Source organism: Leptopilina boulardi, unplaced genomic scaffold (genome assembly GCF_019393585.1).
Source record: "Leptopilina boulardi isolate dan_hultmark-lab unplaced genomic scaffold, ZJU_Lbou_2.1 LbouV2_310, whole genome shotgun sequence".
NCBI classification, from domain to species: Eukaryota; Metazoa; Arthropoda; class Insecta; order Hymenoptera; family Figitidae; genus Leptopilina; species Leptopilina boulardi.
In genome coordinates this window covers 2,434,647-2,489,778 of record NW_026137875.1, presented here as the reverse complement: position 1 = coordinate 2,489,778, position 55,132 = coordinate 2,434,647, and the positions used below count along the sequence as shown (strand labels likewise).

Below are 55,132 nucleotides of genomic sequence, written 5' to 3'. Positions count from 1 at the left end.
TAAAAAACTTATTTAAATTATATATAAATTTTATTTAATATTACCACATGGGATTAGTTAAATTTTACTAATTGTTAGTAAAAGTTACTAATAATTAATAAAATCTTACTTATTCAGAAGCAAAAAGTAAGTCACTAATTCAAATTAGTAAAAATTTTTACTAATTCAGATTTAGAGAGTTCAAAGATTTAAAATTAAAATTATTGAAATTAGGGTCAGTTGGGGTAAATGGGGACAAAATCGCTATTTTTCGCATAAGCGTCGCAAGTGGTGAATTTACATCATTTTATAAAAAATTTCCTTGATTCAAAACACTCAAAAATTTCTTTTTCGTAAAAGCAAAGAAAAATTTTTTTAATTCAAACAAATTTTACCCTTGATTTAAAAAGAGCGTTTAAAAAATCGATTTCTTTGTTTCAAAGAAATCTTTTCTCTGGGTGTACACTTTAAGCTTCATTTTTAAGGGTAAAAGAATGAAAAAAATGGGTCTTTTATTAAAATTTTATTATGAATTTTATAAAAAAAATTTGCAAAAAATATACAGGTCAAAATTTTGCTCATTCTTTTATACTTACAATAGTTGTGATTCTTCAAAAAATCCAATGTTCACATTTTGGCCTCACATCAGAAATTTAGCCCCATATGCGTTGCTATACAGTTCACCAAACTTTTGGTTAAATCAACCCAAACTTTATTTGATTCAATCAAATTCTTTCCTTATTCGAAATATTCATATGAAAATAAACAAAGCAATTATATCAATGAAATAAATATTTATTTGAATTTAACAAATTTTGTTTTTAGTAACCAAAAAATTGTTTAATCCCTACTGGAAAATTCACATTAGGGAATCCATATAAAGGATTCCATATAAAAGCACAGCGGAATATTTTATTATATTTTAATTTACTAGTAGTAAATATTTTTAATTTATTGAGTGACCACAAAACTTTGTCAGATATTGTGTACCTGAGGCATTTCATATAAGAATGCGGGGTCATGTCTCGGATTTTTCTCAAAATTCGGTAAATTGTAGTAATAAATAATAAAACAAAAGAAATTCATATATTTTGTTTTATTACTTCATATTACCTATTATTAAATATTTTTATTTTATTGTAAAGAATAGCGTTTTTAAAACGTTCATAACTTTAAAATAATGAGACATACAGAAATTGTATCAAGACTGTCATTACAAAAGTTTCGAATTGCCGCCCCTTTGACTATGAACATCAATACTCATTGAGAGACACTATGATACGGCACTGCCTGCCGCCCCACTACAACGCATTATATTTAACAAAACTTTCATTCAATAAAATTTCTATTCTATCTAATTTTTATTTATCAGAATTCTTATTAAACAGAATTTCATCTGAGTCAAATTTTTAAATGCCAGAATTTTCATTAAACCAAATATTCATTTAAATTATTAATTTATTTTTATTTTATTTATTTACGGGACTTCAAAAATAGAGTATCCTTTAAATACAAATTGTATAATATATATGTATATAACGCTGCTATTTACACCCTAAAAAAAGTAATTTATTTTCAATCTAGAGGATTCCTCTAAAATAAATGCATATTTTCCTCTTAATTTTGGTATCAAAATTATTATTCTTCATTTAAGAGGATTTTCCTCTTAAATTAAATGTCGACATCCAAACCTCGTAAAATTGTTTTTAATGTCAAAGCCATCAATAAAATATTTATAATTTCAATCAAATAATAAAATCTTTGCAGAAAATACATTTTTAAATTAAAATTAAGTAAAATTATAATAGTTCATTTCAATATAATAATAAAAATTGTTTTTTAATATAACATTAACAATGTCATGTTTTTGGTTAATTATCAACATTTTATATTGATAATTAAAATACAAAAAATAAGTTTTCATTAATCAGTTGTAATGATCAACGAGATTTTCAGCGCAAAAATAATTTTAAAACATGATGATATGTTTAAAAGTTAACATTTTTTATAGGACAGAAAAAAATTTCCTATATGAAATTATTTAACGTTTTAAAACTTTTTTAAAAAAGTAAATAAAAAGATTTAAAAAATTCGAAAGATTCAAAAATGGGGTTATAGTATTTCTATTTACCTGAGTAGTAAAATTTCACAAGAAATATCCAAATTTTTTTAAATCTAAAAATAGCGTTAAAAATATTCATTTAATTTGAATTTAACTATATTTTCTGTATTTTTAATAAAGCAAATCCATTTTTTTGTCCTTTTTGTTGACATTTTACCAGAAATATTAAAACTGAAAGGTTAAAAAACAACTTCACAACTATCATACCCAGGGAAAGGGATCAAACGATTACATTATTTTTTTCCGTTTCCTTTTTTTAAATCTTCTAAATTTAAAACGGAAAATCTTAATTAAAGAGGAAAATACAAAAGGAATCCTTTTGTCATTCTTCCATTAAAATGAAGAATAAAAATATTCTACATTTCAATTGAATAATCTTGTTTTAAGAGGAAATATTTAGAGGATATTAGAAGAGGAATTTTCCTCTAAGTATAAGATTACTTTTTTTTGGGTGTAGGAAAGAAAGAAACTAATTATTAAATAATAGATTATAGGCAGTGCTGTTATTGACAAATACAAAATATTAGAAATGACCGTGTAAGGCAAAAGCTTTCTCTATACTTTAATTTTTGAAAATGTCCACGACACAGATCTTCATTAAAATACTATTAGTATGCGTATTAACTAAAATAATCACTTTTAATTTCCCAGAGATAAAAGTTATAAACAAGGTGTAAATTCTGATGTTCATTATACATGAACATTTTGCTTCCTCTTTACGATCAGCAAAAAAATTTGCTTCCTCGTGGAGAAAGCATTAACATTGAAATAAACATACAAAAATAATATAATAATAATATAAACATTTGAGTACCTATAGATTTCAGTTAAATTTAAAGAATTAATGGAAGTTAAAAAATCAAAAATTCACAATTTAACTGAAATTTCTGAAAATTAATGAAAAATAATATATAATTTCTAACTATTTACAATTATATCGGTTTGTTTCAATGCAAGGAACACAATTATTTTTATATTTAAACTTGAATTTAAATAAATACAAAATTTTTCAGCTAAAATGGGAATTTTTTTTTTTTTACTTTCATTATCTTATTAAATTTACCTCAAATGTATACTTTATATATACCAATCGATTCGTTTTCATGCAAGGAATACAATTATTTCATATATAAACTTCAATTTGAAAAACCACAAAATTTGATTGCCAAAATGTGAAATTTTGATTTTTTAACTTTTCATTAATTATTTAAATTTAAATTGAATCTATACTTTATATATACCAATTGATTTGTCTTGACGTAAGGAATACGATTTTGTTATATATAACCTTAAATTTTTCTGTTTAAAAATGTTTTCGATTAAAAAAAAAAATTTTGGAAAAAGGACGAAAAAAATTTTTTTTTTTGTATTTTTTAAATTCCTTTGGTCAGATTTGAGATATTAATATGATAAATGAGCCTATAAAATTGTATCTAAATCCATTAAAACCTGTCTAAACAAAAAAGGGATCCATACACACACATCCGGATAATTGATCAGGATCTCATATAAAATGTTTCTATATTGAAAAAAATTTGTTTCCGCCACTTGGAAAATTTTTATTAGCGAAAGGACTACAAAGCTTCCTTCACGAGGAAGCAAAACGATAAGAGGTGAGCCATTTTATATGAGAATACGTTGTCATGTCTCGTATTTTTCTTAAAATTCAGCAAATTGTAGTGATAGTGGTGCTAAATAAGTGTACAAATTTTGAATTTGAAATTTTTAATATTTTTCGAGGTATAATAGAGATATAATAGAGAAAAATGTTGGGAATGTTTTTTACGCAAAACTTACGCATAAACTTTTAGAAAAAAATATTAATTTTTAAACAATTTGTTTATAACTTTTAAACATGTTCCCCCTCATTTTGAAGCGCGAAAAACTAACATTAGAATGTTTATTAAAATCCGCATCCAACGAGCCCTATATGAAATATTTCTGATAAACGGGTGTGAAATTAATAATTAATAATAAAAATTATTTAAATAATTAATAATATTTGAAGAAATGAAGATAAATCGTCAATTCTTATTTTATTTGTAAGATCATCTAATTCTGTGTTAAATAAAACCAGTGTAAATAGCATTTTCAACAATCCAAATTATAAACAGATGATTATTATTCAATCGTTGTTTCAACACCTCACAGCACAACTCGTCAGAGGTTGCCTACCTATACTAGGCATGGTATTTTTCAGTCTTTCTTTAAATAACATTTTACAATTAATTTTCGATTCTTAGTAATACTTAATATTCTTTTTTCGACTCAGAATTAGATGATCTTCCAAATAAAAAAAGAATTGACGATTTATCTTCATTTCTTCAAATGTTATTAATTATTTAAATAATTTTTATTATTAATTATTAATTTCACACCCGTTTATTAGAAATAGTTCATATATGGCTCGTTGGATGTGGATTTTAATAATCATTCTAATGGTGTTTTTAAAATTACTCTAATTTTATTTGTTCGTAAAATATTTCATTTTTTATTAACTTTTGTTAGTTAATTAATTAATATCTCGAAAACAAAAAATAATGCCATCTCAAAAATTTAACCGTCGATTTATTACGTCTTAAACAATATTCATGATTTTTTTCGCGCTTCAAAATGAGGGAGAACATGATTAAAAGTTATAAACAAATTTTATTTTTTAAACAAATTGTTTAAAAATTAATATTTTTTTCTAAAAGTTAAAGGTCTTTTGCGTAAAAAACATTCTCAACATTTTTCTCTATTATTAGTAGGGAAAAAGTTATAAGCAAAGCAAAAAAATATTGCTCTAATTTGTTATTGTAAATATCTCGACAAATATTAAAAATTTCAAATTCAAAATTTGTACACTTATTTAGCACCACTATCACTACAATTCACTGAATTTTAAGAAAAATCATTTCTAATTTTTGAAAATGTCCACGACACAGATCTTCATTAAAATACTATTAGTGCGTATTAACTAAACTTATTTAAGTGTAATTAGTTGTCACCGTAATAATTATAGTCTTTCACAAAACGAATATATAAAGGTCTTGAAAGAACTGAGAACTTCAGTGTCTTGTGGCTCTTCAAGAAGACAATTACCTATTTTTAGAAAAGTAAAACACCAACTCTTTTTTGGAAAAATAGTGATTTTTGATCATGGCATCTGTTAAATGTTTTGTGCTTTTCTTTACCCTTCTACTTGTTGCTCACTCTTTTGCTCGTCCAGGTAATTTACATGTGTAATACAATGTTTTCCTATAGTGTAAAACACAGTCTAAAAAATTATCATAATTTTTTTTTTCTTATATTTTATATAATATATATATATGATCAAGACAAAATTAATTTACAGAATTAACAAATTCAGATTTAATTTATGGAATGATTATTTTGTTCGAATATTACAATTTGATTATAAAGAAAAATTTTATTATTTCGATATTAAAAATTAATTGTTCTTTAATTAGGTAGTCGCAGAAACGGGTGTACCTCAAGACTATGTTGCATTGGATGCGAAACGGAGAGTGAAGGTAATCATTTTTTTTAAATATCACATGTACCATTTTCCTCAAAACCTTCATTAAAATTTGAAATAATCATATTTGATGATCAAAAATTTTTTCCCTAGATATATTTTCTTTGCAATTTTATTCGAATTGCAATTTTTTTGTACGTTTAAAAAAAGACTCTATTCAACATTTCAACTCAAACTAAAATATTTTAACCCGATTAAATTTCCGTTATTTACAGACAACAATTTTATTTTGTCAATATCTGAGATTAATTAAAATTCGAAAAATTTGAAACTTATATCGTTTATAATTATTTACTTAAGTATTAACTATATTATATTATATTATATTATATTATATTATAATTATATTCTTAAGGAATGTCAAGAAATGATAACATTTTTTTAACATTCCTGAGCTTAAATCAATGTTCTTAAATTGTACATTTTATTATTTTTTAAATATTGCATCCGTGAATTAACCAAAGCCTGAGAAAGGTGAAAAAATTAAGAAATTATCAAAATAGGTGACAAAATTTTAATGAGTAAAAAAAGGTGAATAGATGATAAAGTATTATTCCTTTTAGAATCAAAAATTGTTAAAAAATTTTACGTTTTCAAAAAGTATATTGCCTTTTTCTGTAAATATAAATGTTCAATTTATCAAGTTTCCTTGACAACAAAAATTTTCCCTGTCTTACGGCTATCTTGATTTTCTTGATATAGTGTTTTTTTTGAAAACGAACGCAAACGTCAGAATTCATTTCGAAATCAATATTCAATATTCTTGGTGTTACTTATGATCTTATTTTATTTCAATGTAGGTGGAAACACTGGAGGAAATGGAAGCAATGGAGGAAGTGGAAACAATGTGGGAAATGGAAACAACATAAACTATATAAACAAAGGAGGAAGTAGTAACAATGTTGACAATGGAAATGTTGGAGGAAATAAAAACCAATATGGTGGACATATTGTTTCGAATATCCAAGGAAGAAAAGGAAATGGAAAAAATGGAAATGAATGCAATAATAATTGTTAAAGTCGATCATTTTGGGAACGCAATATAAATTCACAATATTACCCTAACTAATGTTTCTCAAATTTTCATATTTTCAAATATTACAATCAAATTTATAATAATAATGTAAATAATTTTCAAACAAGAAGTAAATAAAATCTGTTAGTAATTAAAAGAAATTTGAAATTTTATTTTATTTCTATTATTTATTATTATATATTGGAATTTAAATGTTATTGATGGAATATTTTTTAAAAATAGTTATAAAAAAAAATATGCAAAAATTTATTTCAATTGATTCTTATTTAAATAAAACAAATTACTTATTTTTAATAATTCCTTTATTATTTATTTCATTTTTCATCACAATGACTAGTAAATCCATTACATATTTTTTTTTACAAATTTACTATTGTTGAAGAATTTTTTAATTTAAAAAAAATGTTATATATTTTAACTATTAACCACAGTAATGATAATAGTTTTAATTATATTAATTTGGAATTGGGCAATTAAAATTTTTGTAAATATACGTTGTGTAAAAATCTTTTTTAATCTAAACTTATGTATAATTTTTTTTAAATATATAGTAAATATCATATACTTCAATATTAATAAAATTTGATAGCATTTTATGATATTATATTATTTTTGTTTTGCTTATAAGTTTTTCCCTACTAATAATAGAGAAAAATGTTGAGAATGTTTTTTACGCAAAATACGCAAATATTGCTCTAATTTGTTATTGTTAATATCTCGAAAAATATTAATAATTTCAAATTCAAAATTTGTACACTTTATGTAGCACCACTATCACTACAATTTACTGAATTTGAAGAAAAATACGAGACATGACAACGTATTCTCATATGAAATGCCTCACCTCTTATCGTTTTGCTTCCTCGTGGAGGAAGCTTTGTAGTCCTTTCGTTTATATAAATTTTCAAAGTGTCGGAAACAAATTTTTCTTTATATAGAAACATGTTATATGAGATCCTGATCAATTGTCCGGATGTATGTGTGTGTGTGTGTGTGGGTCCCTTTTTTGTTTAGACGATAACTTTAACAGGTTTTAATGGATTTAGATAAAATTTGGTAGGCTCATTTATCATATTAATATCTCAAATCTGACCAAAGGATTTTAAAAAATACAAAAAAAAATTTTTATCGTCTTTTTTCCAAAATTTTTGTTTTAATCGAAAAAATTTTTAAATAGAAAAATTTAAGGTCCAGGCCAATCGATCAGTATATATAAAGTTTATATATACTGATCGATTTGTTTTGATGTAAGGAATACGATTTTATTATATATAACCTTAAATTTTTCTATTTGAAAATTTTTTCGATTAAAAAAAAAATTTTGGAAAAAAGACGATAAAAATTTTTTTTTTGTATTTTTTAAAATTCTTTTGGTCAGATTTGAGATATTAATATGATAAACGAGTCTACCAAACTTTATCTAAATCCATTAAAACCTGTTAAAGTTATCGTCTAAACAAAAAAGGGATCCACACACACACATACATAAATCCGGACAATTGATCAGGTTCTCATATAACATGTTTCTATATAGAAAAAAATTTGTTTCCGACACTTCGAAAATTTTTATAAACGAAAGGACTACAAAGCTTCCTCCACGAGGAAGCAAAATGAGCAAATTTCATTTAAATTAAAAACATTTTCTATGAAATCGTAAAATCATCAAAAAATATATATAAAAGACACTGTGAATATTTAAAAACCCATTATTCGGTTAAATTTTTTTGAAAAGGATTGTTATTGGTGCTTATTAATGTATAAATTTCATGTAATTCAACTTCACTTAATCATTTTATTAATATTAAACAAAGTTTTCAGATATCTGCGCCACCTAACCCCGAATGTACTTTTGTTATATTTAATAATTTTTTATAAAAATTGTTAATATAAATCAAAAAAAATTTTTTTTTGTTTCTTGATAAAAAATGTAAAAAAAATTATAAAAGAATTTATTATACTTATTATTATTCTAAAAGTCATTTTTTAAAAAGATATCACAAAAAAATGAAAAAATAAATTTTGTACAAACTTACAGTTCATCAAGTACTTTAACTTGAATGAAGAGAAAAATTAATTTAACTTAACACTTTTGAATAAACTTAAGTACGCCAAACAGCCCAACCGGTCTCCCCTAGTTGAATAAAATAAATTTTTGCAGTGTACAATACTTTTTTTTGTTTTAAAAAAATGTTATCTTAAATAATTTTTTATATTATTATTATTATAATAAAAAATTATTAATTTAGACTTTACAATGCAAAAAAATACTGGTGGAGCAATAAAAAACATTCAACTTACATAAACATCCCAATCAGCATGAAAACTTGCAACAAACTTGCAGGAAGCTTGCCGTGCAAGATTGCAGGGCAAACATGTAGCAAGTTTAACCTTTAAACTGATACGTGCCGAAAAATCACACTAACTGATTTCACCGGTCTGTCAGACCGCTATTCCTTTTTTATGTTATTTTATTGATTTTAAATTTTGTAAAGTCAATTGTTGTATATATTTTTTATTTTTTATGATTAAAAAGTCAATTTCTATATTGTTTCGTTTTAATTTTTTTATTTTTACTACTGAAAAGCTCAAGTTCTTATTGTACTTTAAAAAAAGTTATAAGCGATGAAAGTTTTAATAGCGGTCTGTCAGACCGCTAAGTCAGTTTAAAGGTTAATGCAAGCAATAAAATGTCCTTTTATGGCAAGCTTGCAGAGCAGCCTTGGCGAAAGCTTGCTGCAAGTTTGCATAACTTAACATTTTTTGTTAAAATTTAAAAGGTTAATTTGAGATGATCTGGTTGAGAAAATGGTAATTGTCAAAAAAAACTAGCAAAATCCAACTTATAACTTGATCAGCTGAAGATATTTGCGATGTAATTATTTATGCTTTGTCAACACCTCCACATGTATAGGTAAAACAAATTAAATAATTGCAATAAATAATTTACGGTATAATTAAAAAAAATAATATTGTAAATAAAAAAAAAATTTAGTTTAAAGTTTAAAGTTTTTGCTTATATTGCAATGTAATCACAATATTTTAATCCAATTTTGCTCGTGTATTTATATTATACACTGAGAAAAATGTTTAGTATCATCTACCAAAGTTTGGTTCTCTCTACCAAATTTTTTATTTGATATATGTGCAACTAATCCGTTTGGTTCGGGCTACTAAATTTTTTCGTTGAATCATTTTGTTCGGTCTACCAAATTTTTTGTTTTGCACAACTAACTTATTGTTTTTAAGCAAACAAAAAATTTAGTTAAATGAAATTTTTTTTTTTGTTTTCTCAACCAACTTATTTTTTTGTTTCACCCTTTTCTCTTTATATAACCTACCTATGCCTACTTAAATTAATTTCTATCGCGGAAAAAACCTAACACTGCTGGGGCTCGAACCCTCAGACTACGCAACGCTAGTCGAGAACGCTGACCACTACTCTACGAATCCTACTAACAATTTGAGATTAAATCATTTTCACAATGTATAAAAGCTGGAAAAAAACTTTCGTTCTTGTAACAAGTTTTATTTATTTATTTTCATTACACAAACTTTTTTTTTTTAAAAATGTCTGAAAAACATAAAAACTTCAACACTGAAACTTCACGACGCGAACGACATTTGGTTAATGTTGACATCCCGTGAATGGGAAGCGACGCCATATTTACGAGAAGAGCGCGTGCGCAATACAGCATGTCAGCTATTTAGTACTGGGAACCAAACTATTTAGTTCGTAAACATGAAAGCTTCAAATATATTTTTTGGTAGAGCCAACTAAACTTCCCGATTTATTGCCACTTTCTATTCTGTTGTGACAACCATATTTTAGTAACGCCAACTAAAAAAGCTCAACTAAATTATTTTCTTATTATTACGAAATTATTTTTCTCAGTGTAGAACTCATTTTTCCAATGAACCCCTTAGATATGCAACCCTCCCACATGATGAGTATAGCGCTTTCATCGAATTGTCGTAATTCAGGCAGGTATTATGTAGTATATATGTATATAAAACATATGATCATCCAATTTTTTAGACTCATTTTCGAATCAGCAGAATTTTCATTAAAACAAAATTTTCTTTAACATATTTCAAGGTGACTTAAAGGTTTATAATTTAAATCAATTTTTTATCGATAACTTATTATTAATCGAATAATAACACATTATCGCATTAATTGTTCATAAAAAATAGAAATAATTAGATTTTAAAAATTATTTACAGACAATGTTTTATCTCTACCATCGTATTAATCCATAAAAGGGCACACAGTCACAATATTGCGAATAAACAATAATGCATTGGAAAAAAATTTCCTACAAAGCCAAAACTAGAAAAAATTTAATGGTATAATGGATCTTCGTTTATTAGAGGAAGTTTCTGTATCAAATATCATGGTCCTTGATTTAGAGGTGAATTTTTTTCAACTAATACATAAACATTTAAAATTAAAATTGATAGTTTTATAAATATATATATAGGATAATTTTCATTTACAATAATTCTATAAATAAACCAAATTTTTATTTTGCAGAATAATTTCGAACTAAGCCGAATTTTTATTTGACCGAAATTGAAAAGCACAAAGATTGGTATTTACGAGATGAAAAATCAGAAAGATTGATTAAAAATTTACGAATGCCCAATCACAAATCGGCACTTACAAAAGAACTAGATGGAATTCAAGGTTCATTTCGACAACTAAAGATCGATTAAAATAATATTTTTGTATATTTTTTTATATAAATATTTTTATTTTGCAAAATTATGATTTTTTACAATAATAATTATTGTTATATATATTTGTAGGGGAATAGTGTGAGGGTTGGACACTTGTCATGGTTGGACACTTGGCTTTTTTTAAATAAAAACACTAGTGCCACCTGTGTGCGTACGTGACGAATCTTCTAGTAGTGTAACCTAACTTTTTGTGGCATTACATTTTCGGAGAATCAAAAGTAGCGTCTCCTGTGACTTTGGTGTTAAAAAAGCAAGAATTCGGCAAGGGAAGCTTATTGAATGTATTGTGGGGTACATAATTTAAGAAGAAAAAAGTGAAAAATCGAATCGCGACACATGTCTGGTTATGGTTAGCACAATTCGAAAATGATGCTTCTAGTTAGGGTTGGACACAATTTATAAATAAATAATTATAAATTTTTTTTTATTGATATTTCAGTGCAAAATTGTGCCAAAGATATTAGAAAAATAATACTTAAATTGTATAAATTTTGTTCATCATTTCATTGAGTTATTTGGAACAATAAAGCGTTTTTTTTTGTAATTTGAGTTCATTCCTTTTTTAAACCCATGAAGCTTTACAATTTGTAAACAAAAAGTAAAGATAAACATGAAAAAATAAGAATAAAAAACAGTACAAATGTTATTTTACGTTTTTACCAATAATGCGTTTCGATTTTCAAAAAGTGTCCAACCCTGACTGAAAAGTCCAATATAGACAATATTATGTCTATATACATTCTAATTTAAAAAAAAAATTTGTTGCATAATTGACATATTTAAGGAGGTTCCATCCCTTCACTGAACTAGTCAAAGCAATAACCATTTTTGTCTGATTTGACTTGCTCGGTATTTTGAAACGTCTGGCAACACTGCAACTCACGTTATGTACGTTGTCAACAACTGTTGTTTTGTTTTTCCATGATTTATTTTATTTATAAGCTTTAATTTCTAAAAATATTATGTGTTTGTCATATTTTTCAAGTTAATAATAAAAATTTTATTAACTAATAGAATTTCAGTTTTTAATTTGAACATTTTATTCTTTTCCCAGAAATCAAAATTTGAAATAACGCGCGCATAACCTCAAAACTTTGACAAGCGCACGCGCACGGTGGAAACCGTGAAGACGCGAAATGCCGTGTTGCCAGATGTTTCAAGTTATCTTTTTTGTATCACAAAAAGTGGAAAAAAAATTTATAAATGAACTATTTTGAACTCTCACAGGAACCCATTGTCCTTTTTTAAATACAATACCGGTTCATTGCATATCTGTCTTTAACTATACAAACTTTGATCAACATCTGTTTGTTTAATATTTCATAGTATGAAAATATATGTGACAAAGTAATGAATTCCCATAAGAATCAATGTTAAACAGTGAAAAAATAAATCGATCAGAACTTTTTTCTCCGGAACCTACAGGTCTCAAAAATTTAACTATAGAATTTTAGAAGCTTTATTTAGTAGTGTATCAAGTTTTACCAAAAACTGCTTGTTTATTCGATAATAGGTGGTACCTCCTTAATGTTAAATATTATAATATTTAATTTAAATTACCTATTAGATAAATAAGAGTGAGAGAGAAAACAATAGACGCGTTTCTACCTTCTCAATCTCGCATTTTCTTATCGCCGCCATGCCTTGAACGTGATTGGTGAAAAAATTCAAAATTATCCTCGCGCGTCTAAATTTCATATGATCACGTGGTTTCAAATTCACTTTTGTGCTTCATCAATTTCATTGGGGTGTTATCATTTCTCTAGCGTCGGTCATTGACATCGGTTCAAAATCGCATAAGTTATCATCAGTCATTTCAATTTTTGATGACCATGTGTTTTTGTGAATATTAAATTAAAATTTTTAATTCTTTAAAATCAGTGTTTTAGCTTTCGGGAGTGTTTCGTATTTTATTTTAAACCCGCGCTCGAGTAATATTTAGGGTTTGAATTTTTTGACGTGAGAAACGTTTTTTTTCGATGGCTTGTGGTGTCATGTACTTTAAAGATAAGGGCGAAAGAAAAAAAGGGTATCTTATTTTTGAAGTAAGTACACAAAATTCTTGCAAACTTTTTAGAACTCGGTCTATTTTTACGGTTATTTTTCACATTTTCTGAATGGAAATTTAACTTGAAAGTTGAGATCTACAAGAGGTATTTAGTTTAAAAGAATCGCCTTGAAGCTATTATTAAAATTTTTAATTCTTTCGAGTCAGTATTAGCTTCCGGGAGTGTTCGCAATTTCTTTAAACCCGCGACCGAGTTATTTAGGAAGTAATTTTCTTTTCTTCAACTTTTTTTGAAAATAAAATAATTTTCTAATTTCGGGAGTGTTCGCAATATTTAAAACCGCGATCGTATTAAAGGAAAAAATTTTTTAAGTCAACACGTAGTCCAGGAGTGTGCGAAATTCTTAAAACTGCGTGTGAGTGATTTCTTTTTGCCAATTTGGAAACCACCGTTCGAGTGCCGCTCCAGGATGGAGATCGGGCATGGGCGAAGGGTGTCCGCGGTAAATTTTTTTTTATTTTATAATTATAATAATTGAAAAAACATTTTTGTATGAAAAATTGTAATTTTTAATCTTTGTGTCTAATTTTTAAATGTTTCTTTTTTCAGACTAAAGGTCAGGAAGGAGGATGCAGAGAAAGCATAGCCCCTGTATAGTTCCCCGGTCTCCCTGCATAGAAGAGGGGCCACTGGCGGACTGGTCCAGAAGAGGCGATGCTGCCATCGCTCCGTCGAGGTGAATCCGCGATCGGCAAGTGAATTTTTTTTTGAACGTAGCGACACACCCTGAAATGTTTAATTTCTAAAATTCTATTTAATTTTACGATTTTGGCTAATTTTGACCCCCCCCCTATCCCCATGTAAGAATACATAAGATTTTTCGACCCCCCCTCCCCCTTCTTACGTAAGTTTTTAACAATATTAATGTAATTAAAAAATTCAGTACAAACAATACAAATGGAAAATAGTTGGCAAAATCTTCTACCCCCCGCCCCCCGACGTAAGACCATGTAGAGATTTTATAACCCCCCCCTCTCTCCCTAAGAACCCTTACGTAATTAATGAATGGCCCCTAAATAAATTAGAAATTTTTTTGTACTTGTTTACTAACTTTTCTTTCATCAAAATCATCGTGGTGAGAAAAATATTTATTTATATTCTAAAATTTTGTAATATTTTCAATGTAAATTGTGCCCATTTTAAATATGTACTAATATGTTTTTTTCATTTTTTGTCAGTATTTATGACCAGAGAACAAATGTTCGAATTTCCTTTGAATGTCGAGATTATTTAAATATACCAAAAAAATTTACCTGCAACAGCGAAAGGCTTCAGTGGAATAGCAAAAGTTTTAATTGTTTCAGTTAAATCTTTCGAATACACAGAAAAAACCAGAATTCAAATTGAGTATAGATTCTATACTCAATTTGATTCGCAACAAAAATGAAACTGGTTGTTTCATTTCGAGTTCTAAGGTAAAAGTATCAAAATGAAACAGGCAAGTTTCATTTTGAGAAAAAGAAAAATCGAAAAATATTGTGAAATAACGAATAATTTTGCACAAAAACATGAAATATAATAATTACAAAGAAGTAAATAACACGCTAGACTTAATATATTTGATTAAAAATTGCTTGTAATCGCGTAATAAAATAATAAAGGAAATATGTTTTTAGGTTAGAAAAATGAAAACATGTGTTTTGACAACAGGAACGGTACTGCCAACTTAAATAATAGCGGTAAATTTAAAAACTTATGAAATTAATTATTATCTACGTAAATAATAATAAATAATTTTTATTTAAAAACTTCTAAATATTCGTACTGGTCAAAATAATCTTTCTGGTGTTGTTGAAATATTAGAAACAATAATTGAAATACAAAATTACTCTGCTTATGATGCCAACTTAGAAATCTGAAATTCCAGCCAATATCATTTTGAATAACATGAAGTTTGTCCCATACTCATTTCGATACCCAAAAGAAAATGAGTTGCAACAAAAATGAGTCCAAGTTTTTTCTGTGTAGACTATTGTAAGTATAGATTTGATCACTTTTAAATTTAGGTCCACTTTAAAAAAACTAAAATTTAGATAATTCGTAATTCAAAAATTTGGCCACTTATAAAAAAATAAAAAAATACGTATTCATTTTTTTTCACTAAATAATAAAAAAAAATAATTTTGACCGAATTAAAAATGTGAACTGAAATCTGACGTGGAATCGCCTATATATATCATTTTTCTGACATGTCTAACAAGTTTTTACACCCAGATGGCGCCAGAGGGATAAAATGAAATACTATCACCGCCCCAATCTACCCGGTTATCATCTATTAGTATATTGTTATATGACTTTGATTCAATTTAATATTAACGTTTATTCTTAAAATTTTTACATGTAGATTTAATTCTTATGGAGGTACATAATTATATTCACTTTTCTTCAATTTCATTGCGATAAAAAAAAGAAATTAATATTTACAATATATTAAGTGTAGGTATAATAAATTTAATTAACAAGTTCTTTTATTTTTACAATAATTGATCTTCATCAGTTAATCTTATAATGTAAAATTCATAAGCATTCATACAAGGAGAAAATAAATATATTTATTGAGTTGCAAAAAACCAAATGAATCATGTATCGTTTAATTTACTTGTCCTTTGAAGAAAAATGATGATTGGAGTTTATTTTCATTCTCAAGAGAGATCATAATATATAAACCTTTCTTTTTTGTCACATTTTGTTTTTTACTATACAATTAAAATCATCATGTGAAGAAGATTTTTCTCTTTTTTAAGAAAAAAAATGTTTGTCTTACCAAAGGACAAATATAAAATATATATATTTGATAATTATAATTGATATTTATAGTATCAAATACTTATATTCAAATAATTAAATAGTATTATTTAATTATCATTAAGATATTTTTTTATAATGGTAATATAAATATTACTTATAAATTAATTGTTAATAAATATGTACAGTTTTGGCTTATTAATAATACAAGTTTCTTTCATTATTGCGAATTATTTGTGAAGCGAAATAATTTAAATCCATCAAATAATTAACCTTGTGAAAAAAATATTTCCATAATTTTAAAAGTCGTTCTTTGCTATGTCAATTTGAATTAGTGAGAATTTGTTCACTAATTCCAATGAGTAGAAATTTTCTAAATTCTAAAATTGATTGAAATTAAATTTTCTATCATTTTTTTTATTTCCGTTGAAAACCAATTTTTAATTTGAGGTTAAATTACGCCGACCATCCTCCATTATTGACTTATTTATATATTGAACTCTCATTGGCCTCAATAATAATTAGAATAATAACACTAATTATATGTAGACAATAATAATTACAAAATTTTTGACGCTCTATTAAATCTATATTCTTCATGAGATGTTTTAAATCTTGATAAATAACGAATGTAAAGAAAAGAGGTGTTGAAGATGCTATGATGTGATGTAAAATTGGGAATAATAATTAGAAGAGAACATTTCCTTGCCTGGCCTGCAGGCATACAAATTTCGAACAGTCGTACCTCCTCACGGCCTCCATGACCTCTTCAAAGTGACCAGACACTTGGGCAGCTGCTCCAGGCTGTATTCTGTTAAAAAGAAGAGAAAAAAGGAGGTAACACAATTGAGTTTCTGAATTTAGAAAGCGTTAGGGAAAGCACATTGGTGGCGCTGTGATTACACTTTGATAAAAGGTAATGTATGTATAAGAAACGAATTATCTTTAATTAACCTCGATGGCTATTATAAATGACTTTAAACGTTTCTAATAGTAGTGACCGTTACTTTTAATAGCATTTAGTAAACACTTGAATTATAAATATATGTATGTATATATGATTCTTTAAATTAGCACGTGTTAATATTATCGCCTCAAGATAATAATCTCTCCAAAAGTATACTTCATTATAAAAGAGATTATTTTTAATTGACTATATAATATACATTGAGAGTTCTCAGGGGTTCAAACGAACAGCATTTTTTTTTTTTTTTTTTTATTAACCCTCCCCTCTGGGATTATTCTCATTTATTTGCTCTTCAATTTATTTTCAATTTTGTATTTCTTCAGAAAAATTAATTTTTCAATTATTTAATAAATTTTAAATTAAATAAAAATAAATTAAACTTTACTGATTTAAAAAATAAGTTTTTTATATTTCATATATTATAATTGTTTAAATAAATTTGTTTGAATAATTTGGCCTAAACAATTAAACTTTATTGATAGATTTTGATAATTTTTTCTTTGAATTGTTTCAGTTTATTCTCTTTCAATATTAGTGATATATATGTGACGCTACATGAAAAATAGGGACATTATGGCAAAAATTTTCAGGTTGTGTTTAGTGATAGATTCAGTTTGATTAAACGTTCACATTTCACAGTTTTCTTGTTGGTATTTAATTGATACCGGGAATTGGATCAACTCATGTAAGATTTTGATTCGATATAAGGATTAAGGTATCAAATTAATCCAAATTTTGACATCACTTTTTAAGGCCAGGTCCAAGTGAGGCAGCGCCATCTACATTGATACTAAAATTTTGGAAAATTTTCAACAGCCTTTTCTTGAAAACAAGATGGTAAAATGCTTTTTCCTTTATGGATAATTGATTATTGGCAAAATATACACCAGCTAAAACTTTTTTTGAGTTAAAATAATAAAAAAAATTTCATGTCAATAAATTAAATATGAGCACTTTTTTCACAAAAACTGTAACAGTACTTTCTCAGAAATTACAATCAAAAATGCAATTTCCAGTTGGAAAATTAATAAACGCTAAAAAATACACGACCTAAGATTTACCAATCACGAAAATAACAAAAAAAATGTTATTAAATATTTAACATATTGATACTGCTTTACTGATTGTGACAGCCCTTTGGTAGATTATGTATTTCAGGTGGTTAGCAACAGCGCCAATCTCCTCCTTTCGGCAAAACTGCGAAACGTCTGGTGACATATATAACCTGCCAAACGGCTGTCATAATGAGTAAAATATGTTATGTTAAAATACTTTTTTTTGTTATTTTCGTGATTGGTAAATCTTAGGTAGTGTATTTTTTAGCGTTTATTGATTTTCCAAATGGAAATTGCATTTTTGATTGTAATTTCTGAGAAAGTACTGTTACAGTTTTTGTGAAAAAAGTGCTCATATTTAATTTATTGACATGAAATTTTTTTTATTATTTTAACTGAAAAAAAGTTTTAGCTGGTGTATATCTTGCCAATAATCAATTATGCATAAAGGAAAAAGCATTTTACCTTCTTGTTTTCAAGAAAAGGCTGTTGAAAATTTTCCTAAATTTTAGTTTCAATGTAGATGACGCTGCCTCACTTGGACCTGGCCTTAATAGCTAAATTGATATTAATGGTTGGTTTCCATTGTCCCCACTCGCCATTTGTCATAATTTTCGTCAACTACCGCACCCTGCTCTAGTGAAAATTTAGTGACTTTATTGTTACAATTAAAAGTTACTATAAAGTGACTTAAATTTTCACTAGAGCAGAGTGCGGTAGTTGACGAGAATTATGACAAATGACGGGTGGGGATATTGGCGAGTGGGGACAATGGAAACCAACCCAAAGTGTCACTGTCATAGCTGGCATGCTCTTATTGACAAGTTTATTAATCAATTTCTCCAGTGTATAGAATTTTCAATTATTAAAATCAATTTTATTACGAATTTTAAGAAAGAGAGAAGCAAAAATTGATTTATAGTTTAATCATTAAATTATAAATGAACAAAATTTAAACATTGCATTTGATAAATATTTTTCGTGCGTTGTCAATTAATAATTGTCTGTCACACAATTTTAATTGCCAGATGACATTTGCAAACAAACAGGGTTGGGAAGCAAGAGCCACAAATATGTTCGTTCAAAGCAAAGTTGAGTAGGATTAAAATTTTGTCCAACAATAAATTTCGGAAAGTGTATTTAACTGTTTAAGCTGTGTTTACAATACAATTAAATATGTAAACTTTCATAAAATCATTGTTGAACAAACCTTCAATCCTACCCAACTTTACATTGGACGAACAAATTTTGGGCTCTGGCTTCCCAAACCTGTTTATTTAATAATGTTATCTGGCAATTAAGACAGAAAATGAAGAAAATTTTTTTGTCTCCAAGAATTTTGTTTCAATTACTATATGGGTGATTCTCCAGAAACGGGTCACTTTTGAATAAGGAATTTTTTTTTCAAAATTATTTAAAAATACATGTTTATTGCATCCTTTTTATTAATTATGATTGGAACAAGTGATTCTAATAAATATTTGAGCTTAAAAACCGTTTTTAATGTAATTTTAACGATAAATATGTATTGTAGTACTTTCAGCGCAATAGCGTAGCAAGGGCGGCCGGGGCCCCAGGCACCATTGTTTTTGCGCAGACATGTAATTAAATTTTTAATATTTAATTTTTCGAGAACAAAACAATAATTTCTTTGCAAAAATTAATTGTTTTGTAGAAATTTATCTCGGCTTTTTTTTATAAAAATAGAGAAAAAAAATTAAGTTTCTTAAACGCAAGGGAACTGAAAAGCTGAATGACGGCCCTGTAGTTGAGTGTCGTTTCTGCTCGCGCGAAACTTGCGCATGCTCAATAAAATTTCGGGGGCCGGAGTTGAGAGAGCTGGAGTTGAGAAACAAATGAAAAACATTAATTACTTTGTTAATTAAGGACTAAATAAAAAATCCTTTAGGGATTTTATACAATTTTATTACTTTTATCGATACTATAGGTTGAAATTCAAAATTATTTTGAAAAACGATTGTTTTAAACAGGTTCGGAGTTGAGACATAATAAAAATACGCAAATTGTATTGTTTAATAATATAAATTTAAAAGTTAATTAGTTAATTAGTACCGTTGATTTTTATTCAATTGGGATTTTTACACATATTTATCAAAAAATTGCTTTAGTTACAATGAAAATAACAAGCAAAACCTCGAAAAACTAGTCAAATTCTCAACTCCGGATCCAGAAAAAAATTTACGAAGAAACATTATAAATAAACATTTTTTTATTTAAATGGACGAAAAATTAAAAACCCTTTTAGGGAATAACAGTTTTTCAGCCATACTTTAAAATGACTATAATGACAAATTTTATTTTTTTAATTTTAATGTCAAAATCTTATTCAAAAATAGCAAAATCCATGTGTGGAACGAGCAAAAGTATATTTTTAGCATATTTCAGATGACAAAATAAATTTTGGGAAGTAAAATATCATTATATTGATAATGAGTTTATTAAAGATCATTAAAATGAAGAAATTAAAAAAAAATAAACCAATTCTAGATAATATTTATTAACTAATTAATCAAAGAATCAAAAGTGACCTGTTTCTGGAGAATCACCCATATCAATTTAGCAATAAATTTAATTATTAATTAAATTAATGAGTGTAGTAATAAAAAAAAATTTAATTTTGTCCAATTCGTGAGAAAAGTTTAAAAAAAAACAAGTACAAATTTAATCTTTGTAAAAAAGGAGATTTCGATTTCACTCACACATTCATATATAATGGAGAGTGCAAACTTTATCTTTTTAAAGTCGTTCATCGAGTTCTCTTCTTATATCTTTTTCTATAACGTTTTCCTTCATCGCACTTTAAAGTTATATATATATATATATATTAAGTGAAACTGTGCTAAGAGGTAAAAGTTGAATCAGTCAGTAGGACGTTGAATCGTGCGAGCGAAAGCTAAAAGAAAGTTATATGTCTACCTATAGAAATAGTCTAAAGTAACCGTAGCAGTCTTCAAATCTGCACGTGAATCAATATTGTTCTTTTTTTTGGCGGGAAAAATTTTAACATTGCATATTATTCTTTCTTATCAGAATAACTATATATGATACCATAAATCATTGTGAAAGCAAATTCGAGCGACTTTCTTTTACTTTATTTATGTAAATAATATTATAATCGTGAAGTTTGCCCCGTTTTTCATTGTGAATTATATTATTTAAATGTAAAAGTGAATTCTCAAAATTTTCGAAAAAAATAATATCGTTGAAATTAAGATGATGTGAAACTAACAAAGAAAATATTTTTCAAAAAAAGAAAAGTTATTTAAAAAAAATGATTTTTCATTTTTAAAATTATTTTGAAAGTTGAAAGACATAAACTAAAAAGAGTAATTTGCAAAACAGAATGTCCAAATTTTACCCACAAAAGTTATAAAAAGCATTTAAATTTAAAAAAATATTAATTTTTTGTCGAACCAATATGTTGGACAATTTTTTTGAAATTTAATTAGCGATTTTGAATTTTAAAAATCTGTTTTTATATTCCTTATCAAAATTTGTTTCTCTAGTTCAAAAAGGGGTGCAATAGAACGGGATTTGGTAACAATCGAAAATAAAGAATAATATTTTCTAACCAAAATTCGGCTCTCTAGGTCAAAAAGAACTTTACAGTACTAGCAACACGATTTTGAAACGAACCATAATAAATAATAATTTTGTAACCAAAATTTAGCTCTCTAGGTCAAAAAGAACTAACCATTTGTCATAATTCTCGTCAACTACCGCACCCTGCTCTAGTGAAAATTTAGTGACTTCATAGTTAAAATTATAAATTACTATAAAGTCACTAAATTTTCACTAGAGCAGGGTGCGGTAGTTACCGAGAATTATGACAAATGGCGAGTGGGAACAATGGCAACCTTCCAGATGAAATTTGTAAACAGGGTTGAGAGAAGCAAGAGCCCAAAATATGTTTGTTCAAAGCAAAATTGGGTAGGAGATTGAAATTTTGTCCAACAATAATTTTCGAAAAGTGTATTTAACTGTTTAAGCTGCGTTCAGAGTGAAATAAAATTAAATATGTCCATTTTCCGAAAATTATTATTGAACAAAATTTCAATCAGAAAAAATAATTAAAAAATGAAAAAAAAATAGTAATGTAAAAAATACTTACAATGATAATAGTGAATTCATTCTTTTTTCCATGAATATAGAAGCATCGGAACCATTTTCAAGCATGGCATCGCAAAACATTTTTTTGGCACATTGCGTATTCGTCCAATCAAAATGATCAATTCGATTTGCTTCAGCAACAGTGGAATGTTCTAAGTTTTGAAAAGCATCCAATAATTCTTGATCACTGTCTAGGCTTCTTTTTCTTCTTCTCGTTCTATTGTTTACATCATTTTTAGCCATTTTTTCCCTTTCATCATTAGATTTCTTTATAATTTCATCAACGACTTTTATCATTTTATCTAAAGCCTCATTATTACCTACTTTTTCACCAATACCTCCATTCATTATTCCCAATGGCACTGATCCATCTTCCACCAATAAAATGGAATTATCTTCAGTCTCCTTTTTCTTGGAACTTTTTGGAATGAGAAGTTCAGTAATGTCAATATTTCCCTTGGCGGGCACATCAATTTCCACAATTTCAGTAATGAGATCGGCACCTTTTCTTTGGAATCTTTTTGTTCGAACATGATTTTCCATATCTGTTTCAGTGCCAAATATATCGAGATCCAAACTTCGTTTTCTTCTTTGGCTTATTGTAGTTTGTCCTACATTCGCTGAGTTAGGAATAATTTCTGATTCTCTTTTCATTGTTGAAATCGAAGAAGGTTGAATTTCTTCTACAAGCAAAAAGACATTATCATTATTTAAAGATTTGCCTTTAGTTTCATCAATTTGAATAAATTGATCATTATCAATAAATTTTGGAATTGCTTCTAAAGCTCTGGTTTCTTCAATTTCACCTTCATTTTCATTTGATCTCTTTAAAACATCAACATCTAAATATCTACCAACAGCAACGGCACCAATTCCAAGTGCAGCACCCGAAGCAACTAAACCCAATGCTGGTATTAAAATTGATGAACTCGAAGCAACAGTTCCAATTTTATCCTGAGCCTCTTGATTTTTAGATAGACCTAAATTTTGTGAAATTTTATGAGTTGCCTCAACTAATGGATCAAAAACAGGTTTTGTAAATTGTGACACTTTCTCAACACCGGTGGAGAATTGATTTTTCAAATTTTCCGAAATTTTAATCCAAAATGGTGTCTCTGGTTTTTTGAGACCATAAAAATGTTGATTGGGATAATAATTTTTTAGCGTATAAGAATCGACGATATTTTTATCATTCAATACATATTTCTTTTTATGTCGTTGCTCGGTAAATGAATATTGATTCTCGGGAAAATTGTCTGGTCGTCGTTTTTCATTTTTTAAAATTTTTGCCGGTTGTACTCCTAATTCTGGATGAGCATATTGTAAAACTGGAGCTCTTGCACCTGGTTTCATTGTTAAGGGGGCAATTTTTTGACTCTCTGGTGTGTATATTGGAGAATTTGGAAATGTCGTGACACTTTCGGGATGAAGCATTCGTTTTTGAATTGTCGATCTATAATTATTATTATTATTATTATTGTTGTTGTTATTGTTGTTGTTGTTGTTGTTGTTATTGTTGTTGTTATTATCAGCCTTGAATTCATAGGTATTAGGTTCCCATTCGTAATACACATTTCTATTCTCATCATTGAAATTTCTGCCGTACCTAAAAAAATTTTCAAAAATTTTTATTTTTTCTTCTTCTTTCTTCTTCAATTTTAATGTGCCATTTCAGACTTTTTTTTATCACTTTTTGGAGCAACCTCACCAATTAAAAATTAAACTTGGTAACATGATATTGCTTGATATACATCAGGTTCCAAAAAAAAACATTTTTCAGTCACAACAATTGTTTATTCTACAGATATAACAATAAATAATTGAAAAAATCCCCTTTTGAACGACTACACGAAATGAAATGTAAAAAAAATTAATTTTCAAAATTTTCTTTATTTTTATAGCTTTTATATCCAAAAAGAAAATTGGTGTCAAAATTTTGTAAATATTATTTTTCGTTTTTTTTGTTATTTTATTTTAAGCAGCTATTATGGCTGCGCGCGACGTTTTTTATTTTCTAATCAGTAATACCAACATATTTCGTGCAGTCGTTCAAAAGTAGATTTTTTCAATTATTTATTGTTGAAGCTTTTAAATAAAAAAATTGCACAACAATTTTATACAATACCAAGTTTCATTTTAAAATGTGAAGTTAAATTAATAAAATACTCCAAAAAGTGATAAAAAAAAAAATTCCTTGAATGGCACCTATATAAATTTTTTTTCTCTAAATTTTCGAGAACAAGGCCGATTTCTCGCGAGCTCGAAGTTTGCTGCGCAAGCGAAGCGCGATCAGCAATCGAGCAAGCGAGAAATCGCCCTTGTTCTCCACGAATAGCACATGATACTTTGTCCAACAACTGTAAATTATAAATTACAGTTGACAGCTGTCAAATAAACTGTCAAGTTTGCTGAAAAGAGATCTTTTCGTTCTAAAATGAAAGTAAAAACATTTTTAGATCCGCTGGTATAGAATTTAAGGTAAAATTGATAATTTTTTTAATTCATATTATAATTTGACAGCTGTCAAATCAAGTGTCAAGTTTTATAAAAAGTTATTTGTTTTAATAAAAATTTCAATAAAAGAATTTTTGTTGTTATTGGTGACAAATTTGATGTTAAGTTATCAATAAAGTTAACAGTTAATATGACAGCTGTCAAACTGTCAATTTGTCATCAACTATGTGATTAGCGATCATTAAAAGTTTTAGTTAGTTGCTTAATATCTATTGTTAGTTTTGCAATGTTTATTACGCCTTTTACCCACTTGGAAAGATTCCTCGGAAAGTGCCCCCTGGAGATTCCATGAGAATTTCGTCGGAAATTCCAACGGAATTCCGTCGGAATTTCAGCGGAGTTCCAAAGAATTTCCGACGGAATTCCGATTATATTCTGATAGAATTCCGATGAGATTCTGATGGAATTTTAATTTTTAGAGTCCTATATTAAGAACATTATTATTATTATAAAATAGAATTTTTATCATAGAAACTTTACTAAAAAATTTTATTTTTTATGAAATATTTATCAGCACAGCTAGAAATCGATTAATCGAAATTAAATCGATCTGTCAAGTTGAACAACATTGAATTCGATTTATGTTTTTCTTTTACGAATTCTTTAATACATAAACCATTTTTTTAACGATGTCAAGTAAATATTTAATTAAAAATATATTTTTTTTAGAAAGTTTCTATGATAATTCATCGGAATTCCAAGGGAAATACGATTTTTTAAATCTTTCGAGCCATACACTAAGATAAAATTTTATAAAAAACTCTAAAAATTAAAAAAGAAATAATCGGAATTCTATCGGAATACCATCGGAATTTCATCGGAATTCCGTCGGAATCCCATCGGAAATTCTTTGGAACTTCGATGAAATTCCGACGGAATTCCGTTGGAAGTTCCGATGGAATTCTGATGGAATCTCCAGGGGGCACTTTCCGGGGAATCTTTTCAAGTGGGTATCCCCACTCTACTCTCAGTATTTCTCATTCCTCCACTGGTGACTAGTGTACAATAGCACAATTCCACCGAAGGCGTTGGACAAAAAAATTTATTTAATTCTAACAACCGGTTTATTAAGTAAGTAAATGAATTTTTTTTATCTCGCTGATTACAATTTTGAACTTAATTTTGAAAAATTCAATAAGGAGGAAGGTTTTTTGAAAAATTTATCAGATCTGCTTGAAAATTTTTACACAGGCATTTTTGAGGTTGGTAATTTAATATTTGACATTAGATTTTAAAAATTAAAAATGTCGAGTCCAATATGGCGGATGAAATTTTAAAAAATCGTTGTATATTTAATATTTATTATAAACCTACAATTATGAGATTTTTTTTTTTGGTCATTGATTATATATCTTACATAACGGATTTTAGAAAAAAAAAACTGATCAATTTGAGCCATTTTTTTTAAATTTAATTTCCGCAATGTTCAAGTAAATATTTATTTGATAAGTCATCAAGGTAACGAATTATTTAAAACTGATTTTTTTACAATATAGAATTTTATTTACCAAATGTTTCATTGTTATTAAAAATTTTTTAAATTACAAAAATTCTAAAATGAATATATTATAATCAATCTTTGATAAAAAAAAAAAATATCAAATTTAAATACCAAATTTTTTTGTAATTTATAAAAGTCTGCATTTGAAGTAAATGTAATTTTTTAAAAACTATTTTGAGTAGTTGGATTGGTCAATATTGTTTGAATAAAAAAAATTGTAATGCGATTTTTAATTTTGTTTTTACAAAGATTTATATGATGAATTTATTACAATTATGAGATTATTATTTTCTAATAATGATAGGCCAACATTTTAGGTGATAAAAATGTTAAAAAAATATTTAAATGAAAGAAATGAGATTTGAAATAATTCTATGTCAATGAAACCAAAAGTATTTAACAAACATGTGGGTTTCTTATCTTCTTTATTTGTTTTTTTTATATATATATTTACAATTCCATATATGTATTTTTTATTTCACGGTTTCTTCAATTGTTTATAAGAATCACATGAATACATCAATGTCTCTCACTGTTATAACATATGATTAAACTACTATTAACCTTGACATATTTTGATAAAATTTTAACTATTACAATAAGAAAAAAAATACTGTGTAAAATAATCATAGACTTGTAGCATCTGTTCAAATACTAATATAATATATGACATTGGAAATATAACAAACAAATAACCTAATTTCCATTTTCAGTAGTATTATAATAATTAGTATATATTAATCATTTACAAAGTTTTTACAATAATACACATTAGTAAATTTTACTATTGTTATTTTTACAATAATACTGTTATTATTCCCTTTTACCATATTACATATACATGCATAAACGAAATATTTTTTTAAAAATAAAATCGAAATCTTTAACAAATAGTACCTATATTTTATTCATAAAACAATGTTTATTTATAAAAAATCTAATTAATTAACTAATTTTTATAAAAATTTTTTTTCAGAAAACAGCGACATGTTTAAAACATCGTAACATGAATATAATAAACTATAAAAATCTTTAACACTAGTCAAATAATTGATAACAGACAGATTTCGATTTTCGTTATTAATAAGAAAAGCGTAGAAAATAAAATAATTATAAATTAAAACAAATATAATATAACAATATATATATATAACATTAAGATACCTACACTTTTTCAAAAAAAAATATTTTCTAATTTTTGTTTCACAATGTTTATTTTCTAAAAAATTTTAACTGAAAAATTTTTATTTTCTAATGAAGTTCAATTTGAAAAATTTTTTCTTTTCAAGTTCAATTTCGAAATTTTAAGTAATTTCGTCATTAAAAATGCGGTTATCAAATTAATACCAAGTCGAAAGGAGAATTTTTTTTTTTAATTTCAATGTATAGTTATGTTATTTTTAACGTGAAGTGAATGATTTTAGGATATTTAAAAATATTTCAAAGAAATTTACAGTATCTCAAGATATTTCATGATACAACAGATAATTCAGATTATTTAAGAAACTTCAGATTATTCCAGATAATTCAGGATATTTTTAAATATTTCAATATAATTTAGAGTACTTTAAGATATTTTACGATATACTATAAATAATCCAGGATACTTCAGATAGTTCATAATACTTTAAAAACTTTAAGTAAATTTAGGATAGTTAAAGCTTTTTCAAGATACATTAAAATACTTCAAGATATTTCACGATACTGGAAATAATTTAAGTTACCTTAAATAATTGATAATTAGTTTTTTTAAGATACATAAAATACTTAATGATAATTTAGAATGCTTCAAATACTTTAGAATACTTCAAATTTTTTAAAATACTTCCGATACTTTACGATAATTAAATATTTGCTTTAATTAATTTAGAATACTTCAGATTATTCTATAGATAATTCAGAATGTTTCAAAATATTTCATGAAATTTCAAATACTTTGTATACTTCAAGATAATTTAGAGTACTTCAAGATAATTCAGATTAATTCAAAGATTTTATGATAACTTTAAAGTACTTTAAGATAATTCAAAACATATCATATAATACTTCAGATAATTCTCAACATTTTAGAATATTTCTCGGAATATTTTAAAATATTTCAAAATACTTCAGATAATTTAGGATATTTTAAAATATTTCAGAATATTTCAGATAATTGAAAATAATTTAAACACTTCAAGATATTTCACGGTACTTCTAATAATAAATTTTTGCTTCAGATAATTTAGGATACTTCAGATTATTTTAGATAATTCAGAATATTTCAAAATATTTCATGAAACTTCAGATACTTTATATACTTTAAAATAATTTAGAATACTTTAATGATTTCAAGATAATTTAGAGTACTTCAAGAAAATTCATGATTTTTCCTAAAACTTCAGATACTTTAGATAATTGAAAGAACTTTAAATACTTTAAGATAATTTAGAGTATTTCAAGATAATTAAGATTATTTCAAAGATTTCAAAATAACTTTAAAGTACTTTAAGATAATTCTTTAATATACTTTAAATACTTCAAGATAATTTTATTCAATACATTTCCGATACTGCATAGATAATTCAGGATATTTTAAAAATATTATAAGATAATTCAGATAATTGAAAATACTTTAAATACTTCAAGATAATTTAATATATTTTATGAAACTTTATATAATTTTCGACAGTGCAGTTAATTTAGGATATTTTAAAATATCTCAAGATACCGCAGATAAATTAAAATTACTTTAAGTACTTCAAGATATTTTTTACGTTACTTCATTGGAAATTATTTTTTTCTAATATATTAGAAAATATTTTTCTCAGAAAATGTGTTTCCTTATGCCAAATAATTAATTAGTAATGTAATTAAATTTTTAATAGCCAAAAAAATTTTAAGAAGTAAAAGATGTTTCTAATATTTACAATTAATCGAAACAAATTTCAAAAATATTTTCTGTCTAATAATAATATAAAAATAATTATAAAATAATCAATTAAGGCCATCCGGGAAAAATCCCTAACCTAAAAGTGTTTTCCCTTACGAGATATTACTCGTAAATAACTTGAAATATCTTGTTCGAATTTGTCGAATTAATTAGATAAGGGCGAGCTGATCCAAGTGAGGCAGCGCCATCTACATTGATACTTAAATTTTGGAAAATTTTCAACAGCTTTTTCTTGAAAACAAGATGGTAAAATGCTTTTTCCTTTATGGATAATTGATTATTGGCAAGATATACACCAGCTAAAACTTTTTTTCAGTTAAAATAATAAAAAAAATTTCATGTCAATAAATTAAATATGAGCACTTTTTTCACAAAAACTGTAACAGTACTTTCTCAGAAATTACAATCAAAAATGCAATTTCCATTTGGAAAATTAATAAACGCTAAAAAATACACGATCTAAGATTTACCAATCACGAAAATAACAAAAAAAAGTATTTTAACATAACATATTTTACTCATTATGACAGCCGTTTGGCAGTAGGTTATATATGTCACCAGACGTTTCGCAGTTTTGCCGAAAGGAGGAGATTGGCGCTGTTGCTAACCACCTGAAATACATAATCTACCAAAGGGCTGTCACAATCAGTAAAGCAGTATCAATATGTTAAATATTTAATAAAATTTTTTTTTGTTATTTTCGTGATTGGTAAATCTTAGGTCGTGTATTTTTGAGCGTTTATTAATTTTCCAAATGGAAATTGCATTTTTGATTGTAATTTCTGAGAAAGTACTGTTACAGTTTTTGTGAAAAAAGTGCTCATATTTAATTTATTGACATGAAATTTTTTTTATTATTTTAACTCAAAAAAAGTTTTAGCTGGTGTATATCTTGCCAATAATCAATTATCCATAAAGGAAAAAGCATTTTACCATCTTGTTTTCAAGAAAAGGCTGTTGAAAATTTTCCAAAATTTTAGTTTCAATGTAGATGACGCTGCCTCACTTGGACCTGGCCTTAAGATTCATCTCCATTTTGACAAGTAATTTTGTAGAAAAGTATTGAAAATCGTGGTTATAAAAGTTGGATTTTTGACAAAAGTGGGGACAGACATTGAATCTATGTGTCAGTGGCCCAGAAGGTGGCGCCAATTCTAGCTAGTATCCGCTGCTGAACTAACTTACGACAAATTACTCCACTTTAAATTTTTAATAAAATAATTTCCTCACAATATTATTGCAAAAATGGAGAAGAGCCCCACTCAGTGACCCTTTCTTTATTATTCCTCCAAATGCCAACTCGAAATACTTTATCCTTTAAAGATGAGAAGAAATCTACGAAACCCCTTTTTGCCAATGTTTAAACATTTTTTACAATAATTATTTATCAAGATTATGCAAAATTCCGAGAGAAGCCCACAGCAGGGTACCTTCCTGTATTATTTCCAAAAAATTACAACCTAAAATATTCTATTTTTTTCAAATGAGAAGAAATCTATAAAACCATTATTTTCTCCCGGATGCCCTTAAATCACCATAAACATCATAATAATTATGATAATACTACAGTAATGTAATGTACAATTTGTTAATATAAAAATCATTTACCATATAAAATATATTAATATATTAGACATTTAGCATATCACCATAAAGATTTAAGAATTAACAGAAATAAAATATTAATACCCAAACGTAATAATTGAATTCAACTTAGATCATTAAAATGTTAAATAATAATTTGTCGGTGAATTTTTGTTAACGTCAGGATGAGTTTGGTTTTTTTTGTTTTCGTTAAATATTAATACCTGCGATTCACATCTTCGAAGAACTGTTTGAATCTCTGCTTTTCAACAAGATTTTCAGAAGACTGCTGAAGTGTTGAAGGATCAACAGTAACTGACATGGCACCTTCGGGAATTAAACGATTATTAATAACCCTCGCATTTCTCCATACTTGAAATCTATCAATTGGATCATCGGGAACTCTTTTTCCATGTATTATTGGTGTACCATCAATATCAATAGTCATTATTGATGACGTTTGTTTTGATGGTATTGATTTAACATTTAATTCTGATTTTATTGTCACTTCAGGTGGTACATTTTTTGCATCACGATTTTTCATTAAATTTGCGCCAATATTTGTTCTTTTTAATGGTCGTGGTTCATGTGGAAAAAATGCATATGGCTCAGCATTATTATTTAAAAATTTGCCCACTTTTTTTTCTTCAATTTGATAATTTAATTTTCTCTCATTTCTATCGCGAAAATTACTTATTAAAACTAAATTATTTCTTGAGATTTTATTTTCTGTTGTTGTTGCGGTGGTTGTTGTGGGTGATTGAAAATTTTGATAATTATCACTGTTTAGTGTTTCTTGATCTTTTTGAATTTCATCAATTGGTTTCCAATTACCATAGTCAATGGCTTTATTACGATCTTCAAAATCACCATTTATATTGGTATTTTTGTTTTCTGATTGATTTGTATTAAGTTGTGAGCGTATTCTTTGTATTTGTTCTACTTCAAGGGGTCTAACAACGTTTTCATTATTATTATTATTATTATTGTTACTAATGGTCCAACTTATTAGTGGATTTTCATTATTATAACGAGTTGATTCATTTTGTTCTGTTTTTAGAGTTTTTAAATTATCAAAAATTGGTGGTCTATCTTTTCTCTTGACAATCAATGTTGTTAATTTACCTTCACTGGTACGAACTTTCAATTCTTCTGTTTCACCAGGAAGACTTCTGGACACTTTTAACATTGTTCTAGTGTAAGTAGGCTTCGGGAGTTCGGAACATTGATAGCCAATGATGCTTGACAAGAAAATTGTCAAGTAAAGTACCTGTAACAAGAAAAAATTAATGAGAAATTCATTCGTTTAATATTTTATTATCATGGCCTTTTTATCTTTTCTTTCTTTTATTGTTACTATTTGAAAATTATTATATCTAGAAGTTGAAAAAGAATCTAAATCACTAATTTAATTTATTTACTTATTTATAAATGTTAAACTATATTAATAATATTATTTTATTTTCTTATTGTTAATGTCGTATTATTTAATAAAAAACGAATGCTTTGAAATCTTTAAAATCAACAAGACCCATATTTGCCATCAAAATTATTGGTTAAAATTATCATTTTAAAAAATTTTATTAGATTAATTATTTTTTAGACGAATTTTTATATTACAAAATTTCTTTTTATTTAACTTTTTACTTAAAATTCTAATTTAACCAAATATTAATTTAGAATCTCACACACAGTTTGTAAATTTTAGTTTAATATATAAAAAATATTTGTCACTTTCATTCGAAAATATTATTTGTTTCAATGAAAATGATAATAAGTTTGATTTAAACTTAAGGGTTAGTTTAGAATGGGCACATGTAAATTTCCACTGGAATTTTAAGTAAAACGTCCGAAATATGACACATCTTTATATTTTTGACAACTGCCTCACCCTGCTTTCTTATAGTCTAGTTCCCCACCCTGCAGCGAAAAAAACTACCATTCCCTGCAAAGTGTCACAATTGGGATGTTGCACTGATTACTTTATATTTATTGTCAATAACATAATTGATAATTCTTTAATAATCACATAACCTTAACAATAACTTATTTTAATCAGCAAAACATTCTTTATAATTGCAAACTTTTTTCAATTATTAAAAGTATGAATCGTTAAAAAATTAAAATCAATACAAAATTTTATGTATTAAATAATTTTTTAACAACATACTTTTAACAATTTAAAAAAGTGTACAATAGTAGAAAATGTTCCACTGAATAAAATAAGCTACTGTTTATTACAAAAAATTTATTTCACGTGTTCCAAATTTTCATTTGTCTGAAATTACAAATGGCCGATAAATAATGGACAAAAAGATTTCGGAGCGAATTTTAAAATTAACCAATTACAATTTTCTTGATAATTTCTGATTAGTCAACTTTAAAAATAGCGCCAATATCTTTCTGACGATTATTTGTCGGACATTTTTAATTTCGGACAAATGGATACTTGACGATTTAAAAATTCTATCAAATGACAATTCGTACAAATACAAATTCGTACAAATGAAAATTAGGTGAATTTAAAATTTTGGCATTCAAAAATTCGAATCACTTAAATTCTACTAAATGTGAATTCTGTTAAATTAATATTCGGTTAAATTAGATTTTTTTTTTAAATAAAAAAAATTGGGTAAAAAGAAATTTGTCAAAAAAAAATTCTGTCAAATAAAAATTCCGTACCAAAAAAATTTTGTTAATTAAAAATACATTAAAAAATAATTTCTATCAAATGCTAATTCGAAAAATAAAAATTCTAACCATATGAACTTTAGAAACAAATAAATTTTTATCCAAAATTCATGCGTCCTAAATTGACAGATCAGAAAAATTTGAAATATATAATTATTTAATTAAAACGGAATCAAAAAAAAAAAAAAAAAAAAATGCACACTTATAGTCATTATTATTGAAGTTAAATAGATAATTAAGTATCTGTAGGTATAAAGTAATTAATAGTCTACTATATAATCAAAATGTTTTAAAAGAAAAAAGAAAATTTTTTTTAATTTTTTTTTTATAAATGAGAAATTGTACAATCATTTTCTTCGAACAAATTTTCATGAAAAGTATACAAACGACTTTCAGTTCAAATATCTTTAATGTAAAAAAGAAAAAAAAAAAGAAGAAAAAAACCATCAAGTACAGTTACCAATGCAAAGAAAACGAAAGTTACTCTCCATCTTTATAAACCTTAATTACGAGCACACACAGATGACGTGGTTAGAAATGCGAACGATGAAACGTCTAGTTTAAAACCTGTTTTCGGTCCTCATGTCTCAAATTCCCCTGTTTCCTTATATTTTATCAATAATTTTTTTCCCCATTTCTCTCTCTCTCCTCTCTCTCTCTCACTCTCTTTATATATATATATATATATATATATATATATATAAACACATGCATTAATGATTTATTAAGATTAGAACATATAGAACAGAATTTTAATGATTTACATTCTTTTGTTTTTTTTTCTTCACATATAGATCTTCTTTTAAGAATGTATGTATTTAAATGTAATTATATTACTAATTACTCAATTTCGAAGACTAAAAGTTTTAATGATTTCTTTAGTTAATTGCACTAAATTCGTGTGGATAATTACATAGTGGTATATATAACAAAATAAAAGTTCATAATTATGATAATTGTTTCACATTTTTATTAAGTGTTACAATTTTCTGGAATTCTTTACGGGATAATAAATTAGGGTCAACAGGGGTAAATCCGAACGCTTTTAGTAAGTTTCAACAATAACATAAGTTTTTTCTTTAAAAAAAAAATACTTCCGGTATTCTGGTGCATGAAGTTGTTACTTTACTTCCATAGAACAATTTTATGGGGTAGAAAAAATTTTTGATAAATTACAATCGCAGGAAACTTAGCGTTCGTATTTACCTCGATACTTTGCAACTTTCCTAAAATATGGGGGTAAATACGAACGCCACTGTATTTCAGAAAAATCTTAGGGAAAATAAATTTAAAGTATTGCAATTGTTAAACTTATATAAAAACTCAAAAAAAATACGATAATAAACCTATTATGTAATAATGCATCATATATAAATACAAAAATCAAACAGGTTAAAAATTAAAATGCATTACACAATTAAAACCTTCAATAACTTTATCAAATCATAACGGATTTTTGCAAAACTTGGTACAGAAAGTATTTTGGAGTGATTGAATGTAAATACAAAAATAAAAGTCAAATTTTTTAAATTCAAAATGGCGGACTTTCCTAAAACTTATTTTTAAAAATGATCAAATTTGCTAACTCCAAATTCGTAATCAGCGACCCTGAAACCCCCCGAGTAACAATTTTCGAGCGAATCCAATGGATTTTTTAATTCTCGTCCGCCATTTTGAATTTTGAAAAACTGACTTCAAATTGGTAATTAGCGACCCCAAAAACCGTAGAATACCAAATTTTATTAAGATCCTGAAAAACTTTTTTCAACAAACCATTTGGCAAAAAAATTGAAACACTCCTTCGAGAGAACAGAGATTAAGTTTCTGCTTATTAATAAATTACTAACGAGGATACATATAGAAAGAAAAACTTTTTTCTATGTACTTTTATAATGTTAAAATAATAGTGTAATCAAATAAAAACAATTTTGTGTGGCTTTGATGTAAAAAAAAATGATTAAAAATACCGTTCGGATTTACCCCAGTTTTCCAATTTTCTTGGGTAAATACGAACGGTCTGATATTATTAATAAAATTTTACAGAAGGCAAAAATCAAATATAGTTTCTGTTCTAGTATTCATAACAAACAATTATAAATAATAAAATGAATTTTTAGCTTCTTTTTCTTGAAATACGAGACAAAATACTGAAAGAGTGTCATCTTTGATTTTCAATCTTTTTTGCAATACTTGTTATCTTTGTTTATGCTGTTGCTAATTAACAAACAAAAAATGGGATAATACTTAGAATCTCTTCAAGAGGATCTGAGGTAAAAATTCTCATATCGAACTTATTTTTAAAAATTTTAATTAAGCTGAAATAATTAGCGTTCGGATTTACCCCCCGTTCGGATTTACCCCGACTGACCCTATGGAGAAATAAGTAATAATAATAATAATAATAATAATTTCAAAATATTAATTTAATCGATTTGAAATACTTTAATGCATACACTAAAAAAAAATTTATTTGATTCAAATACTCGATTACTTCACTATTATCAAATAAATATTTATTTGAAACAAATAATGTTTATTTGAATTAAATAAATTGTATTTGAACCAATAATTTCTTTATTTGAAACAAATACAATTTAATTGTCTTAAATAAATATTTATTTAATAATAGTGAACTAATCGAGTATTTGAATAAAATAAATTTTTTTTTCCGTACTTGATAAGTATTGTTATACAGTTTATATTTTCTCTTAACAGTTTATTATAAAGTTGATTTAGCTAAATTTATAATAAACGAATATGTTAAATAATACTAATAATAATAATAATAATAATAGTAATAATAATAATATTGTTATTATTATTATTATTTGCAATAAATACATTCGGAGATAATATATTTCATAGAAAAAAAATTTTACTTGGAACAGCAAAAATTTTCACTATAGCGAAAGTTTTAATTAATTATTTCAGTTAAGATTTTTGTTTCAAATAAATTTTATTTAGTTTAATTAAAAAATTTACATGCGCTAAATAAAATTTTTTATTTATAAAACTATAATAAAAAGTTATTAAACTCTGAGAGAAATATATTTTTATTTGTTTCAAATAAATTTTATTTGTCTCAAATAAACATAAATTTATATTTATAAACTATTTTAAATTATATCATAAAAGGAAAATAAAAATGAATATAAAAAGTTATTAAAAATTGAAATTTTTATGTATACAATTTTTTTTTTAAATTCTTACAACCAAAATAAAGAAATTTATCAATATTTTACGTAATTAAAATATTAAATATTTTAAATATATAAAAATAATTTTAAATTAACATAATAAAAAAAAGAAGAAAACATTCAGAATTTTTCATCAAATTCAAGCTGTGAGTTAAAAAAAAAAATCACACTACAATAGAAATACGAACAAATTTTTTTAAATAAAATTATGAATGATTTGGTAATTTTGTATACATAGGAAGTGCATAAATTAGAAATTATCAAGGAAAAAAATTGGTCACAGTTAAAAGGCGAGGGGGTTTCTATTGTAAGAATTGTAAAGAAAATCCTTAATTTCAAAATCATAAGAAAAAAAAAACGAGGGTCGTGATTCATATGTTAATTGAGACACGTACTAGAGGTATATATGCATTTTTGTTAAACAATAATGCATATTCAAGATCTTTGTAAATGCATATACATAAAATAGTTTATGTGTGCGTGCACACAAAAATTCCTGAATAAGCATTGCATTTGTCGTGCTGGTAAGATTTAAAAATTACTCTCTAGCACGTGAAATGTATTTTAAAATGATTTTCGAAAGTCGGCCTTGCTATATGTTTTTCTATATACATATATGTATATGTACGCGAAAAAAATTTTCACACACACACATAATTTTCCATCTATTTTTGACTTCGTTCAATAAAAAGATAATAGATATTTACTTTTTATTAATTTAATGTAATAATACTTGCATCTATATATATTATATATTTTATATACAAAAGGAGAAATTAAATGCGTTTAATTTATTTCTATTATGTACTATTATGATATTTTCTATTTTACTATTTTCACTCTCTAAATCTGAATTAGATTGAATTAGATTACATTAGATTAAATTAAATCTAAACTAATTTTTAATTAATTCTTTGGCTGACTTTTTATTTCGTCAGTTAGTAAAAAATAACTAATTTTCAGTAGAAAAATAACTGTAAAAAATATAGACAACTAATTAAATTAATTACCAGAAATTTTGGTTATTTTAACATAATCAGATTAGATTAAACGATTTTGTTTAATTTCACATAATTTGTAAGTTTTATTTTAATATATGGAAAATATTTGTCACTTTCAATTAAAAATATTATTTGTTTAAATGAAAATTACAATATGTTTGATTTAAACTTAAGGGTTAGTTTAGAATATGGACACATGTAAATTTCCTTTGGAATTTCTGGTAGAACGTCCGAAATATGACATATCTATATATTTTTGACACTTGCCTCACCCTGCTCTAATCTAGTCTAGTTCCCCGCCCTGTATAGAAAAAAAACTACCATTCCTTGCAAAGTGTCACAATTGGGATGTTCCACTGATTATTTTATATTTATTGTCAATAAGATTTTGACATGATTCTTAACCTAAAAAATTATTTTTTCGTGCATCGTTTGAAAAAAGAAAAATTCCAGACTCTTTGTTAATTATTCTCCGAGTTAAACAAAGAAATAAATTGAAGAAGAATAAAATTAAATTTTCAATGAACCATATCACATGTTAATAATATTGAAGTTAAAAGTATGACGACTTTCATTTTATTTAAATGTAGAACGTTTCTTTTAACTCATATATAATAATTGAGTATTAAAGTTGTTAAACTTATATTAAGTTTCTCCCAAGCAGGAATGATTTTCTCAAGTTGGTCTCGATTAAAGCATCCAGAGGTTATTCGAAAGTATATATATATATAGCTATCATATTTTCAAAAAAGATTATAAATATTCAATTAAAAACAATATAAAAATTAAATTATTCTGACAAACATTTTTCAAATAACAAAAGTGAGACTCTTAATTGAAAATTCTTGATTTTCTACTTCATTCGACAGACAAAAAATAATTTCTTAACGATATCAATTTAAAAAAAACTTTAACTACACTAAGAGACTAAAATATTACAATTTCAAATTTAACAGAATTTTAAGTCATACGAATTTTTAAATGCCAAAATTTCCAATCATTCGTTCCAATTTTTAATTACAATAATTGTCATTTGATAGAATTCTTAAAACGCCGATTATCCATTTGTCCGAAAATGGCAAATGTCCGAAAAATAATTGATAGAAAAATTTTGGCGCAATTTTTTAAAATTTACTAATCAGAAATTATCAAGAAAATTGTGATTGGTTAATTTTAAAATTCACGCCAAAATCTATCTGTCATTTTGCTGTCGAACATTTGTAATTTTAGACAAATGGAAATTCGTCGTTTTAGGCTACTTCCACAATAGCTAAATTGCATTGTCTTGCAGACGAATTTTTAAGACGAGATGATGCGCGCGCATCCATTGCCAAATGTCAACCAAAAAAATTATTTCACGTATTCCACTATTCCGATTGGTTTCCATTGTCCCCACTCTCCAAAATCCCCACTTGCCATTTGTCATACTTCTCATCAGCTACTGCACCCTGCTTTAGTGAAAATTTAGTAACTTAATAGTAGCTTTCAATTTTAATAATAAACTTACTAAATTTTCACTAGAGCAGAGTGCGGTAGTTGACGAGAATTATGATAAATGACAAGTGGTATTCCACATATATTTCTGAGTCTAAAACCGTTAAAAAAGAAAATGACACTCAATAAGAAAAAATATTTTTAATAATAATAATAAATCTTATTAATAAATTATAACGGTCACTAACTTCATATATAAATAATAATAATAATTATTATTTATTTAGAAAATTATTATTTTTAGTTTCTGATCAAATAACGATACATAAAAAAATTTAATTTCTCAAAAATTTTGAATTTAAAAATTTTGCAATTCTTTTCGCGCTCAATTAATATCATATATTCGAACAAGCGCATACATATTTGCGGTAGAAATTGAGGAACGTTTACGGATGGATGAATTGCATACACAACATATATATGTATATGAGAGAAAGAGTAAATAATAATCAGTGATTAGTCATCTAGTATAGTCAGTTATAGACTCGGAACAGTGGCGCAAGAGAAATTTAATCGCTTATTAGAAATTATTAGAATTCTTTTTATGTTTTTTTTACGCCTCACCATTTTCCCAATTTCAATATATGCCTGTATATTGAAATTGAGAAAATAGTGAGGCAGCCACAACTTCACTTAACATATATACATATATATATATGTATTGTGACTTTCTATGTTATCCAAGCAACAATTAAATTAATCGGATGTCCGTAATGTATTTCACAGTTGACTTCACTCAAATCACAATCCTTCAAAAATACATGTCATGTATATTCAATTGATTTACTTCATATTGTTATTTTAAATACCGAATCCAATAAAGCATCAAAAGCAAAAAAGAAATTAATTAATTAAAACACCAATTTGTAAAAAAAATTCTGTTCTTGTTTTTACAAATTTTAAATCTAAATTCTTCAAAATACTTTTTCTTTTCCTCAGAATCTGAATTAAAAATACATAATTGTCAGTCAAATCTTGTCTAACTGTTTGCTTCAGTAATTAGTAGAAATTAACTAAATATTAGTAAAAAGTAACTAAAATTTCAGTGGAAAAATAACTGAAAAAAATAATCAATCTTGACTAATTGAATTAGTTACCAGAAATTTTATTTATTTTAACATAACTTAAAAGGGAATTTAATATTTAGTTATTTTTAACTAAACGATTAGTAGAAATATTACTGTACTAGAATCAGTAACTCACTTTTTGCTATCGAATTAGTTATTTTTAACTAATTCAAAGTCAAAAACCCAAAACAAAACCAACAACTATTAATACTCGGAGAAAAGTTTTTGTTTGAACCAAATATACCATTTTTTTTTTTTTTTTTGTAGTAAAGGTTGGTTTCCATTGTCCCCACTCGTCATTTGTCATAATTCTCCTTAACTAGCGCACCCTGCTCTAGTAAAGATTTAGTAACTTTTGTAACTTTAACTTTTAATATAGTAACTTTTAATTTTAACAATAAAGTCACTAAATTTTCACTAGAGCAAGGTAGGGTAGTTGACGAGAATTATTAAAAAAGGCGAGTGGGGACAATGGAAACCAACCTAAAACAAATTTTTTGGTTATTTCAAAGAAATTTTTTTTTTAATTCAAATAAATTTTTTTTTTATTTATATCCAATCACATGAAAATAAATCAAACATTGAATGCGTAAAGAAAACTCTATATTGTAAAATTGTATAAATGCGAAATAAAGGACAATGCTATTACTATTATTATCATCATTATTATGATTATTATTATTGTTATTATTATTACAGTCATAAAAAATAAATCGACAATTTTATAGATGAATTTCGATTTATAAGAAAAAAAAAATAGTTATGAGTAAAATTTCTTCCGTATTCAACAAAACATTACTGAATTTATTTCACGCGTTATAATTAGCAAGTGAAATGGAACGACATGCTTTCTCAAAAGCGATGACATGGAAAGTATATAATCATACGATAAAGGTGGATCTTCACATAATATAAATTTTTATTATTATAGCAATTTAATTCATTTTCCCCCCGATTTTTTTTTATAATCATACACACATTCATAAACATACAAGTATATATATAAGTCATTTAATTCAGTGAAAGCTGCAACTTCTTGTCTATATTTCTTCATTGAATTAAAAATAGCTATTAATAAAAATTTTTTAAAAAATAATAATATTGACAGAGATACTCTACAGTGGACACATTTTATGATGAGAAATTGTTATAACTAAAGAAGCGTATCCTAATGACATTGTAATTTTTGATGACACCGGAGTCATCTTGTTGGACACGCATCGTACATTGAATTACGCAAAATTACTCCCCCGGAAATTTCCGGTCGTCACATAGAATAGAACATATGCCCCCAATCTATGTCACATATGATGTTTACGCTCCAAAAAATCGGAAAGCATTTAATTGTATCCCATAATTAAAGTTAATCTAGTTCTTTTATTTAACAACAAATGATTTTTGATTGGCAAAAAAAAAAAGAAAAAAAAATGTTAACCATTTTTCACTAGAGTAAAATGAGGTTATAGCAGTATTGATTAAAAACAACAAATAAGATAACAAAGTAGTTATCAAAATAAAGATAAAAAAAATAAGAAAAATATTGCTAAAAATAAGTTATAAATTATTTTAAATTATTAAAATTAAATTATTTTAAATTATTAAAATTAAATTATTTTAAAATAAGTTATAAAAAAAATTTATATATATATTTTAAGTAAATAAAATTCATTGAAAAAAAGTAATTAAAAAAAAAATAATATTCGGGGGATTCGAACGCACGACTCAAAATTGAACACGAATTTCTAAACGCCTAAACGACCTCAACCAACGCGGATACGGAAATACTAATTATGTTAATAATTAAAATCTTAATTATATGTAAATAAATACTAATATTAGTAACAATGTTAATTAAATTAAATTTAAAAAAAAAACGATAATTTCCATATACCTCAAATTTGTTTGTCATTTTGGTAAAGAAACAACCCTTTGCGAGTGGAAGATTTATTTTCTCTCTCTCTCTCTCTCTCTCTCTCTCTCTCTCTTTTAGTACAAAAAATTCACCAAAAAACAGCAACGAACTCAAATTGACTTTAGAATGAAACTAAATTTTAATATTGAAAAAAAAAATTTTTTTTGAAACTTCTAAGGTACCATGACTGGCACCTAATTTCTATTACGCGAATGGGATCTTTGTTTTGGCTGATTCCCGACGATAACTCAATCGTCACACTTTGATTTAAAAAAAAAAAAAAAACGTTGCACCTGTTGACTCCCGGAATATCTTCACAAGACTGACGGTATAGTCTACCGGCAACTCTTCATGTCTCTCTTGCAGAGTTCTCTCTGACCCACTTCTTCGCCTTCTTGATGACGGCACTATGCGCCTTCCACCCATAATTTTATATTATGAACTTATGAATGAATTTTTCATCAATGATATTGATATTAGAAGAAATTCTCTTTTCTTAATTTTCAAATAGATATAGACGGAAAAAAAGAAATAGCTTACAGACGCTAATTAATGTTTGCTATCGGATCTAACAAAATTAGTAACCACAGCTAAATTTTTTGCTATGACAACGAAAAAGTTTGCTGTGATAAACAATATCAGTCTCAATTTTTAAAACTAGTCCCTTAACAAAAAAATTAAAAAAAAAAAAAAAAAGTTTTTAAAAATCTTAATATAATTAAAAAAATTAATTACAACAATACAAATGGAAAGTACTTGGCAAAATCTTACGTATAAGAATAGCTTCTACCCCCCCCCTGACATATGACGATGTAGAGATTTTATAAACACCCCCTTCCCCTAAGGACCCTTACATAATTAATGAAAGGCACCTTAACATAGTTAGTTAGGACCCTGAACACTTATACAAATAAAAAAAAATTTTTAATTGTACTTTCATCAATGTGCTTTCTTTCGTGGAACACCCCTATACGTAACTAACAATAACACAACTTGATTTAAGGCCAGGTCCAAGTGAGGCAGCGCCATCTACATTGATACTAAAATTTTGGAAAATTTTCAACAGCCTTTTCTTGAAAACAAGATGGTAAAATGCTTTTTCCTTTATGGATAATTGATTATTGGCAAGATATACACCAGCTAAAACTTTTTTTGAGTTAAAATAATAAAAAAACTTTCATGTCAATAAATTAAATATGAGCACTTTTTTCACAAAAACTGTAACAGTACTTTCTCAGAAATTACAATCAAAAATGCAATTTCCATTTGGAAAATTAATAAACGCTAAAAAATACACGACCTAAGATTTACCAATCACGAAAATAACAAAAAAATTTTATTAAATATTTAACATATTGATACTGCATTACAGATTGTGACAGCCCTTTGGTAGATTATGTATTTCAGGTGGTTAGCAACAGCACCAATCTCCTCCTTTTTGTTATTTTCGTGATTGGTAAATCTTAGGTCGTGTATTTTTTAGCGTTTATTAATTTTCCAAATGGAAATTGCATTTTTGATTGTAATTTCTGAGAAAGTACTGTTACAGTTTTTGTGAAAAAAGTGCTCATATTTAATTTATTGACATGAAAGTTTTTTTATTATTTTAACTCAAAAAAACTTTTAGCTGGTGTATATATTGCCAATAATCAATTATCCATAAAGGAAAAAGCATTTTACCATTTTGTTTTCAAAAAAAGGCTGTTGAAAATTTTCCAAAATTTTAGTTTCAATGTAGATGGCGCTGCCTCACGTGGACCTGGCCTTAAGCTGCTTCTACAACTTTTTTTTTCATTGACATGAAGTTGGTTTTCATTGTCCCCATTCGCCATTTGTCATAATGCACGTTAATTACCGCACCCTGCTCTAGTGAAAATTTAGTGACTTTATTGTTAAAATTAAAAGTTACTAAATTTTCACCAGAGCAGGGTGCGGTAGTTGACGAGAATTATGACAAATGGCGCGTAGGGATTTTGGAATTCCATTTTACATAAATATTATTTGACATAAAACTCACTTAGTGTTTGGCTACCTGCTTTGCAAGAGGCCATTTAACCAAAAAAATAAAACTCACTTCACATAATTATACATTGACATAAAATTTATTTGACATAATAGTCACTTGTCATAAATTTTATTTGACATAATTCTTATTTAAAATAAAATTCATATAACATAAATTCCATTTAATATAAATTTTGATTGATATTAATTTCACTTGACATAAAATTCATTTGATATAAATCTCATTTGATATAAAATTCATTTCACATTATGTTAATTTAAAATTATATGAAGTGAGTCTTACGTCAAATTATGTTTATGTCAATTAAGTTTTATGTCAAATGACTTTTATATCAAATGAAATTTATGTCAAATACAATTTATGTCAAATGAAATTTATGTCATATAAGATTTATATCAAATTAATTTTACGTCAAATAAAATTTTGGGTTTAATCATGTGAGTCCTCAGATTTTCCTTAACTTTGGTGTTTTGAGAGACATTTTGGTGTTAAATAAGTATGTAAATTTTGAATTAAATTTTTTAAAATATTTTTAGAAATATTTGCATTAAAAAATTATTCTAACATTTTTTTCTTTTGATCCTACAAAAAAAATTCTGAATGTTTTTTACTCTAAAAATGTTGAAATTTATGAAAAAAATTATTAAATTTTAATTAATTTACATATTTAAAAAATAAAATAAAACTATACGTTTTAAACATGTTCTCCGTGTTTCTCAACCCAAAAAAAAAATCATGAATGAAGTTGATGATGTAATGAAGATTTCCTGAAATTTTTCAGCTTGGCGTTATATTATTTTGTTTCCGAGATAAAAATCTTTAAATATTGAAATGCATGGGTATAGCGTGCTGGCGCGCCGATCACACGCGGTGCGGGTTTTCGAGTAAAAAACATTTAGATCTTCTTTTTGTAGGATCAAAAAAACAAAAGATATAAGAAAAATATAAAAAAATGTTACATATAATTTTTTAATGCAAATATCTCTAAAAATATTGAAAAAAAATTAATTCAAAATTTACATACTTATTTTACACCAAAATGTCTCTTAAAACACAAAAGTTAAGGAAAATTTAAGACATCATATGCCATTTGTCATAATTCTCGTCAACTACCGCACCCTGCTCTAGTGAAAAATTTTGTGACTTTTAATTTTAACAATAAAGTCACTAAATTTTTCACTAGAGCAGGGTGCGGTAGTTGACGAAAATTATGACAAATGGCGAGTGGGGACAATGGAAACCAACTAAACCAACCTGAGGTATTTTATGTGCCGAACACTGACTGCCAGAGCAATCGTATCGTCTCGTGTTTTCTTTTTAATATCAAGAAAAATTTATCCATATGTTGACTTTTATGGTAAAAGTTTTTTATTTAATAATTTAAAAAGTGTTGTAATTAATTGAAAATTAAATCAATAATTAATAAAACCAAAGATGAGTCATAAATTCGTTTCTCCGCAAAAAAGGAAAAGGAAGTTAAACTAAATTTTTTAGGTTATGTTTTTTAAATAATTTTTTTTATAATTTTTTATCGTCGCGCGAAAAAATATTAGAAAACACATGATAGGACTATTAAAAAATTTTCTATTACAAAATTTTCATATAAAAGAATAACTTTATCTTATTAGAATATGTAATAACAAGGAAATATTAATTTTGAATTTTGACAAATTAGCATTTTAATATTGTATAGCAAGACTGAATTAATTACTCCAAAATTATAAATTAGTTATCATGAAATACTTAATAATAACGTCAGTACCTAACCTCAAATTTTTTAAAAAATTTCCAAATGTATTATATATTTGGAAATTTTTAGAAAATATTAGGTTAGGTATGACGCGTTACTGTTAAGTATTTTATAATAATTATATAATAATAACCCCCACAGCATCGAAACTTTCCTGAAAGTTTAGTAAATACTTACTTGCAATATTTGGAATATTTAATTGCAAAGTTTAGTGAAAACTGTGTAAAGATTTAAATGTCCCGATTAAATAAATGTTTAATGTGAAAGTAATGTAAAATGTGAAAATTTGAAAATTTCATTTAAAGGTATGTGGGCAAAGGAGGTTTTTTTGTGGTTTGAAACTTTCTTTGAAATAAATAATGATTTCGGGTTAAAATTTTGGAGAAATGATTTTGTTTGGTACAAGGAATCTCCGAAACACATTTTCCCATACTAGGTTATGTGGGAGATTCCCACATACCCTTAAATGTTCAGGAAAGTTTTGCACTAAACATTCATTCAAGTGGGACATTTAAATCTTTACATAACTTTCAATAAACATTGCAATTAAATATTCCAAATATTGCAAGTAAATATTTACTAAATTTTCAGGAAAGTTTCGGTGCTGTGGGAGAATAATTAATTCAACAAAATATTTCAATTTTCGCACACAGTAAGGTAAAAGCACCAGTACCTGGACGCTATTGAAGGGGGGTCTCAAAATTATTTGTGTTTTGTATTAAGATAATTCAATATAATTGATAAAATGTTTGTATTTTCGTTTTATTTACCTTTAAAAAATATTAATTAGACAAAATTAATAATATTAGATGTTTTAATTAAATTAAAATCATGAAATAATGAAATTGCACATTTGCAGCAGAAGTTGGACATGGTATTTCGAAAGCCGTAGTAGTTGGACATTAAATAAGTAAATTAAATAATAATTCATTTATTTAGTTATTTTGATTATTTAATAAATTAAATAATTGAACTAAAATATAATTAAACTGATTATATTAATTAAATTAATTAAAATGATTGAGTTAATTGAATTAAATCTTTGTCCAACTATTGGGTACAATATATAAAGCGGTAGGTTAACTTGGACAGTCAATTCAGACAGAATTTGACAGCGATTTTCGAGAAATTGTTTTATATATTTTTTTTACTCCTACAATTAAAAAATTTTATTTTGCCTAAAAGCTAATTATCTAAAGAGTATCTCAATTTTTTTTTCCTTAATTTGAGGGCTATTTTAATTTCTTTTTGCTACTGTCCATGTACTGGTTCCAATTTTTGCTTTGTCCAGGTACTGGTACTTTTATCTTATCCGTTCCCCATTATATTTTAAATTTTTCCACAAAATCTAACGATCAATTCATTCAATATTTTAGGAATAAAATTCCCGATAAAATTAACATTTTGGGCATAACAATCACATGCTGTTAATAGTTGAAGGCCTTATAACAATTTTATCAAAAAAAAAAAAAAAATTGTTATTAAATAATTGTAAAAAAACAGTTACCAAAGTTGAATAAGGGCATTATTTGTTGTGTATGTGATTGCTTGAAACGTTGCGCTTTGATAATCTATTATTATTTTTTCAAAACTCTCAGAAACAATTTCTATATGAAAAATTTTTTTAAAACACTCAACGCGGAGAATGTTAATTGTTGGCAATTGTAATTAAAATTCTTTTTTTTCTTTTTTTTTTTTTTTAATTTCAATGTGTTTATGACAGAAAGACTTATAATCATGTGTTATTTATTTTATGATTTGGTGATTGTTTCATTTATGTGTCAAGCACTTTAAACATTAAAGTTACCTAACAGGTTTATAAATAAATTGCAAAAATAATTGAAATACAAAAAAATTTTTTTAAAAATTTAAAAAAAATTCTTAGAGTTTATTCATATAAATATAATATTTTTTTTAATGAATCGCCCACATTCTTTTGTTAAAAATGAAGATATATAAAATATACAATGAAATTATGTAGAATTTTCTGATGTAAAAAGAAACTTCCCGTGTACTATAATATGTACATATGTTGTAAACATATATAGTAATTTATCATTTTATATATAAAATAGTACATTATAATAAAGAAAGTTTTCAGTCAATCAATCAAATAATGCGTACTATTTGTGATTTGTGTATATATATATATATATTCAAAATAAAAAGAGAGCCTTTCAACTTTCCAAGAGTGGGAAATTGGTTACTATTGAACATTAAAAATTATATAGTAAATTGATTTATTGACGGCTGTATAATTTTATAACAAGAAAAACTTTCATTCACCCAAGTATGTTGGATCATCGTCTCTTTTAATCCAGGCCATGTCCCAAAAACTGCAGTAAATACTTTTATATATTCATCTCCGCATTTTTATTTCATCTGAAATATAATAAACAAGGAGGGGGTCCTTTATGTTTATTTCATAAACATTATGCTTCCTCATTGTGTGAAGCAAAAAATTCGCTTCCTCGTGAAGGAAGCAATGAATTTGTCCAATTCAATTGATTGATTTAAAAAATTTCGAGTTAAAAATGTTTTAAATTAATTAAATTTTTTGAAAAATAAAGAAAATTTTAATTAATTTTGAGTGTAACATAAACTTTATATATACGAATCGATTCGTTTTAATGCAAGGAATACAATTATTTTATTCATCAACTTGAATTTAAAAAAAACACAAAATTTTTTAGCTAAAATATGAATTTTCGATTTTTCAATTTTTATTAATTCTCAAATTTTAAATCAAATCTATACTTTATATATACCAACCAATTCGTTTCAATGCAGGGAATAAAATTATTTTATATATAAACATGAATTTAAATAAACACATCATTTTTTAGCTAAAATGAGAATTTTTGATTTTTTAACTTTCTTTAATTCTTTAAATTTCAATCAAATCTATACTTTATATATATCAATCGATTCATTTTGACATAAAGAAGACGATTATATTATATATTACCTTAAATTTTTCGATTTAAAAATTTTTTCAATTAAAAAAAAATTTTTGGAAAAAAGACGATAAAATTTTTTTTTGGGGGTATTTTTAAAAATCCTCTCGTCATTTTTGAGAGATTAATGTGTTAAATAAGCCTACCAAATTTTATCCAAATCCATTAAAACCTGTTAAAGATATCGTGTTCACAAAAACGATCCACACACACATACACACACACACACACACACACATACACACACACATACATACATCCGGACAATTGATCAGGATCTCATATAACATGTTTCTATATAGAGGAAAATTTGTTTTCACCATTTTTAAAAAGTTTATAAACGAAAGGACTACATAGCTTCCTCCACGAGGAAGCAAAACATATAAAGTGTTGAGTTCTCGAAATAAATTTCATAATTATTTTTATTTTGAAAAATTTTATAGGAAAAAATATACAATTTTGATGCACATTAAAAGGAGAATTCGGAAAATGTATATATTAAATGAATAATTAGAAAAACAGACAGAAATTGGTTTTGTATAATTAATAACAAAACGTAAAATTTATTTTCAAATTTCATATAAATTTTCAATTAATCAAATTTTTAATAAAAATAATAGTTAATTTAACTATATTAATTTTGTTTTTGAAGATAATAAAAGTTTTAGACAATAATTTTAAATTAGTAAAATTTTAAATAAATTTTCAATAAAGATATGAAATTAATAATTTTTAATAAATTTTCAAAAAAAAATTTAAATTTTTAAACAATATCTTCAATATTAATGTTTGCCTCTTTCAAAAATAATGGTTATTACAACTACTGATATGGTATTTCCAACTAATAGTTGCTTTGATATACTATAATTTAATTTAACCATACAATTTTCTAATTTTTATTATTTTTAGTTTTTTTAATAACTAAAATTATTATTTGTTTGTACCAAAGGATTTCAAGTCTGTAAATCACAGAAATAAATAAGTTTTTTTCGAAATCTACTAGACCGATTTTGATAAAATTTAAATATGTAAGAAAACCTAGTAAGACAATAATTATAGGGGAATAGTGTCAGGGTTGGACACTTGTCAGGGTTGGACACTTTTTTTAAAATTTTTTTTAAATAAGAACACTAGCGCCACCTGTGTGCGTACGTGACGAATCTTCTAGTAGTGTAACCTAACTTTTTGTGGCATTACATTTTTGGAGAATCAAAAGTAGCGTCTTCTGTGACTTCGGTGCAATCGAAGAGACAAAAAAAGTTTTGTTTGACTTGTGAATAAACCTAAAAAATGTGTAAAAAAAAGCAAGAATTCGGCAAGGTAAGCTTATTGAATGTATTGTGGGGTACATAATTTAAGAAGAAAAAAAGTGAAAAATCGAATCGCGACACATGTCTGGTTATGGTTAGCACAATTCGAAAATGATGCTTCTAGTTAGGGTTGGACACTTTATACAGTTAGGGTTGGACACCCATATTAATTATGAATTTGACACAATTTATAAATAAATTTTATTTTATTGATATTTCAGTGCAAAATTGTGCCAAAGATATTAGAAAAATAATACTTAAATTGTATAAATTTTGTTCATCATTTCATTGAGTTATTTGGAACAATAAAGCGTTATTTTTTGTAATTTGAGTTTATTCCTTTTTTAGACCCATGAAGCTTTACAATTTGTAAACAATAAGTAAAGATAAACATGAAAAAATAAGAAAATAGAAATTCTATTAAACTTTGGATTTTAAATGAAAAATGGAAAAAATAGAAATTCTAAAAAACATAAATTTTGCTAAAAGAAAATTCTATCAAATGAAAATTCTAACAAATTAATTTTAAGCTTTATTCATGCAGTCTCCCAATATTGAAAGCCAGTACGTGCGGAGTCAAATTTTTGAATACTTATTTTTTACGACTATGCTATTTAAAATAAAAATAATCACAAAATTGTATAATTTAGAAGAAAATTGCACTCTTTTGTATATTGAACGGGAGAAAGGGGGAAAGCTTTTTTGATATTAGAAATTATAAATATTAATTTTTTAATTTTATAAATTGATAAGAAAGGGAGAGTTTTTTTTTAGATAAGATATTGAAAATTAACACCCATATAAAAAGTTTGCTGTGGCAGTGAATTATTTTGCTGCTACAGTTTCAATTTTTTTTTTAATATCCGAAAAGAAAATTTTGAAATTACTATATGGAGAGGTCAGGACACACACATGCACATATATATATATATATATATATATGTGTGTGTGTGGATTACAACAGGTGTGCATATATATTTCAGATGGACTTTCACTGAAGGTCTTTGAACTCACGTCTCATTACAGTGAACCTGGACGTTCATGAACTTGAATGCCATTGGGGTCCTCGGGCTTCCTCTTCTGTCCTCCCAATTATTGGTCGAAACGAAAAAAAAAAAAAAAATACTACAAGTATGCAAAAAAAACAAAAAAATTTTTAATGCCATAAATATATATATATTTTCGCTCAACAGGATTTGCCACTTTACATCAATCAAAGGTATTACAAAAATTTTTATATTTTCGTTTCCAGTAAAGCTACATTCGGAGAAAAATTTGTTTGAAACAACCGCAAATATATCCATTTCTATACTGTTAAACAAAAATTTTGTTTTATTTAACTAAATTATTCAATTAAATATTTTAATTCGAAGGAACCAACTGATTTATTGCATTTAACTAAATTTTAATCTTAATCGAAACAAAAAGTTTGTTCTCCAACCAAAAATTTCAGTATTACACCAGAGTTGATTACTGGCGCAGTACTGGTTCAGTATTGGCTGTCGAGGCTGGGCAGTCTGTACTGAACCAGTACTGGTATTTTAATTGTATCCGTACTGGTGCAGTACCACTCTCCCAGTACTGGCAAACCAGTACTGAGCCGATATTGAGCCAGTACTGGCTCAAATAGATTTTCTTTTTGATTAATACTAGTTTACAAAAAGTTCTAGAGTGAACCCGATGAATCTTTTTGTTTAAATATTTTGTTCATCAAAATTTTTTCAACTTGATTTTATTTTTCAAAATTAAAATGTACTTTATTTTGCTTTTCTGTGGGTAAAATTATTTTAAAAAAAAGTTTTCTGAGACCAAGTCTAAAACATTTTGCAAGATTTTCTTTTTGTTTTCAGATATGCAATAAACCAAAAAATAAAATTTAAACGATCAAACTAAAAATAAATAAATTTGTTTATAAAAAATTAATATTTTTTAAAATAAAATTTATAATATAAATTTAATTTAAAAAATTAAATACAATCGCAAGTAAAATTGCACAAATGTTATATTATCAATAATATAAAATATATAATTGACCTTTTTCAACAGAAATTATAAAAAATAGTTAAACCTACAAACTTATATATTTCAATGGTCAATAAAATTATTGCAATTTGTTTCTGGATGTTATTCTTCAGTTTTTTTTCCAAAAGTGAATTATAAACAAAAATTTAATGTTAATTTAAAAATAACTTAGATAATTTTTTTTAATAATTACCTAATTTCAGGAATTTAGTATTCATTATTTATTAAATCATTATATTTGTGATGAGTTAATTTGTAAACTAATTTTGTTTTATGTAAATTGAATTGAATTCAATGTTAATTTATTTATATTTGATATAATAATTAATAAATTAAAGTGAATAATAAAATAATTGAATAGCTAATTGTATAATTATATACATTATAATTATTTTATAAACATTTTTATTTTTACTAAACTGTTTTTATATATTATAAAAACTTTGGTTTTATAATAAACATATTTTTATATTTATTTTTTGATTTTTTAAAATAATAATTTGCAATATATATTATAAGAAGGAATAAAAATTCTTTGTGTTTTCGATTTTATATAATAAAATATTAATTAGTTAGTTGACTAATTTAATTAATATTTAATTTGTGTTGGATTACTAAAAATTTCAGATACTTTTTTCCTAAGTAGGCAAAAAAGTATTACCTGGAGTGAAACTTATCTCTGTTACAGTTAAAGCTTTCTTTTCGTATACAATAAATTACAAAACTGCCAGTACTCGGCCAGTACTGAACTAGTAGTGGTTAACAATACTGGTAGCCAATACTGGTAGCAAATACTGGTAAAATGTTATCATCCCAAAGTTACGCCAACTCTGGCGCCAATACTGGGTGCCAGTACTGCGCCATTAGTAAATTTTTGATTGGGTCTTTATAAGTAAAAAATTTGTTTGATTGACAATAAATTATTTTATCAAGCGCATTTATAATATTTAAGAAAAATAATTTTTTTAATTTCTTTAAACAAAAATATAAAAAATTTTGTAATGCCTTTGATTGATGTATAGGGTGAGCAAATCCTGTTGAGCGGGAGTTTATATATTAAATATGGAAAAAAAAAGAATTCAGCAATCAGAGCAAGGGGAGCATAACACCGAATTAGGATCGCGTATACTTTCCATCCTGAACCAGATCACCGTGAGAGCTCGTAAATTTCAGAATAGTTTTCGTGTTCGAGAGAACTCCTCGATAAAATAACTCCGCTTCATTTCTGCGTACAATATTTAAGAACCTTTCGCTTCCGCTGATATATATATATATATAATATAATAATTGAGCTACATTAAGCATCTTTAAGAAATCATTTGTTCACGCAAATTGTGATATTTAAGAATAACTTTATAGAATTTAAATTAAGAGATCTAATAGAGAAATGTTAAAATAAATTTTAATTTAATGTTGACATTGACAGAACGATACTTAATTGGATTATAAAATATTTCTTATGCTCAAAGAATTGTGTTAAAGAGTGAAGCTAAAATTAGGTAGAAAATTATTATTTCGATTGTTATCATTTAATTTTATAATTAACCGTCATTCTAAAAATATTATAGCTTCAATAATTTATGTCACTAATTTTAACTAACTCATAACTAATGAACTAATAAATTATTATACTTTTTATAGTTATAATATATTAGGGGAATGTATAGTCATGAGTGAAACATGTTTTGGTTTTCGTGTATAACTTTTTTTTGAAGTATATAATTAACTAACTTCAATAAACCATTGGATAGGTATAGTGAGAGAAAAGCTACAAATTACATGTATTTAGAATTTTTTTCAAAATTAAATTAATTATAATTATTATAAAAACAAATTTTATGCAATTTTCTTGAATTTCAAATTAAATAAAAGAAAAAATTATATAAAAAATTAAAATTTTAAATACCCATGTTGGAAAAGCTATACGACTTTCTAAGTCCAAAAGTCAAATATTTTTTCATCACCAAAAAATTAATGTTTACAATGATTCAGAACAACGAAAAACGCGTTTTTAATAAGAATATATTTTCACTTTTTTTTTGAAAATCCACCTCTGGGATGATTCATGCTAATAATCATAAAGCATATAATTAATTATATTTTATAAATTGCATTTGATATTGGAAAATATAATTTAATATCTTAACTGTAACTAAATTATGTTAACGGCATGTGGGAGAAACCCACATGATCTAGTATGGGACAATGTTGTTTTGTAATATTCCAACTTTTTCTAAAATGAAAAAAGATTTTAGGCTAAAATTTTGAGGGTTGATAGATTTGGGTACAATGCACTGCGCTGTTCTCCTGAAAAAACTTAATTTTGCGTTAAATTATTTAAGGCCAGGTCCAAGTGAGGCAACGCCATCTACATTGAAACTAAAATTTTGGAAAATTTTCAACAGCCTTTTTTTGAAAACAAGATGGTAAAATGCTTTTTCCTTTATGGATAATTGATTATTGGCAAGATATACACCAGCTAAAACTTTTTTTGAGTTAAAATAATAAAAAAAATTTCATGTCAATAAATTAAATATGAGCACTTTTTTCACAAAAACTGTAACAGTACTTTCTCAGAAATTACAATCAAAAATGCAATTTCCATTTGGAAAATTAATAAACGCTAAAAAATACACGACCTAAGATTTACCAATCACGAAAATAACAAAAAAAAATTTTATTAAATATTTAACATATTGATACTGCTTTACTGATTGTGACAGCCCTTTGGTAGATTATGTATTTCAGGTGGTTAGCAACAGCGCCAATCTCCTCCTTTCGGCAAAACTGCGAAACGTCTGGTGACATAT

General features: G+C 25.8%; 2 protein-coding genes across 2 annotated transcripts; one reads left to right on the top strand and one right to left on the bottom strand.

Annotated features, from left to right (window-relative positions):
* Positions 1-5,166: 5,166 nt before the first annotated feature.
* LOC127283687 (glycine, alanine and asparagine-rich protein-like) lies at positions 5,167-6,797 on the top strand. Its single transcript, XM_051308711.1, has 3 exons — positions 5,167-5,312; positions 5,554-5,616; positions 6,422-6,797. The coding sequence occupies exons 1-3, from the start codon at positions 5,243-5,245 to the stop codon at positions 6,637-6,639; spliced, it is 351 nt and encodes a 116-aa protein (XP_051164668.1). The 5' UTR covers positions 5,167-5,242; the 3' UTR covers positions 6,640-6,797.
* A 9,099-nt stretch (positions 6,798-15,896) lies between these two features.
* On the bottom strand, positions 15,897-42,564 carry LOC127283646 (SUN domain-containing protein 2-like). The gene is made up of 4 exons (XM_051308652.1): positions 42,237-42,564; positions 31,120-32,165; positions 22,366-23,970; positions 15,897-17,022 (listed from the first exon to the last, which is right to left on the bottom strand). The coding sequence occupies exons 1-4, from the start codon at positions 42,252-42,254 to the stop codon at positions 16,899-16,901; spliced, it is 2,793 nt and encodes a 930-aa protein (XP_051164609.1). The 5' UTR covers positions 42,255-42,564; the 3' UTR covers positions 15,897-16,898.
* Between the last annotated feature and the right edge of the window lie 12,568 nt (positions 42,565-55,132).

What these genes read in the sequence shown, in the direction of transcription:
- LOC127283646 (XM_051308652.1), bottom strand. An exon ending in TTCGAAGATGTGAATCGCAG is followed by an intron (nt 23,971 to 31,119) that starts GTATTAATATTT and finishes AAATTTTTTTAG; the next exon opens with GTACGGCAGAAATTTCAATG. An exon ending in ATGAATTCACTATTATCATT is followed by an intron (nt 17,023 to 22,365) that starts GTAAGTATTTTT and finishes TCTTTTTAACAG; the next exon opens with AATACAGCCTGGAGCAGCTG.
- LOC127283687 (XM_051308711.1), top strand. Translation starts at nt 5,243, where the DNA reads ATGGCATCTGTTAAATGTTTTGTGCTTTTCTTTACCCTTCTACTTGTT. An exon ending in TCACTCTTTTGCTCGTCCAG is followed by an intron (nt 5,313 to 5,553) that starts GTAATTTACATG and finishes TTCTTTAATTAG; the next exon opens with GTAGTCGCAGAAACGGGTGT. An exon ending in ATGCGAAACGGAGAGTGAAG is followed by an intron (nt 5,617 to 6,421) that starts GTAATCATTTTT and finishes ATTTCAATGTAG; the next exon opens with GTGGAAACACTGGAGGAAAT.